Genomic DNA, 72089 nt, shown 5'->3' on the forward strand with positions numbered 1-72089 from the left:
CTTCTTTACCAGGTTTGAAGGAGTTTTCATTGACTTTAGTGGACAGGATTTGGCCACAGAGGGTGGGGTACAGTTGTTCGTGAATAGATTTGTAACCAAATTGGTACCCGGAATTTCTGCACGGTTACAGGCCGCTGAAAGCACCTGGACTATCTCTACCCCCTCCGTGATATTAAGCATGGCCCAATATTATGAGCATAGGGAGAATGAGAGCAAGGATAAAGTGGAGAAAAAGGCCATGGATCTTAAAACACGAGTGTTGCTTCAGCAAGTCGTCCGAGGACAAGAAGGGGGGAGAGGAGTTAGAGGGCCCGTATCCAGAGGGGCGGGATCAGGCAGAGGCGCAGGCGCGACCCAGACTATAGGGATAAACCAGTGTTCCTATTGTAAGCAGGAAGGACATTGGAAAGCGCAGTGTCCGTTGTTGCTCGCCCAGAACGGAGCAGTTCGGGGGCGAGGCCGGGGACGAGGTGGCCCAGATCGGAGTGATATGCACAGAGAAGAGGCACAAGGCAAGTCCGAACTGAATCATTTTGATAACCCCCAAGGCAGACAATATTATAACGAGGATTACGCATTCGAAGATCAGGATGGGTATGTTCACCCATAGGACAGCCAGGGACAGAGTAGGGGCCAAGTGTCGATCCCAGTCAATCAACAAGGACCTTATGGGAGAGGGGAATTGATGGGGACTTCTGAGAATTTTCTGATTGACATGGGGGCAATGAATAGTTCAGTTGCTTGATCATTGGTTCCAGGGGCGGCTCTGTCCAAAATCTCGGGCCAAATAATGTATCTATAGGATTTCCAGGAGTTCCAGTGGTCAGCCCCGTCTCTAAACCTCTCTCCTTCACGATCGGTCCCGCTACTGTTGAATCACCTTTTCTGTTAACTTCGCATTGTGGTGAGAATCTATTGGGCCTAGATATGTTAAAAAAGGTAAATGCAAAAATATACTGCTCTCCAGATGGGGTTTATTTAACGATACATCCCCACACCGACAACATGAAACAATGTTTTGCTAAAAATGAACCTCTTCCCCCCGAGTTTGATAGCATTCCTGCTGCATTGTGGGCAACAGGGGATGCGGACATGGGAAAATTAGACATCCCACCCGTCCATATCACGTCGAAACCTGGAGCGAAGTTACCGCGCATACCACAGTACAAAATTTCACCAACCGGTGAGCGGGCTTTGCTCTCAATTATTCAGGACCTCATTGATAAAGGAGTAGTTGAGGAGACAGCTGCCAATATTTGTAACAGCCCAATTCTTCCGATTTTGAAGAAAAGTCCTGATTCAGGTCCACAGGGAAATGTTGATGCTTATCGTTTTGTGATTGACCTGAGAGCAGTTAATAAGGTTGTAGTACCGCAGTACCCTGTGGTAACTTACATCACCACTATTCTTACGATGATCCCGCCTACTGGTCAATATTTTTGGGTCATCGATCTGAAGAATGCTTTCTTCAGTATCCCTATCCATCTTTATAGCAGACAGATCTTTGGCTTCTCGTTATCTGGCCGAAGCTTCAGATTCTGTCGTGCACCTCAAGGCTATACTGAGAGTCCGAGCATCTATAGTCAGGCCCTCAAGGCTCTGTTGGACGATCTAGTCTTGCCCGAGGGCAACGTGCTCTTGCAGTACGCGGATGACTTGTTGATCACGTCCGACACTGAGGAAGGCTGTAAGGATGCCACTGTTAAATTACTACATCATTTGGCGGCAAAAGGTAATAAGGTGTCCCTGTCTAAGTTTCAATACTGTCGACAAGAGGTGACCTACTTAGGTCATCTACTGTCGAAGGAGGGTAGGCGTTTGAATCCTGAGCGTATTACTACCATTTCTAACATGTCTGTCCTCGTACTCAGCGTGAAGTTCGTGCTTTTCTTGGCATCACCTCTTACTGTCGCCAATGGATACCTAATTTTTCTCTTCTCGCTAAACCTTTGTTGCATTTAACCACTAAAGATGTGCATGAACCCCTCCCTTGGATGGATGAATGTCAGCATTCCTTTGACTCTTTAAAATCTGCTCTTTGTTCTGCACCCGTCTTGGGTACTCCTGATTACCGTAAACCCTTTCTACTATACGTGCATGAGGTCGACGGTTGCTCGCTTTCAGTGTTAACGCAAGAATTTGGTGGTAATTTATTTATTTATTTATTTATTTTTGAGATTTATACAGCGCGTACAATTGCCCGTAGGCGTCTCGGAGCTAGAAACTTTGAATGTATTTCCGAGGTTAGGCCGGTAACTATTCTTGATCAAACACTGACCACTGTGGGTGGGCGTGCTTTCTCACATACTTTGCCAGCTATGTGGAATAAACTACCGCTGAAACTCCGCAATGAAAAGAAACTAATGCCCTTCCGCAAGCAATTAAAAACTGTGCTTTTCCAGCAAGCGTGGGGTGGCCGCTAAATGTAATCTGATGCATCTTTTTATTGTCTAGCTGATCCTAACAAAGCGCTTAGAGACCCCTGGGTTATAGTGCGCTATACAAGTCACAATAAATAAATAAATAAATAAATAAATAAATAAACAGCCAGGTCTTTATCTTTCTGCGGAAATGCATCAGGGATGGGCTGTCTTTGATGGAAGCTGGCAGGGAGTTCCATAACCTGGGAGCTGCCACAAGGAAGCGTCTATCGCCCCAGTTAACTGTTTTTGTTCATGGTATTTGAAGGATTTTAAGGTTGCTAGATCGAAGCGATCTTATGGAGGACTGGTATCTGAGATGGGATTTCAGGAAATGTGGACCACAGTTGTGCAGTGCTTTATAGAGTATGCACAGCGCTTTAAACTTGATCCTGTTTCGAATCTTGAGCCAATGCAGGTCTCTTATAGTCTCAGAGATTGGTGAGAACTTTGGGATTCCAGACAAGAGGCGGGCTGCAGCATTCTGGATGGTCTGCATTTTGTTCGTCACTCTTGCTTGGGCGTTGATGAATAAGCCGTTACAATAGTCAAGAGATGACAGCACGAGGGCGCTTACCAGCGTCTTACCTGCTGAGGTTGGTAGAAACGGCATGATTTTTTTTTTTTTTTTTTTTGAAAACCTTTATTCAAACAGAAAGGAGATACATGCGCAGGCCCACAACCACCATGGCCGGCCGCAAAGGCAGTAAATAGGAACAGGAGAAACGTAGGCCAATCAACAATCAGGATATTTCAAGTTATTCTAGACGTGGCTGTGAGGTTCGCAACATAGGATAGGAGGTTTTCATTTTTAAATTTTAGGAGAAGAGTAGGGGCTGCAACAACAAGGACATCACACCTTACATGAGAAATACACAATAGAGACAAGGGGGACGTACCCCATTTACAGTTGGAGATAGGCTATGGATACAGCAACTATGAAATCTAGGCAGCCGCGGCGGTAGAACTGGGCAGTAAGCAATACTACAGAAAGCAACATTACTAAGTATCATCCCAGAAAGCCCACCCCCCAAGAGCAGAGAAACAGAGGCTTGTTGAAATGCCAGAAAAAGAAAAAAGGTGCAAGACCAAGAGACAGCCAACCCTACTAAAGAGGAAGAGCTCTCCCAAAGCCGGAAAAGAGTGATAGGGACCATAGAACAAAACAAACTAAAATAACAAACTCCCACCACACCCGCCACCCTGCACCCCTGTAATGGCTACGGCCTAACCCACTAACAGCGTGCCTGTCGCCCCGGAACTGCCCCACAGAAGGGAAAAAGTAAAAGAAGTGGAGGAGGAGAGAAATAGACACACTCCCGGACACCCGGTACCCCTCGCCGGCAGCGACCTCCCCAAGGCACAATCATCGTCAATCAAAGCAAACATTCGGCAATATCCCGGGACTCAGAGGACGGAGGGGGACACAATCTCCAGCCCACATCGCCGGGCTTCAGGCACACATTCAGGCGATCTCAATAACAGGGGCGCCCCGTACTGGCTCGCTCAACAAAGTCACCGGCCGTGGGTGCAGCCCGTCAGCCCCCGGACTGGGAAACGAGGGTCAGGCACATAGCCCCCAGCCACGGGTCAGGAGGATCACAGCACGTCACGATGTCTCTTCTCCGGCACTCTCCATCAACGAGGTCAGAAGTCGAAAGTGCAAAGAATTATTCGAATCCGGAAGACCGGCCACAATCTTGGTCCCACAGCCGATGTTGATCAGTTCCCACTCGGACAGTTCAGGAATCGAGGTCCCGCCGGCAGCCCTGGAGTAGGCCGAAGATAGGACACGACATAACTCCGTCGCCGAATAAGGTAGGAAGTCCGGGACGGCACTGTTGGCATCAGGTAACCTTCATACATCCAGGCATAGGGCGTGAGTAGAGGATATACAACAGGATAGACGAGCCGCCGGCGGAGGTCGACGGAGCCGGGAGCTTATGCGGCCATCTTGGTTCGCAGCGTAGCTCCTCCCCCGGCATGATTTTCTTGATCAGCCTAAGTTTGTGATGGACTGTTGCTGCTATTTTATTTGAGTGGGCCATGAAATTTAATTTATCGTAAAAAATCACACCCAGATTTCTGACGTTGATGGCTGGTGTAGGTGGTGTTCCGTGCGTAGGGGGCCACCAGGTGTTTGACCATCCGGGGGAGAGATGTCCAAATATGACGACCTCCGTTTTTTCAGCATTTAACTTTAGGCAGTTAGAGGCCATCCACTCACCGATCGCCCGCATGCCCTCTTGGAAGTTTTCAGCTACTTTGTCTCCATTCCCGTTGATGGCCAACACAAGCTGGGTGTCATCCGCGTACGAGGTAAGGCTCATCCCAGAGACCTTGATGACAGAGGCCAGGTCCGACACGTAGATATTAAATAGTATCGGACTAAGGGATGAGCCTTGGGGAACCCCACACGGTAGTGAAAGCTTGTGCGATTGGAAGGGCCTCAGTGTGACCACCTGTGATCTACCGGCCAAGAAGGAGGAAAGCAGATTTCTAGCCATGTGGCGGATGCCCAGGTTTTCGGCACGGTCGACCAGGATCTTGTGGTCGACCGTGTCAAAGGCCGCCGACAGATCGAGCAGTACGAGTATTGCTGTACCTCCCTGGTCCCGGATCACTCTTATGTCCTCTGTAGCTTTTATTAAGGCAGTTTCAGTTCCGTGGAACTTGCGGAAACCAAATTCGGTGTTGTCCAGTAGTTGATGTTTTTCTATGAACTCTGAGAGTTGTGAGTTCATAGCCTTTTCCACTACCTTGGCTAAAAAGGGGAGACTGGCTATGGGGCGGTAGTTTTTTAGTTGGTCCTTGTCCAGATTAGCTTTCTTAAGTAGGGGTTTGACCAAGGTGTTTTTAAGGGAGTCTGGGTATATCCCAGTTCTGCACATTGTGTTACAGATTGATACAATGTCAGGGGAGAGATAGTCCATGATCGGACGAATGACTTTTAGAGGGCAAGGATCTAATGCTGAGCCTGATTTGATTGTTGCCGTTATTTCCTTGATTTGTGTTTCTCCAAGGTCTAAAAACTGAGAAAGTTCGATATTGTTAGTCCCGTTGTTAGATGTGGGGGGGCTGATTACTGTTTTTGTGGAGAATGCTTGATATATATCATTCACCTTTGTGAAAAAGAAATCAGACAGAGAATCACAAAAGACTTGGGATTGTGGAGGAGTCAGGTCCGGTGCGTTTCCCGCTAAAACCGTAGTTTTTTGGGTTTTTTTGGAAAACCTTTATTGGTAGCCCAAAGTACACCGCTATTCAGCCGTACATCCCGGAGGCTAGGCAGCATTATTAAGGCAGCAGAGAGGTGTGCACAAAACAGTAAAAGGAGCAATCAGGTTTAATTTTATATCATAGAAGTGAACCTAAGGAACAAGGTGAGAACCTAAAAGGAACAAGAATAAGAAAGGAAGAGGGGGAGGGGGGGGGAAAAAAGGGGGAAAAAAGGTGGCAAGGCAAAAAGAATAGAAGAGCGGTAAAGCATATATCCAGGGGGACGAGTGGGAACTTCTGCACCGTGAAAGAAACACATCAATAAGAGCATACAATTGTGGGGGAGAAAGAAACAGGATTATAGCACGTGAAACATGGGTGGAGGGAATAGCTAAGGTGAGAGGCGAACATCCAGCCGAACCACCTCCGGGGGCACACAAATATCGCCTCTATACGCATTCCAGGCTCCCCAGACCATCCCCACATCCTGGGCCTACCCCGGGCCAAGTAGACAGTTTTCTCTCGGAGCATGCACCAGTCCATGTTGGTTTTCCAAAGACTCACAGAGGGGGGGGTCGGAGCATCCCACTTCTGAGCAATATCTCTCTTGGCCACCATGTTCCCTAGCGTAACCCAGCGGGTTTGAGCATTGTTGTAGTCAGTCGGACCCCACACATTCAACAAGCAGCGTCTAGCTTCCGCAGGCAAATCAACACCAGTCACATCACGCATAACTGCATGCACCCGTTGCCAATAGGAGGCAATGACCTGGCATTCCCAAATGGTATGCATAAAAGTGGCCAGCGCACCACATCCTCTCCTACAAAGGCCATCTCGGGAAAGCCCCATGTGAATCAACCTGGGGCCAGTGACATACACCCTGTGAAGCACTTTCAGCTGAACCAAACGCAGTCTGGCCGAAATTGCAACTTCCTTGGGGGAGGACACCGCAGACTGCCAGTCCTCATCATCCATCTCAATACCATCAGTCATCCACTGATCACGTACTTTCATCAGCAGGTCCGTCCGAACATTGATTCGTTTTTTATAGGTCAGGGAAATGGCGCTGTCCGGCATATGGCCGTCCAGCACCCTGTCCTCCAGCAGGGACGATTCGGGAACTGTTTCACCAACAGGCAGGGTGGACATAAGGGCATGCCTCAACTGCGCATACCTAAAGTACTCCGTGGCCCCCAGTTGGAATTCGGCCTGAAGTGCCTCAAACGATTTACTTTCCCCTCTGGCCATCACATCCGCCACCTTGGAAATGCCGATGAGATCCCACCGATCAAACCCTTTCGAGTGCCACAACCCCCCCTCCAAGTCAGAGTCGTAAAGGGGAGTAGCCATGGTGAGCCTATCTTTCCACCCCAATGCCTTCGTAACGGCCCTCCATAGATGCGCCGTGGTCCTGGTGGGACCAGTCAAGTTTCGGTCCAGAGATCTAGAGTACAACGCTCGGTAGTACATCCCGCCGTTCATGAGCCAACGATCCATGGCGTACCCTGGACTTACCGCCGGACCGTAGAAGCCATGATTAAGAGCCACCAATTGGGAGGCCCAGTAGTACCGGCGGACATCGGGCAGGGCAATACCGCCATCGTACCACGGAATGGTCAACTTAACTACGGCAATACGCGGCCTACCGTCCCACAAAAGGGTACGCTGCAAACCTTCAATCTCCCTTAAGTATGTGGAAGGGACTGGGTCCTGCGTGTTTTGAAGCGCATACAAGAATCTCGGCAGGGACATCATTTTAAACAATGCCGCTCGGCCCAACAGGGACAGCGGCAATCTTTTCCAACCCTCCACGTCACGCCGAAGGCGCGCTAGAGGAGGGAGCAAGTTGTTAGCGTAACGTGCCCGGGCATCCGTTGAAATATAGATACCCAGGTACTTGAAGCCCTGCTGCGAGACCTGTATCGCACAGCCCCTAGGGAGACGTGGAGTGTCACAGCGAAGCACATATAGGTAGGACTTGGACCAGTTAATAATCAGGCCCGAGTATCTACCAAAGGTACCCAGGGCGTCGAACACAACAATCAATGACCGACAGGGGGAGGTAAGGTAAAGCAGAATATCGTCCGCGTACAGCGAAACGCGGTCTTCAAATCCCGGCGACCACCGGATCCCACAAATATCAGGGTGAGTACGGATCCAGGCAGCAAGCGGCTCAAGCCCTAGGGCAAAGAGGAGCGGTGATAATGGACAGCCCTGTCTAGTACCCCTGCGCAAGGCAAAGGGAGCAGACATGCGGCCATTGACCGTTATATTGGCCAACGGGGAGGAATAGAGAAGCCGGACCCAACTGACGAATTTAGGGCCAAACCCAAACTTAGACAGCACCGCCCAGAGGTAGTTCCACTCAAGAGAATCAAACACCATCGTCGCGTCCAATGAAGCCAGGACAGTTGGCTCGCGGAGCATATGCGCACGCGCCATGACAGCGTGAAGCCTTCTAAGATTAAGGGCAGTATTGCGGTGAGGTATGAAGCCCGACTGGTCCGGATGGACCAAGTCTGCAATCACCCCCACAAGCCGATTGGCCAGCAACTTAGCCAGAATCTTGGGCTCGGCATTCAGCAAGGAAATAGGGCGGTATGATCTACAAAGGTTTCTGGGCTTCCCCTCCTTATGAATGACCACAATGGTGGCCAGGCGTTGGTCCAATGGAAGTTCACCAACTTCCCGGGCTTCCAAAAACATATTCCTCAGGGGCACTGCAATGGTATCCGCTTTGATCTTATATAGCTCCACCGGGAGACCATTGGGACCGGGGGCTTTACCGGAGCGCAGGGACCGTATTGCTATCGCCACCTCATCCACCGTAATGCCCCGGTCCATGTCGTCACGCTCCGTATCCGACAGTCAAGGAAGCTCAACCCTCTCCAAAAAAGAGGCCGAGTCCGATTCAGTCAGGGCGGAGACTGAGGTGTAAACCGTCTCAAAGTAGTCGGCAAAGGCTGAGGCAATAGCATTGGGGTCAGTAACAACCAGTCCATCGTCGCCCAAAATCTCAGGTACCACACGAGAAGCCAACTCTTTCTTATCTAACCAGGCAAGGAGCTTGCCCGCCTTGTCCCCGGCATCGTAAATCCGCCCTTGCTGTTCCCTGCCCATCGCCTTGGCAGCATCAGTGGTAGTGGCTCTATACTCCGACTGCTTCAGGGAGAGAGCGTGTAACAGTTCGGTTGTCGGTCCCAGCGCCAACTGGGAGTTCAAATCTGAAATATCCGACTCCAACCGCACCATGTCTTCATCCCTTCGCCTGCGCACCTCGGCTATCAAGGAGAAGGCCTCTCCTCTCAGGACAGTCTTAAAGGCCTCCCAGAGGGAAAGGGCCGACGTTACCGTACCTGTGTTCTCAGTGAAGTACAGGTCGATAGCTTTAGCAAGGAGGTCTCAGGTTCTGGGGTTGCGGAAGTACCAAGGATTGACCGGCGCCACCCTAGTCGCCGCCGCAATACCAAAGTCAAAGGATACCCAAACTGGAGAGTGATCCGATATACCTCTGGCCATAAGGCGAGCCCCAGAGACGGTCGATGCCTGAACCGCCGGAGTCAAAATGTAATCAATTCTAGAAAGGCTGCCGTGTGCACCCGAGTGAAAAGTGTACTGCCGCTGAGCAGGGTGGAAAAGCCGCCAACAGTCGATAAGGCCCATAGTGCTCATGAAGTCCGGGAGCCATGACTGTGCACAGCGCAGATCTCTGGACGGAAAACGGTCAAGGGTACCCGAAACCACAGAGTTAAAATCCCCACCCAGTATTAGCAAACCCTCCGGGAGGCCCAAAATGGCGCCTCCGAGATCTCGAAAGGTAGTCGTCTGCAAGCCCGGGGGGACATAAACTGAAACCAAAACCAGGGTGCGTCCCTCCCATCTGCTCACCACAGCAACATAGCGACCCCTATCATCAACAACTCTGGACTCCACCTCCAGGGGAAGAGACATGCGCACCATTATCCCAACCCCCCGGGATCCCGAAGAGAACCCGGAATGGGCCACCATTTTGAACCCCTTTCTGTTCAAGGCCTGGCAAGTATTGCCGACGAGATGAGTCTCTTGCAGGAGGATAACATCGGGCACACAACGTTTAAACATTTGTAACACAACACCACGTTTAATACGATCCCCCAACCCATTCACGTTCCAACTAAGCACATTTAGAGTCTTACCCCCATCGTCACAGATGCCCCGTCCCAACCCCCCCCAGAAAGCAGCCACCGCGGCGTCGTAATCAAGACAATAATAGCCTCGCCATGAGAAAGGAAAGAGAGGAAAAGCAAAAGAAGAACACACAAACCAACCACCCCCCACCCTGCCCCCCTGCATTAGACTAAAAGCCCCCCCAACTAGCAGTGCGCCTGTCGCCCCGTATAACTAACCTACAAGAAGCCCCCAAAGGAGAGAGGAGACTTCCTATCACCCCCCGTTACCCTCCAAAGTTGAAAAAACAGGAGAAATAGAACAAGAAAACAAAAGTCAATGAATGATGGCTTCCGCAGAGCCCTCCGCAGAAAGAAGACCAACTCGATACAGTTTATTCCTGGGAACCTGGACCGCCCGACGCCTCTTCCGACAGATCCTCAGGAGTAGTCCGACGCTGAGGCAAAGTGTCCAACCAGTCCCCAGCAGCATCCGGCAAGTCGAAGAACAGCGTCCGAGCGCCATGCTCTATTCGAAGTTTCGCTGGGTAAAGCATGGAGTATCGCAGCCCCATCTCTCTCAGTCTCCGTTTGACTCCCAGGAAACTTTGTTGGCGCTACTGTACAGCCTGGGTGAAGTCGGGGAAGAAATTCACGTCCGCATTCTGAAATTTCAGCGGACCGCCACTTCTCGACGCTTGTAGGATCGCGTCTCAGTCTCTGTAGTTAAAAAGTCTGGCAATGATAGGGCGCGGGGACGCACCCGACTTCGGCTGGCCACCAGGTAGTCTATGAGCTCTCTCCACCGAGAAGAACTTACTCAGGCCTCCGGGCGCCAAGTGCTTAACCACCAGTTCCTCCACAAACAAATCGGCAGCGTCCTCCTCCGCACCCTCCGGCACACCTGTAATGCGGACGTTTTGGCGTCGTGCCCGTCCTTCAAAATCATCAAGCCGGCGGGCAAGCATCAAATTAGCGGCCTTCAAGTCCCGGACCTCAGTCTGCACATCGGACATATCAGTAGTCAGACTCGACGTCTTGATGTCGAGCGACTTGACCCTGTCATTCGTCTTCCCGAGGTCGGCTCTGATGAGGTTGAGCTCGATCGTGAGGGTATCAACCTTGTGGGACATCACTTCATGTTGTTTGTGCATTTCGGCCTTCACGCCCGCAATGGCTCCCATCACGTCCCAGAGGGTGGGTTCCGCATCGTCCGGGGACACATCCCGAAGCGAGTCTTTGGTACGGCCCGATGCACCTGGCGAACCTTTGGAGAGAGAGAATCGTTCAGGAATGGTGGGCTGCGAAAGGGGGGGTTTCCTGCTGACCCTCGGAGGCTTCCCCTTGTCCTGGTCCCCTCTGCCCGCCATGATGGGCGACGGGGAACGTGCGATCTAAGAAGGGATCAAGCCACCAAGACCACCACCAGACGGACGAAGGCAACGATCACTTCCACCGTGCCCAGGGGACGTCGAGCCTCCAATAAGAGCAGTTCGGTCACCGGACCTTAGCAAGGCAGTTCGTCCCCACTCAAAGTGCCACCGCACAGGGGCGCCGCCGCCATCCCAACAATGCCAGGCTGTTATGGCGTCGTCGTCACCAGGCTTCCCGACGGTGTAACTTGGTACAGGAAGCTCGGATTTTCAATCTGAGAACGGGCGCCGCATCAGCATCAGCACCGCAACTGATTCCCACCGTCGTGGGACAGGATAGTTAACAGGATCAATACGGAGGATCGGAGGGTCTTCGGAGCTCCGAGCTTACGCGGACATCTTGGTTGCCCGCGAAGCTCCTCCCCTGCTAAAACCTTAGTTATCCCAAAAAGTTTTTTACTTGAGTTTTTAGCAGAATTGATTTGTTCAGTGAAATAGGATTTTTTTGTCTCGACTATAAGGGCTTTGTATTGTCCGAGTGCTTCCTTATAGCTGGTCTTGCTTTCAGCGCTGTAGGATCTGCGCCAATGTCTCTCCCTGTTTCTACAGAATTGCCTCTTAATACGGAGCTCCTCTGTAAACCATGGGGCTGATGGCGTTGATCTATTTCTAGAGAATTTTTTAGTTGGGGCTAAGGAGTGGGTGGCGGTACCTATCCACTCCTGAAATTGTCGTGTGGCCAAGTTTGGATCAAATGTTGAGTCAGGACGAGTTTTTTCAAGTAGGCTCGTTAGCTCAGCGTGATCGATGTCCTTCCAAACTTTAATGGTTTGTGGTTTCGGTACAGAGTGGGGTCTGAGTCTATTTAATGTGACTGATATTTTTATTAAAATGGCGAAGTGATCGGTCCATTGCATTGGTAAGGTATCTATTATATTAACGCCTTGCATATTAGTAAAAATGCCATCTAGCGTGTGACCGGCTATATGGGTGGGGGTGGTTACCAGTTGCCGAAGACTCATGGTGTGCATGTCTGATATCAAGGAATGGGTATCTTTGTCAGCTGCATTCTCAAGATGGAAGTTCAAGTCGCCCAATAATGTAAATGAGTCTTCCAGCGCTGGAGCTTCTAGTATTGCACCCAGATTTGCTAGAAAGTTGGTGCGAGAGCCTGGTGGTCGATATAGGAGGATGCCTTTAAAATGAAACGATGGGGTGAGTTTAAGATCGAAAAGAAGGGCTTTGCAGGAGGTGGAGTGGATGTGAGATATTCTGACCGTTATGTGGTCGCGGGCGATGATGGCTAGTCCTCCTCCGCCCTGCCCCACTCTATCTAGGCGATAGGCGTTATAGGCTGGGGGGTCGCAACTGCCATGTCAGGATCGGATGCTCCATCCGTCCATGTCTCCATGAGAAAGAGACAATCAAGGTTGTTGTTGATAATAAGATCGTGTATTTCTTGTCGGTGCTTGACAAGGGATTGTGCATTGATTAGTGCAACGGTGATGTCGGAAGACATAGATGCAGTGACAGCATGCGTTTTGATTTTTTCATTCGTTATCTGTAGCTTCACGTTGCAGTGAGGACATGTAAATTTTGTGGTATCTGACCATAAGTGTGGATTATATTGAGCGCAGGTGGTGTTAGGCGTGCACAGTGCCATCAATGTGGATTTGGGGTAGATGTGGGCAGCCTGTAGCGGAGATTGATCAGAGGTTCTGGCCCTTGGCCCGATCTCGGCACGGACGAGCACAGACGAGCTTGCCTTATGCGCGCCTTCGGCGCGCATTCGTCGCGTCCGCTGCGCTTGTCCGCTGCGCTTTCGGAACATGCACATATTTGTAGGGAGGGAGCAATGCAAGAGGCGTGGCCTCGAAGTGGGCGTTTCCCAGTCAGGGAGAGGGGAATGAAGTTGGCGGGAAAATGGCGATTTTGCCCTTACCAGTGCTCGTTTTTCAGCAGGAAAGGGTGCCTGCACACTGCAGTGATGTGACAGGGAAGGTGAGTGATTTTAAAAGCAAAGTGAAATTTTACAGTTTTAAAACAAAGTTATGCTCAGTTTTCCTTGCTACTCCCGGCTGTGCCTCAGGAGGGTTCAAAAGTTATCTAAAGCGCTAGTAGTCAGTGCGTCTTTTATAACTTTGAAGGGGGGGCGTGGCCTCAAAATGGGCGTGTCCCAGTCAGGGAGAGGGGAATGAAGTTGGAGGGAAAATGGCGATTTTGCCCTTACCAGTGCTCGTTTTTCAGCAGGAAAGGGTGCCTGCACACTGCAGTGATGTGACAAGGAAGGTGAGTGATTTTAAAAGCAAAGTGACATTTTACAGTTTTGAAACAAAGTTATGCTCAGTTTTCCTTGCTACTCCCGGCTGTGCCTCAGGAGGGTTCAAAAGTTATCTAAAGCGCTAGTAGTCAGTGCGTCTTTTATAACTTTGAAGAGGGGGGACGTGGCCTCAAAGTGGGCGTGTCCCAGTCAGGGAGAGGGGAATGAAGTTGGAGGGAAAACTGCGATTTTGCCCTTAGCAGTGCCTCAGGAGGGTTCAAAAGTTATCTGAACAAAGACCTTGCGCTTATTTGTCGGCCACATTGGATAATGTCGCCAGAGCACTTCCTAGCTGTCTGAGGGCCACTGCAGCTGTCGCAGTGGCCATCCGGAAGACGGAAGGACTTGTTCTAAATTCTAGTCTAACAGTGATGGTGGCACATGCTGTGGACGCATTGCTAAATAAAACTAAGACACAGCACCTTTCGAGCGCACGCCTCACTGGGTATGAATTGACACTATTTTCTCCACACATTACGATTACGCGATGTGCCACGCTAAACCCGGCTACATTGCCACCACTCCCTACGAGTGGAACTACCAATGATATACATGATTGCATATTTTGAACTGAAGAAGAAACGAAGGGCAGGATTGACCTCACTGACATTCCTCTATCCGACCCTCAGGGGGAGCTATATGTGGATGGGTCCTGTTTCAAATTAGCAGATAGAACAACAACAGCTGCATATGCAATTACGACCTTGAAAACAGTAGTTGAAGCATCTCGAGTGCCCCATCGGTCAGCCCAGGCTGCTGAACTGGTGGCGTTGTTACGAGCCTGTGAATTAAGTGAGGGGCTTGAGGTTAACATCTACACAGACAGCCAATACGCCTTCGGCGTAGCCCATAGCTCAGCCCAAAGGCTGTTGTGGAGGGAACGGGGTTTCCTCACCTCCCATGGTCAGAAAATACAGAACGGTCCCCTGGTGTTACGATTATTGGACGCCCTAACGTTACCCAAGAAGCTAGCCATAATAAAATGCAGTGCCCATAAGGCAGTGGTGGATGAAGTGGGCGAGGGGAATGCTTTTGCAGATCAGGTTGCCAAACAAACGGCCCAATCTACAATATCAACCATGTTTGTAATGTCCTCTGCAAGGTGGCTGGAGGAATCTGATTTGTTTAATAATACCATAGAAAGCGTGAGAGAATCGCCGAAGGAAGCGACCCCAGCTGAATTAGAGCGATGGGAGAAGGAAATGGGGAGATTGGATGAGAATAATTGTTGGGTTGACTTGACAGAAAAACAGAGATGGTTGTTACCCAATGCATTGGTGCAAGCCATTGTAACTATGGCCCACGGTCCGGCTCATGTTGGAGCTAAAGGTATTTGTTCCCTGTTAGACCCGGTATGGAATAACCCTAACATACAAAAGACGGCTGCCAGTTTGGTCCAATACTGTATGGTCTGTTTGCAACACAATCCGGGGAAGGCAGAAAATGTTTTGAGTGGAAGTTTTGCACCCCCAACATTACCCTTTGAAGTACTCCAGATGGATTATATCCACATGAAGCACGTCAACAATTTGAAATATGCGCTAGTGGTGGTTTGTGCCTTCAGTAAATGGGTTGAGGCCTACCCAACGAAAGACAATACTGCCTTGGCTACAGCGAAGGCCCTTATCAAGGAGTTCATACCGCGCTTTGGCTTGCCCCGTTTGATTTGGTCGGACAATGAGGGGCATTTCCATGGGGCCCTTGTTAGACATATTTGTAATGGATTGCAAATAAGACAGAAATTCCACGCAGCCTGACACCCCCAGTCAGCAGGGCTCGTGGAAAAATACAACGGAATTTTGAAGCTGAAGATGGCTAAAATTCAGGAAAGCACTGGTTTAAAATGGCCTGACACCCTGCCCTTGGCCCTCATGTCATTATGAGTCACCCCTCATTCTCGCTCTGATCTCTCTCCTTACGAGATAACCTTTGGGCGACCAGCCAATATATGGGGGGGTACCTATGCCACGGTCCTTTCTGATGTTGAATATCCTATGTTGATCGATTACCTGTATGCATTGACTAAAGACCTCCGTTCTATTTATCAGCAGGTAGCATCTGTACGGTAAACAGTCAAAATATCGAGTTTTTAATTTCGACCTACACTTATATCGAGTTGCTAATATCGATGGGACAGAATATCGATGTCCAGAATATCGATGGCCAGAATATCGACCCTAAGGTAAGTAATATCGAAATCACTAATTTCGATAGCATATATATCGATGTAAGTAATTTCGATTTACTAATATGTGTTAGAAATATTAGTTAAGTATTTAAATTAATTGTTATAATATGTGTTTAATATGTTTTTATAATTTAAAAATATATAAAAGTAAATAATATGTTTTACTACCACAGCGGGTTGTGGGTTTATAGGGGAATAGGGTGGGAAGTAATTTATTTGTAATTAAATAATTATTTTTCAATGATTAATTTATTTTGCAATTAAATATTAATTGGCAATGATTTATTTTAATTGATTAATTGATTAATTAATTGATAATTTATGTATATTTTTAACTAAATTATATGTTTTACTACCACAGCGGGTTGTGGGTTTATAGGGGAATAGGGTGGGAAGTAATTTATTTGTAATTAAATAATTATTTTTCAATGATTAATTTATTTTGCAATTAAATATTAATTGGCAATGATTTATTTTAATTGATTAATTGGTTAATTAATTGATAATTTATGTATATTTTTAACCAAATTATATGTTTTACTACTGGAGCGGGTTGTGGGTTTATAGGGGAATAGGGTGGGAAGTAATTTATTTGTAATATTAATTAATTTTGGGTAAAGGGGTATTTTTAGGGTTCAGGGTCAGTTTTCAGTTTTTGGGTAAAGGGGTATTTTTAGGGTTCAGGGTCAGTTTTCAGTTTTTGGGTAAAGGGGTATTTTTAGGGTTCAGGGTCAGTTTTCAGTTCTTTGGTAAAGGGGTATTTTTAGGGTTCAGGGTCAGTTTTCAGTTTTTGGGTAAAGGGGTATTTTTAGGGTTCAGGGTCAGTTTTCAGTTTTTGGGTAAAGGGGTATTTTTAGGGTTCAGGGTCAGTTTTCAGTTTTTGGGTAAAGGGGTATTTTTAGTGTTCAGGGTCAGTTTTCAGTTTTTGGGTAAAGGGGTATTTTTAGGGTTCAGGGTCAGTTTTCAGTTTTTGGGTAAAGGGGTATTTTTAGGGTTCAGGGTCAGTTTTCAGTTCTTTGGTAAAGGGGTATTTTTAGGGTTCAGGGTCAGTTTTCAGTTTTTGGGTAAAGGGGTATTTTTAGGGTTCAGGGTCAGTTTTCAGTTTTTGGGTAAAGGGCTATTTTTAGGGTTCAAGGTCAGTTTTCTGTTTTTGGGTAAAGGGGTATTTTTAGGGTTCAGGGTCAGTTTTCAGTTTTTGGGTAAAGGGGTATTTTTTGGGTTCAGGGTCAGTTTTCAGTTCTTTGGTAAAGGGGTATTTTTAGGGTTCAGGGTCAGTTTTCAGTTCTTTGGTAAAGGGGTATTTTTAGGGTTCAGGGTCAGTTTTCAGTTTATGGGTAAAGGGTATTTTTAGGGTTCAGGGTCAGTTTTAGGTTTTTGGGTAAAGGGGTATTTTTAGTGTTCAGGGTCAGTTTTCCCTACTGTTGCACCGACTGGAGTGGGAATAGTAATTATTGTTAAGTAATTATATATTATATATGATTTATCATTTTATTTTTTTATTAAATATGTATTATTATTTTTTTTAACAATTATTACATATATTTAAATATGTTTAAGTAATTAATAAGTATTATTTACAGTTTTTTTATGTTATTTTAAATTAAAAAAAAATCGATATATTTAACAACGATATTTTTAACATCGATATTAATTTTTCGATATTTTGGTACTTACCATGTTGTACATAGGGCGTCGATATTTTTGCTATTGATATAATTACGCCGATATTTGTGTAGGTCGAAATTCTGTCTGTCGAAATTCTGTCATAGATCCCATCTGTACTGCAGCCTCCGCCAGAGGGCCCCGGACATCGCTTGGAACCTGGCCAGTGAGTAGTGGTCAAGAAGTTTGAACGAGACACCAGCTTAGCTCCAAGGTGGTCTGAGCCGCACCAAATACTGCTCGCGACCCAGACAGCTGTAAAGGTGTATGGGAGGAAGCACTGGATACATGTCTCCCATCTGAAACGGCTGCCACTCCCGCTTCCTTATGATCAGCGACAATCTGGTGGAATATTGACTTAGGAAACCGAGAAAGCCACTGCATTTGTGCCTTTTACCGACGCCTGTGAAATAGAGCAAAGGCAAGAAGAAGGAGTGTCAGGATCGGGCGTACCTGTCTCAGCTGAATCCGCAATTGCACTTAATCCTGTCATTGATATCCCAGAAAGCAGAAGCTCTGATGAAGGAAAGATACCTTCTTTGCTATTTGCTGATCAGGAATCTCTGGGTCATGTGCAATACAACCTGCGGCCAAGAAAACATCACGTGCCTCAGACACCACTGCCAGGAGATAAGGAAAGACTTGGTTGAGTAGACAGGTGTGGACGGGTGTAGGGGTGCTGGGTTAACCGGAGTACTGGTTGTTGGTTCTGGGACAGGTCTAATAGGTATACCCGGTAGCGAGTCAGAAACTAGATGGACGGCAGGTCTTGGAAGTAAAGAGGGTTTTATTGGTATCGCACGTTTTGTATTAGGTTTCAAAGTTCTCCTGGTTCTAAACGTAAGTCTTTCCCTGGAAAACTGACTGGGATCCGTTTTGGTAACACTGTTGTTTCCTTCTGGGTCTTTGGTCCACCGGTCTTGGCCTCAAGGTCTGGTCAAGGGGGTGTCTCGTCGCTCCGGAGCCCATGCAAAGGAAGACCAACAGAGAGGGAACCGTTAGTTCTACAGTCTTCTGGGAAGTGCACCTTGGGACCGTGTGAAGTGAGGGTGGGAGGAGTTCACCAGTGTTTAACGTGCAACTATTCAGTCGGTGACGTGGGGAGGGCTACAGAAGGTGAGGGTTAAACGCGGGGTAATGGACACAGGAGGTAGGGAAAGACGAGGCAAACACAAACACGGGTCTCTGTACACTATATACACACACGCTTTCTTCCCGCCCACACCGCCATTCGCTCCCGTACCTGGGACAGCCACGCTCCTCCCCCGGGAGAGTGGCACGGCGGCTCACAGGGTCGTTGGCCTCCTGGCTCTCTGTGGGACTCGTCTCCTCCTCCGGGTCGGTCTTCGGAATTCCTACGTTGTCCTTCGCTACCGGCTTCTCCACTCCGTCCAAACCGCTCTCCGACGCCGTTCCTCGCCTTCTCCTCCTCCGGGGTGATGTCACACACCTCGTACCGTACTTCCCGATCTTTATCCAATCCGACCTCGCTGACGTATACAGGAGGAGTGGCCACCTCCTCGTCCGAGAACGCCCAATTAAAGGCGCCGTGTTCCTCATCCACATCGTCCAGTCCTGTATCCCAGGGGTCCGTCTGTAAGGAAGGAGGCATAACAGGGTCAGTTACGGGAGTCCACCATTCCTCGGTTAAACTCCGCCTCGCTCCGTTACATTCCTCCCCCCCTGGTTTCTCCCGATCAGGGAGAACCGGCATGCGAGAGAGGAAATCAGCGTTCCCATTGTCCCTTCCCTTCCTATGCACCACCGTAAAGGCAAAGGGCTGAAGAAAGAGGAACCATCGGAGTATCCGAGCATTCTGAGTCCTGTTCCTCTGCATCCACTGCAGTGGCGCATGATCGGAGTACAGCGTGAACGCCCTTCCCTCTAGGTAATAATGAAGTTTATCAATAGCCCACCGTATGGCTAAACACTCCTTTTCAACCGTGGGATACTTCCTTTCCCTAGGGTGGAGTTTGCGGCTGATGTACAGTATAGGATGTTCAGCCTTGTCCTCCCCTATCTGTGACAGCACTGCCCCAATACCCGTCTCCGAAGCATCAGTGGCTAGGGACAAGGGGCGTCCGAAATCAGGTGGAATTAGCACAGGACTGGTGGTAATGGCTCTCTTCAAGTGAAGGAAAGCGTTCCTGGCTTCTAGGGAGGGGGGTTGAGGAAGTGCATTTCTGACGTTCTTCTGCAGCAAATTGGTCAGGGGGGTGGTGATATCTGCGAAGTTCTGAATGAACCTTCGGTAGTAGCCCATAAGGCCCAGGAATGCTCTTAGTTCCCGTTTAGTGGAGGGAAAAGGGGTCTCTGTTATGGCTTTTATCTTCTCTTCTTGGGGAGCTATCACCCCATCCCCTAGCATGAAGCTGAGGTATTTCACCTTTGGGAAGGCTGCTCGGGACTTCTTGGCGTTGATATGAAGACGGGCCTTACCCAGAGAGGTCATTACATTAGCCAGGTGTTCCAAGTGGTCTTTCCAAGATTGACTGAAGATGACAATGTCATCAAGATATACAGAACTATAAGCGGTATGCAGGGCCAATACTTTGTTCATTAGTCTCTGGAACGTGGCAGGAGCCCCGTGGAGTCCGAAAAGGAGGACGTTGAATTCGTACAAACCGTCCTCGGTGGCAAAGGCTGTTTTGTGACGGTCCTCCTCCCTTAGGGGCACCTGCCAATATCCTTTTGTCAGGTCCAGAGTTGTTATGTATTTGGCGTCTCCTATTCGCTCTATGAGTTCGTCCACCCGGGGTATGGGGAACGCATCAAAGGTGGACACTGTATTTAATGCCCTGAAGTCCATGCAAAATCGAGTGGACCCATCAGGCTTGGGCACCATGACTATGGGGGATGACCAGCTGCTTTTTGACGGTCTAATGACCCCCAGTTCTAACATACTAGCGACTTCCCTTCTTACGTCTGCCCTTTTTGCTGCGGGGATGCGATAAGGCCTTTGTTTTACTATACTCCCTTTGGCCGTATATATCTCATGTTCTGCCAAGTGGGTGCACCCAGGGGTGTCTGAGAACAAATGAGAAAAAGGGCGGAGTCCTTCAAGTAAGGCCTGTTTCTCCTCATCTGTGAGTTCTGGATTGATAGGCAAGCAGTCTAAGGTTGTCTCAGGACTGTCTTCGGGTAGCACCAGATTAGATGATTGAGGGACTGGTCCTAACCACTTCTTTAGGAGATTTATGTGGTAGGTTTGATTGCGTTTGGGTGACAGTTGTATCTTATAGGTTGTACTGCCGTATTTCTCTAGGACTCGGAATGGTCCCTTCCATTCACTCCTGAATTTTTGCGTGGATGAAGGGAGCAATACTAGAGCCCAGTCTCCTTTGTTCAGTGTCCTCCACCTTTTTCCTTTATCATAGTATTGCTTTTGGTGACTTTGGGCCGACTTTAGGTTCGAGTAGGCGAGGTCTCTCAACTTGCCTAATCTGGACGGCAACTGCTGGGTGTAGTCAAGTAGGGAACGTTGTTCCTGAGCCTCTTCTCTTTCCCAGGCTTCTCTGGTTATTTCGAGTAGTGACCTTGGTTGCCGGCCATATAATAGTTCAAATGGGGAGTATCCCGGGCTGCTCTGGACCTGGGCCCTTACTACATACAGTGCTAACGGGAGCATTTTATCCCAGTCTTTATTTTCAGAACTCAACAATTTTTTCAGTGTGGATTTTAAAGTCCTATTGTATCTTTCCACTAAACCATCCGTTTGGGGATGGTAAGTGGAAGTGCGGATGTGTTGAAGGTCCAAGGTCTTGCAAACCTCCTTCATCATCTGTGACACAAAAGGCGTCCCCTGATCAGTTAGAATTTCACGGGGGAATCCAACTCTCGAAAACAGTTCCACCAGCTTCTCTGCTACATTCTTGGTGGTCGGGGTGTTCAGTGGAAAAGCCTCGGGGAATCGGGTGGAGTAGTCCACCACTACTAGAGCATCAGTGTGACCCCGAGAGGTGCGAGGTAAGGGTCCTATGAGGTCCATCTCCACGCGTTCCCAGGGATTACCTATCACGGGCAGGGGTTGTAGTGGCACTGCTGGGGGTTTAGTCAGGTTTTTCCTCTGACACACCTCGCAGTGTTGGCAGTAGGCCTCGGTCTCTTTGTATATTCCTGGCCAATAAAACAGATGCAGTATGTTTTGGGTGGTCTTTTCGGCCCCGCTATGTCCCGCGGTTATATGAGTGTGGGCATAGAACAGTATCTGTTCGCGGAACTCTTTTGGCACCACCAGTTGCCCATGGTCTCCCTCTTTCCCTTCTCGATAGAGTAGATCGTTTTCGATCCTAAACCTGGGGTATCTTTAGACAGTGGCTGTGGTTTGCGCCACGTGGGCTGCCTCCCACGCATTCAAGAGGGTAGGATCGTTGGCTTGTGCAAATTTGAACCCCTTGTCTATGACCCAGGCTTCGACTCACAAGAAGGCCTCCACCGGACGACTGGCTAATTCTCGTTTAAATAAGGCCAGGAAATGGGGATTATCCACCCCTAGGATCAACTCCTCGGGTAGTGACGCTACCACTCCAACTCTCACTGAGCAAGGTTCCCTTCCTATTGGGTTTATAGTGATGCGTGCAAGGGGATATGTCTTAACGTCCCCATGGACACACCGGATGTGTACTTCGCCCTCCCGCCCTATTTGGGATGGAACCAGCAATTTCTCCCGTATGACTGATTGTCTGCACCCTGATTCGAGAAGAGCCTTTACAGGGGCATGGTTCACCAGTACCCTTACATAATAGGAAGGTCCCATTTCGGCGGAGTACATCACAGCTTTGGGAATATACCCAACTTCAATGGGTTCCTCAACAGGTTTTTTCCTGGGGCACAACCTTGCGATATGGCCCCACTCCCCGCATTCAAAGCACTGGGGGCCCCTCATTGGAGTAACATCCGGGCGGAATGGCCGTGGCTTTAGGGGTTCGTAGATGGGTTTCTTTTTCTCTGTCTTAGGGGGTGGTACCGGTGTCTTTGTGGATTTTTCAGTCTCCCATGGAAAAGATCTAGGTGCAGCTCTAGAGTAATTGGCCGCCATCTCAATAGCCTGAGCTGCGATCAGTCCTGGATGCTGTCTTAGCAATCTCTGGGTCCCATAGGGTAGGGCTTCCATAAACTGTTCAAGTACTATGCTTGTCATGACGTCTTCTTTGCTCCTGCTTTCGGGTCGCAACCATTTTTCCGCTGCCATTTTCAGACGTAAATACAGTGTCTTGGGGTTTTCCCCTGTGACCCCTTTCTCCTTCCGAAACCTGAGTCTATATGCTTCGGGGTCCATCCCGAGGTGATCTAGTATCACCTCCTTGATTGCTGTATACGAGGAGGTACCCGCATGATTTGCAACCTGGTATGCTGTCTGTGCTTCACCCGTCAGCAAGGGTGCAAGAAAAAAGGGCCATTTTTCCTCTGGCCACCCACACGCACGTGCTGCCCTCTCGAAATTGACCAGGAAGGCATCCGGGTCTTCTCCAGTGACATACTTCTGTAATGAGACTCCGGCTGGATGTGGTCCGGCCGGTCTTCGATCCACCGAGACAGCGGTCCCAGGAGTCTGAACCACTTTCTGCAAATTATTCATTTGCTGCGTCATTGTGCTGCGGAACAAGGCTCGATCCGCGTCTGCTGTACTGATTTGTTGGCTGACCGCCCATTCCAGCTTTTGTTGCCCCTCGACTAATGTTTGTATGATTTGTTCCATATTCGTCTCTTGTTCAGAGGGAGTAGATCCCACTTCAGACACCACTGTGGACGGGTGTAGGGGTGCTGGGTTAACCGGAGTACTGGTTGTTGGTTCTGGGACAGGTCTAATAGGTATACCCGGTAGCGAGTCAGAAACTAGATGGACAGCAGGTCTTGGAAGTAAAGAGGGTTTTATTGGTATCGCACGTTTTGTATTAGGTTTCAAAGTTCTCCTGGTTCTAAACGTAAGTCTTTCCCTGGCAAACTGACTGGGATCCGTTTTGGTAACACTGTTGTTTCCTTCTGGGTCTTTGGTCCACCGGTCTTGGCCTCAAGGTCTGGTCAAGGGGGTGTCTCGTCGCTCCGGAGCCCATGCAAAGGAAGACCAACAGAGAGGGAACCGTTAGTTCCACAGTGTTCTGGGAAGTGCACCTTGGGACCGTGTGAAGTGAGGGTGGGAGGAGTTCACCAGTGTTTAACGTGCAACTATTCAGTCGGTGACGTGGGGAGGGCTACAGAAGGTGAGGGTTAAACGCGGGGTAATGGACACAGGAGGTAGGGAAAGACGAGGAAAACACGAACACGGGTCTCTGTACACTATTTACACACACGCTTTCTTCCCGCCCACACCGCCATACGCTCCCGTACCTGGGACAGCCACGCTCCTCCCCCGGGAGAGTGGCACGGCGGCTCACAGGGTCGTTGGCCTCCTGGCTCTCCGTGGGACTTGTCTCCTCCTCCGGGTCGGTCTTCGGAATTCCTACGTTGTCCTTCGCTACCGGCTTCTCCACTCCGTCCAAACCGCTCTCCGACACCGCTCCTCGCCTTCTCCTCCTCCGGAGTGATGTCACACGCCTCGTACCGTACTTCCCGATCTTTATCCAATCCGACCTCGCTGACTTATACAGGAGGAGTGGCCACCTCCTCCACCGAGAACGCCCAATTAAAGGCGCCGTGTTCCTCATCCACATCGTCCAGTCCTGTATCCCAGGGGTCCGTCTGTAAGGAAGGAGGCATAACAGGGTCAGTTACGGGAGTCCACCATTCCTCGGTTAAACTCCGCCTCGCTCCGTTACAACAGGGTTTGATAGATTTCGAGTCTGAGGTACTAAGCGAGACACTGGACTGAACGCGTTGAGAGCTGGAACTTTTGTTATTGTGCTCTGTTCAGAAAGAAAGACTAACACTTGTGAACCGCCAGGTTGTTCATCGGATCCCTTTGACAACAACGTTTTGTTTTCTTGAGATGAACGCTAGGAGTCTGCCTGTGAGACTCTGACGGACACAGGGAGAAGAACCCTCTGGCAGGACGGACTGCTAGGCCCGAGTTTAGTTTTGGACTTTTAGTTAGGAATGTACCCTTTTGGTCGTATTGTACCTGAAGAAGAATTTCCCATTGCACCACGATATTTGCCATTTTATGAGCCAATGTTTTCTACATGGACCACAAGTGTAAAAGTAGCCTTTGTGTTAGTAATAGCAGTTATATTAGCTATTTCTGAGTATATTCATATATTTAGAGTATAAGTACCCTATGCAAACTCTTCTGCCCTCTACCATTGCCCCGCCTGAACATTTCATGTTCACTTTAGCACCCCACAAAGAACGGCATCGCCAGACTTATGCAAAGAATGTATTTGTAGAAATGCTCCATCAGACCCATAGCGCTACCAATATTACTGATTGTTGGGTGTGTGGACTCTTGCCACCAGTTATGCATAAACATGACCTGTTCCTCTCATTGCCCTTGTCCTACTTAGGAAGCTATAATAATAATAATAATAAAACAGCTTATAAAGCGCCTGGTAACACCTTCACGGCGTGTCCCCGCGCTATTGAGGAAAAAAAAACTAGCCAACAATAACAGAGACTGCCCACCCTTCCGTGAACCCTACATCCTATACAGATGAGTTTTTAACAATGCTCTAAATTTGACTTCAGCACCTGCTAGTCTCATCTCCAAAGGGAGATTGTTCCAGCTCCGTGCCGCAATCACACTAAAAGAGCACCCCCCCATTCTTGCTTTCTTCACTCGAGGAACCACCAGCAAGCCCGTTCCTCCCGAGCGAAGAGCTCTCGAGGGTTCATATTTATGCACCAAGTTTTGCAGGTAAGAAGGAGCCCTATTCCATACAATGTGATGGCAGATCAGGAGGCATTTATAAAGCACTCTCTTCCTGACCGGCAGCCAGTGCAGAGTATCCAGGGCCTGACTGGAGGCTGCTCTCCTAGGCCGCCGCAGAACTAACCGTGCGGCAGAATTTTGCAGAACTTGCAGCCGCCTCAAGCTTTTCTCTGTGGCCCCCAGGAATAGAATATTCCCATAGTCCATCCGGGAGGTCACCAGGGCCTGAGTCATGGTCCGTCTGGCTGGCAAGGGCAGGAGGTCAAGCGTTTTATTTAAGATCTTCAAGATTCCAAAACACTTCCCAACTAACCGGCGGATAGGCCCTTCATAAGAAAGGGTAGGATTGACCCATACCCCCAAGTTTTTAGCCTCCTCACAGGGTACCGGGGTGGGACCCAAACATGACGGCCACCACTCGGCTGACCAGCTGCTGGTCTCCCCGCCCACCACCATCACCTCCGTTTTAGAGCCATTCAATTCTAGGCAATGGGAATCCATCCAATTCGCCAGAACCTGCATACAGGCCTTAAAATTGTGCGCTGTCATTGCGGGGCCTTGAGATAGGGATAACAGCAGTTGGGTGTCGTCGGCGTAGGATACCAACTCCACTCCATACGCCTGGACGACCCGGGCCAGGGGGCCATATATAAATTAAATAGAGTGGGGCTCAGGGCAGAGCCCTGAGGCACCCCCTGGTCAAGTGCCAGCTCAGTAGAGTGGGCAAGTCCCTGCTGGACCTGGAAGTAGCGGCCCGTGAGGAAGGACTTTAGCCAACCCCAAGCAGACCCGGTGACACCACCATCGCTAAGACACTGTAGCAAGATAGAGTATGCTACAGTGTCAAAAGCGGCACTAAGATCTAGCATCACCAGTACCATGGTGTGCCCCACATCTGCTCCCTGTCAACGTTTCAGTGGCTCTCAGAAGGGCCGTCTCAGTCGAAAACCCCGACCGGAGGCCCGACTGAGAGGGATGTAAAATCTCAGCCTTCTCCAGGTGCTCCACCAGCTGACGGTTTACAACCTTCTCAGCCACTTTGGCCAAATAAGGGAGAAGAGATCTAGGTCTTAGATTTTCAAGAACCTCCATACCCACATTCGGCTTTTTCCTAATGGGCAGGACTATAGCCTTCTTCCAGTCTGCTGGGAGCTGCTGGGAGGTAAAGGAGACCTGAAGTACATATCTGAACAGGGGTTCAAGTACATCCAAGCCCTCAGCAAGCACCCTAGGGGGCGTGGGGTCCCGCGGGGAGCCTGATTTTACACTACGACAGATGCTGCGCAGTTCTTCAGATGGAGGAATGCAAAAGTGCTCCAACCTCGCCGCCTATCCTCTCCATCCCAGTGATTCCATGAACTGAAGACTACTAACCGGCTGTTTGGAGAAAGAGGCATAAATACTCTTTACTTTGCCAGCAAAGAATTCAGCCACTCGATTACATTCTCCCACAGAATCGGTAGACTGGGAATTCACGCCAGGTACCAGGGATATTTCTTTAAAAATTTTAAACAGCTCCTTCGAGGAGTTCTCTGCCTCCTCTATCCGGATGTGATAGTAGGCAGCTTTGGCCCCTCGCACTTGCTTTTGATATTTCCTCATAGCTAATTTGTAGCAGACCTTACTCCCAGAACAGGATGTCAACCTCCAACTGCGCTCCAGACATTTACATTCCGATTTTACCAGCTGTAAATCTGGTGTGAACCATAGAGCAGTCCTAGCTCTTTTACCACAAGTCTTGGAACTGCTCAGTGGAGCCGTGGAGTTCACGGCGTCTAGGATGCGCTCATCAAGCTTAGAGTTCACACACTCAACATCAGTACCATCCAGCGGACCCCCTATTTGTATCAGCCTGTTAAAGCTATTTTGGGAGAACTGCTTCCATTTACGGTACGGAAAGTTTTGATGTCCGCTGCGCGCTTCTCACAGCCAGAGCTACTTATCTGAACGAGAACTAAGTAATGGTCTGACCATGGGATAGGAATAGGGGTGTCCACAGTCACCCCCTCCCAGCTCGCAAACACAGGATCCAGTAAGTGACCCATAACATGTGCAGGAGTGGTATTTCTCAGCTCAAGCTGTAGTTCCTGAAATTCCTGACGAAGGTCAGTAACATCTTTCAGATGAGTGTTTTCAAAATGCATATTAATGTCCACTAAAACTAAGATTTTACTCCGTCTAATGGTTAGGTGGGCAGTGCTCTCCACAATACTAGACCTAAAGTTTCTAAGGCTTACTGGAGGTCTATATACTAGGATCCCAGATATAGAGTCCTGCGGACTAAGCTTCAAGTTGCACGTTCCAGCTTCGCATCTGTCTATAGGGATCAGGAGTAGGGTACATTCTAATGGGGACTTTACAATAATTGCAATCCCCCCGCCTCTTCCTCGTTCCCTATCAACTCTGGCTATGGAATACCCTGGTGGAACACTACTAACGATATCGGGATCAGAGTGCTCGTTCAGCCAGGTCTCCGTTAGGAAGAGAAAATCTAGCTTCTCATCCAGCAGGAGATCCCATATTTGAGTCGAGTGCTTACTTAAAGATCTACAATTGAGTATGAAGCATGGTTTAAAATGTTTTCCGCTATGTACAACCACTATGTAGAAAATCCCAAACAATACACAGCGAAGGACTACGGCATGATCCTAGCATACATTGAAACGCACCAGGGATTTGACCCAGAGGGAAATGGGGGACAGGGATCGTTGGATCCAGAAGCCTGTATGAATTTGTATACTGACAATGAAAATAGTACTTGGTTAAAAGATGAACTTTATGATTTTGCTAACTTTAATGATTCGCAGTATTTCCAACACTTTGTTGCTAGAAATGTTACCAGTGAGCGTGTTGTGCCCAATCCCATTTTGAAGACTTCCTCCGATTTTTATGTACAAGGACTGTGCAGGTTGGTGACAGTGTCTGTAATTATACTTATCGAATGAAAATATTCAGTAGCCCCCCACTGTTGACACCACCAAAAATGTGTATTTCGTGTGCGGGGAAAATGCTTATACCTGGTTACCGCTGGGCTGGGCAGGTCTGTGTTATCTGTCCTTCTTGTACCTCCCTGTCTACATAGCACCGTCGGACTATCATAGAACACACCAACTTCATCGCGCTAGAGCAGTCCCCAATAGACAGCGGAGACAGCTCGAGATGACGGAGGTTGATCAGACTGACTCCTCCTTGCAGCAGATTGGTCCCTTTCTAGGGGCCCATATTCAACAGCAGGGAAATAAGACGGTTGTCTAGGATAGTAGAGAACGTCATCAATATCACTACTGATATCATGACCAATATTACAGTAGAGCTTCAAGCCACGAGACTCGTTTTGCTCCAGAACCAGATGGTTCTTGGCGTCATCCTGGCTGATCGAGGGGGGGGGGGCATGCCGAGTGATCGGCAGCTCCTGTTGTGTGTATATTCCAGACTCCGCCCGACAGTCCATTTGGCTATCCAAAAGTTACACCGCATTGCGGCTGAAATGCACACGGAAAATGGGTCCTGGTCACTCTCTGGTTGGTTCTGGGGGCTCTTGTCGACTTGGGGTTGGAAGCTATTGTTGATAGCAGCTGGAGCAGCAGGTATCATTTTCACCTGTTGCCTCTGTGTGCAATGTGGTCCGGCCTGTTGCTCTTATTGTGCCACCAAAGTGACAGCCATCTGCGTCCCTTCCCCTGTCCCTGCAAAAATTCAGATGCTCCAGCAGGAGATTCATGAGCTGATGGCCATTGATGAGGAAGTCTTCCAAGATTAGTACTTCCAGTTTAGTTAGCTACATCACGCTAAAAGGAGGGTTTGAGGAACCAGAATTCGATTTAGGCCTAGGTAGATCACGTGGCTACTTCTACTGATTAGCGTGATGTACCTAGCAGGCTAATATAGAGACGCAATCCCTGATACACTATCCATTATGCTATATAAAGTAACATAGGGATTAGCATACACTGTATTACACGTTCTGCACCTAATTATATTTGTACAGTTTCACCCGACCTGCGCCATTTTGTGGCCTGGTTCACTCAAGGGATTAGCAAAAACCTGACATTGCATCTAGTTCAAGCCGTTCTCCTGAGAAACAGTACCATTGTAGCAACCTGCTGCTTCTGCTCGGTATGCCTGTCAAGGTTGTTGGAGGGGGGCAGGCTGGATAAGCACATTCCGAGGGGTGCTGTGCGGACTCTCTCAGAGTTAGCCGAAGGGAGTTACCCTCGTGACCTTGCTATAATGGGATGAGCTAAACCAAGAGCACTTTGTCTCCCATATATGGTCTTTCTCCTGCACCAACCTGTACCAACTTGTATTTTTCCATCTTAGGTAACGGTTTCGAAATGTAACAGTAGATATGTGATGAATTGAAAATGTGCCAGCAGTCTTCTTGGCGGACCTCGTGGGGTTAGGTCGCAAGGAGCTCCTCTGGCAGAGTTTGTTTGTTATAATAAACGATTAGACCTTCTGCACTGCCAACTGACTGATTATTGGTAATTGGTATTGGGCTATTTGTAAGTATGGCTCTAGGTGGGTTGTAATTTATTTTTCGGTACTTCATGCAAAGTAAGGAAAGCATTCCAGAGGAGGTGGATACACCAAACGGACAAAGCAAGGATTAAGAGAGAAATGCTGCTCTTGGCCGAGTCAAGCCCATGCTATGTATGTTTTTACAAAATTGGTACCAACAGGTGCTTTGTCAAGCAAGACCTACATTTTTTTATTTCATTTCTGAACTCTAGGTATCTGTACTAGATTCGGAACGGCATAAAGAGTCATTTAGCCCTTGACTTTCATTAAATATCAATTCTGATTTTTTTTCTTTGATACCTTGTTCTGGTGGTTAAACCACAACACATCTATAGCACTTTGTAGTCAAAATAGTGTTTCCTCTATGAGTGAACTCTGCGCAAATGACTTCCGTTCTAACTTCATGGTCCATTGAATGCGATTCTGAAAGCTACATTTGAGCTGTTGCTCTTGTGTGGTAGAACATTTCTATGTCATTGCTACCAATTGTTTAAAATGAATATTTCCTATTACGACTTGGAGAAACAAGATCCTATTTGTTCCCGTAGTTTCACGTCTTACCTGTGGAAACCAACAGGTGTTATGCCCGTCCGAATCTGACGTCTTGTACAATGCGCAATTGAATTGACTTTCAAGAGTGAGTGGAATTCTTCATTTTGTGTGTTATGCAAGTTCGGGAGATAAGCAGCTTTGCGCCCCTAGCCCGCACACATTCACCTTGATTGCAGAATTGTCTGTGTTTTCCTCCCTGATATCACACACACCGCCACAAACATCCTCAGTGGTATTATGAGCACCATAGCCAGGCCTTGCCAGTGTCCCACTCAGTATTGTGTATAGGTAGCCATGTATATATGATGTTTTCGGAAAACATGGTGACATAAAGTATGGTTTGCACCATAGTTATGCTTACATAAAACAGACGTTAAACAACCTTTACAACGCAGTCATTACATCGCAACATCCTTTACATTGCATGTCATTACAACGCAGCCATTACATCGCACGTCATTACAACACATGTCCCTACAACACAGGTATTACATCACATGTAATTACAACACATACCATTACAACACATAGTACCCCTACAATAGCCAACACTTACCCTACTGTGGCACTCACTGGAGTTAGTATAGTCATTTTTACCCCTACACTATCCAACACTTACCCTACTTTTGCACTTACTGGAGTTAGAACAGTAATTTTTAACCCTACACTATCCACTACTTACCCTACTGTTGCACCCACTGGAGTTAGAATAGTAATTTTTACCCCTACATTATCCAACAATTACCTTAAATGCAATGTAATGGTATGTATGCGTTGTAATGGTATAATGGGATGTAATGGAATGTAAATGTAAATGTAAAATGTAAATGTACAGGAATTTATATAGCGCAAATCAACAAGCGGTTTCTAAGCGCTTGCTTAGGGAACCCGTCCTGGTATTCCCCTGTGAGATAACCCCGGCAGGGTATCCGCAAGGTGAAAGCTAGGCATCCCGCCGCGAGGGGCCGTTGTGGAGATTAAGCAAGCTATTGCCCAGAGTCGCAGAGTGTGAACCCGTGAATCGAGTAGGCACCGGAGCAAGAATTGTCGAGTCCATGGACATTTTAGGACTCAAGACCCCGCCGAGCCGGGAATTTAACCCTGGTCCCGGGCTGACCTCTGCTTCCAGGTCTGCCTCCTCTAACCAGCGAGCCACACTTCTCCACATGCGTTGTAAATGTAGTTTCTAAAAATCCATTGTAATGGCATGGGATGTAAAATAATGCGTTGTAAAGGATGTTGCAATGTAAAAACTGGGTTGTAAAGGCATGCGTTGTAACGTCATACATTCAAAACACACATATGTTACTTACTTATCCTGATACCCTGTTGTACTGTAAGAATGAAACAGGTTCTTTTACAGCATGGGTACTCACAAACATTTTCTCGGGGTGCAATATTTGGTCTTTGGTGTGACCGAGGGCTGCACTAATACCAGCGGGGGAGGGTGGGTGTATAGTGGGTGCAGGGAAAGCGAAGTATGTATATCTATTGGCTAAACTCAATTGCACAATGTGGAACCAGATCACCTGGGATGAATCCCGACTTCTCCACTTGACTAAATGGTGTGTGACCCTGGGCAATTTTTTTGTTTCAACTTCTGACCTTTTTTTATCATCATCACATGTATAAGGACTTCAAAATACATGACTTCAGGATGTGTGCAGTACACAGCCATCTCCTGTGCTTGGATGTAATCATTAATGGCATTATCATCAGGGAGGGGGGATAAAAGCATTAAGGTCAATGAAATACGCTTTTTATATTTTGAAAAGATTATTGTATTTTTGCATGTTTGCCATCTTTAATAATGAAGGTGTTCCTAAAGTTAAGGCCCTAGTTACTTCCTTTTGTTTTACTGCAATTAACCTTAAAATAAGTGCTTGCTGTATATTTAATTTTTTTAGGTCTCGGGCCTACCGTCCCACTGCGTCAGCAGTGGGCATGGCCCAGAGTCCTATTCTCAGGGCTTCGAAAAACGTACCTACAAATTCCAGGCTGCTCGTGCTTTTTTGTGCTTTTTTTGGTATGTGCAATGCTATTGGTCTTCACGTGCATGTGCTTTAGAAACAGAACACGCAATAGGCCATAGGCGGTCGAGTAGCTCCGCCTATGCCCCATTGGTGTCTGTTACGCGCACCAGAAGGCCATATATCTTCAATTATCTCGGCGGAGATAATTGAAGACATATGCTGGGCGCTCGTGCACCACTCTCGAGTTTCTTTCTTTTTGAGGTCTCGGGCCTACAGTCCCACTGCGTTTTAAAAAAAATCTATTTTATGGAGCTCTCCCTGTCAGCGCGTCTTCTCTGTGAACACGCTTTCGCCATCGCCATGAAAGCGTATAATAAGTTTTAAATCAATACAATGCCACATTTTCGGTATTAAAAACGCTTCTTTTCTTAATCTTTGTTGTTTGTGCGGAACCACAGCTCTCTCCCACCCGCCTGTGCCTTCTTTTTTTAAAACATTTAGCTAGGGACGAAATGGGAGTCCACAGTGAAAGGGTCAAAATGATAGAGGAGTGGAAGTGAGAAAAAAAACAGATGGCTCATGCTGTTTTCAAGAGGTGCATACAAGGGTCCCTTCTATATGTGTATTGTGTATCGTTTATTTCCATTTTAGTTTGCAGTTTAAAACTGTATTAAGTAGAGATTTGGAGTATAAGCCCATTTCATATCCACAGACGGGCGCTGGGCTGGGGCAGTGTCAGTGTGCTCCCAGGGCATGGTTCTTGCGACACAGAGGGGCGCTGGGCTGGGGCAGTGTCAGTATACTCCCAGTGTATTGTTCTGGCATCACAGAGGGACGCTGGGCTGGGGCAGAGTCAGTGTGCCCTAAGGGGGTGCTTCTAGGGCATGGTACAGAGGGGCGCTGGGCTGGGGCAGTGTCAGTCTGCTTTTACCACTCTCGAGTTTCTTTCTTTTTATTTAAATCCATTTCATGGAGCTCTCTCCCTGTCAGCGCATCTTCTTTGTGAACATGCTTTCGCAATCGCCTGTAGCAATCTCTGTTCTTTTCATGCCTAGCCTGGTAGTGCTAGGGATGATGGAGAGGAACGGGGGCTTTGCGGCTGAGCTGGGGAGCTTAACCTTTGGGGCGGTGGCAAGGAGCAGAGGGGGCGCTGCTGGAGGGGATATTTTCGCAAGCAGTACTTAATTGTTTCTCAGCGTTGGCACTTCCTTGTAGCGAGGAGGCTGGCCGAGTCGCGCATGAATGCACAACAAGTGTGCTATATGAAGTAATACGGACATGAATTCTGTCCGTGCGCATGAGAGTGACAGTGAGTTCAGATTGAGTGCGAGAGTGCAGAGTGACAGTGAGTGCAGAGTGAGTGCAAGAGTGAGTGCAAGAGTGCAGAGTGACAGTGAGTGCAGAGTGAGTGCAGAGAGACAGTGAGTGCAGAGTGAGTGCGAGAGTGACTGTGATTGCAGAGTGAGTGCAAGAGTGACTGTGAGTGAAGTGAGTGCAGAGTGAGTGTAGAGTGAGTGCGAGAGTAACTGAGTGCATGGTTCTTGCGACACAGAGGGGGCTGGGCTGGGGCGGTGTCAGTCTGCTCGCAGAGCATGGTTCTTGTGACAGAGGGGCGCTGAGCTGGGGGCAGGGTCAGTCTGCTTCTAGGACCTGTTAAAGTAGGAAGAGTCACGTCCGACTTAGAAAGCTCTCTGCAGCATGAAAGCGTATAATAAGTAATAAATAAATACAATGCCACATTTTCGGTATTAAAAACTCTTCTTTTCTTAATCTTTGTTGTTAGTGCGGAACCATAGCTCTCTCCCACCCCACCTCTGCCTTCTTTTTTTAAAACATTTAGCTAGGGACGAAATGGGAGGCCACAGTGAAAGGGTCAAAAGGTTGGGGGACTGGAAGTGAGAAAAAAAAACCAGATGGCTCATGCTGTTTTCAAGAGGAGCATACAAGGTCCCTTCTATATGTGAATTGTGTATCTTTTATTTCCATTTTAGTGAGAGTGAGTGCAGAGTGAGAGTGAGTGCAGAGTGAGAGTGAATGCAGAGTGAGTGCAGAGTGATAGTGAGTGCAGAGTGAGAGTGAGTACAGAGTGAGACTGCAGAGTGAGTGCAGAGGGAATGCAGAATGAGTGCAGAGTGAGAGTGAGTGCAGTGTGAGTGAGTGCAGAATGAGTGCAGAGAGTGAGTGAGTGCAGAATGATAGTGAGTGCAGAATAACTGCAGAGTGAGTGCAGACTGAGTGCAGAATGACTGCAGAGTAAGAGTGAGTGCGCAGGAAAAGACCACACACATAAGACCACGCACATAAGACCACACAACAAAAACTAAACACATAAGACCACACACATAAGACCACACACATAAGGCCACACACATAAGACCACACACATAAGACCACACACATAAAACCATATACATAAAACCACATACATAAAACCACACACATAAGGCCACACACATAAGACCACACACATAAGACCACACACATAAGACCACACACATACGACCACACACACACACCACTCTCACCACCACACACACCACCACACACACCATCACACACTCACCCCCACACACTCACCCCCACACACAACAAAAACTAAACACATAAGACCACACACATAAGACCACACACATAAGACCACACACATAAGACCACACACATAAAACCATATACATAAAACCACATACATAAAACCACACACATAAGGCCACACACATAAGACCACACACATAAGACCACACACATAAGACCACACACATACGACCACACACACACACCACTCTCACCACCACACAAAACCACACACACACACCACCAGCCGTCACTGCACACTTTCACCGGGCACAAACGCCACCAGCCATCAGTGCACGCTTTCACCGGGCACAAACACCATCAGCTGTCAGTGCAGGCTTCTACCAGGCACACAACACCAGACATCAGTGCACGCTTTTCACCAGGCACACACACCTCCAGCCGTCTCTGCACGCTTTTACTAGGCACACACACCACCAGCCATCAGTGCATGCTTCCACCAAGCACACACACCTCCAGCCGGCAGTGCACGCTTCCAACAAACACACACACCACCAGCCATCAGTGCACAATTTCTACAGGCACACACACCCCCAGCCATCAGTGCACACATCAATTGTTAACGCATCCACAATTAACTATTGTAGCAATCGCAGTATGGTGCACTTTACTTTTAAACATATTCATTTAAAGCATAGCATGCCACCATTGCTACAATTCCAATCCAACCCACATAATTCCACTACACACCACATGCATTCACTCCATAACACATGGCTAAAAGACATTGCCATTTACAATGCCATTAGCTCTAACTCAAATAAATCCGAGACCTATTGCATTTCTAATGCTTGTTTAAATGTTAGTGCCAAGTCGTGTTCACAGCAGCCCAGTGCTGCTGCTCCTCAGGGAGCCGCATGCAAAGGTCAGAAGGGTCACATGCTTCCCCCAGCATGTGCTTTGAGTATCAGGGTTGTAGAGTGACGCACAGCAGACGGATGTATGACGTTAGCACGCATACTATTACCACGCATACCTTTACAACGCGGTATTTACAACGAATACCGTTACAATGCATAGCGCTTTGAGGTGCTGGATAGTGGTAAGTATAATTTTATATTCCAACTCCAGTCCGCGTGGACACTAGGGAAGGTGTTGGATATAAAATTAAACTTATTCCCTATCCTAGAGCGCCCCCCAGCGCAATGCGTTGTAATGGTATGTGTGGTAATGCCTGCGTTGTAATGGTAGTGAGTTGTAAAAAATGCGTCCTAAACGTTGTATACCACTGCAGACAAAACAAGAGTGGTGGAAGACACTGATGCTGTCACAAGGGTCCTCCTTCAGACTATTTAAAATGAGTCTAGTGTGTGATTTACTCACTTTCAGGTGAGTTTCTAAAATGTTACTGCCCAATGTTAAAGTCTAAATTTAGCGGAAGGCGTGTACTGGTACATAGGAAGTGAGAAGATTGGCTAAAACGAGAGGGGCTTGGGCATAGAATATTCTGTGAGAGATACACAGAGAATTGAAATTAATTCTCCTTTCTACCGGATGCCAGTGCAACTTGCTCATGAATTTGGAAGTAGGGCAAGATTTTGGGAGGGCAAAGAGGGTAGGTGCTGTGGCGTTCTGCACCATCTGAAGATGATTGATGCTTGCTTTATTAGCACCCAGGTACAGAGAATTTCAATATTCTAGTCTAGAAAGGATTGTAGACTGGATAATGTGTTTGATCATCAAAGTGGCTTCAGACTGCGTAGGAATCCAAAACAACTGCCAGCCACTGATTTTGTCTGTGCCTGAAAATTAAGTGCACAGTCTAACCAAACGCCCAGGTTTCTTACGGTTTCCTTGGGGGTAGGGGAATCTCCAAACGTGACAGGCCACAATTGACCTCTCCAAAGATGTGTGTCCCTTCCTATAAGAAGAATCTCGGATTTGTTTGTATTCAGCTGAAGACACTTGGCTGTCAACCATTCCGCGATGGTCATCATGTCGTTTCAGAACTTGGCAATGTGTTGGTCAGAGATGTTGAATAAAGAGATAACAAGCTGAGTATCATCAGCGTATGAGACCATGGAGAGACCCCTGCTCTTTGCACCTCCCGCCAGGGGTTGAACATAGATATTACATAATGTTGGGCTCAGGGCCGAGCCCTGTGGAACCCCGTGATATACAAGCTGCTTCTGGGAGCCATAAGGAGGTGGTATCACTTGAAAGAATCTGCATTATAGGAGGATAAAAACCAGTTGAGAGCAGTGTCACCTAAGCCAATCTCTGTAAATGTTGCACCAGGATTTTATGAGATACAGTGTTGAAAGCGGTGCTAAGGTCAAGAGGAATCAAGGCAGAGGTATGGCCCTCATCTAACGAACTCCGCAGATGTTCAGTCACTGCCAGCAGAGGTGATTCAGTGCTGTGACCAGGTCTAAAACCATTCGGGGCAGGGTCCAGAATATTGCTGGATTCTATAAATTTGGTCAGAATGGAGTTGATGTGAGACTCAGTGAGTATACCCACAAAAGGAAGTAGTGAGATCGGGCAGAAGCTTTCTGGTTTGGAGGCATCCATGGTAGGCTTTTTCAGCAAAGGAATAACCTTGGCATGCTTCCATGATCCGCGATGACTGCAGATGCTAGGGATAAGTTTATCAGTTTGCAGAGCATGGGTAGGAGTTAGGGTAGGAATTGTAGAAGCTGATCGGGTTTGAATGGATCAGCTGGGGATCCTGATTTAATTTTATAGCAGAGTCCTTAAAGTATCACAGGATTGTGTGGCGAAGGAGGATAGAAGAGTACCCCGAGCAGCTAGTGTGATCAATGCGCCCTTTAACGTTGATGGCGGACAGTAAAGATTTCTAAATATCCTCAACTTTTTAAATAAAAGAAGTGGCTAAGGCCTTGCATTGAGAGTTAGATACAGTGTTGGGTGCCCTTGCTAAAGGGGGATTTCTAATATCATTTAGCAAGGAGATTATACTTTTGGTCAGGGTGTTTCCTCATTTGCAAGGGGGGCATGGCCCTATGCAAACAAAGGAATCCCTTTGCCTCTGGGCCAGTGCCGTATTATACCTGTGGGGGCACAGGCAAAGAATCTGTCAAGGCGCGCACACACAGTGCGTACTATCGGTGCGCCCCCTGATGGCAGCGTTCTGAAGAGAGCAGAAGAGGCCTTATGTACCCCCTCCCCCCCCGCCCCAGATAACCCCTATTAAGCAGGTGCAGTCCCTTACTTCACCCGCCTGTAATGGTATCTCTCTCCCCTCTTAAATGTGCAGGCTGGTTGCCCCCTGCACACGGAAACACTGGGGGCAGCGCATTCATTGTAAGAGAGCGCACTCTCCCTGTTTGCACCTGGCGCACCTGTGTTAAGGTGCACAGTGACGCAAACAGGGAAATTGTTGCCTATGTGTAATAGGGACCTTGGTAGCTATGGCACAGAGCAGACAGGCTTAATGTAGGCTACAGTGTAAAGTGCAGTACCAAATGAGTAACAAAGTCAAAACATGAAGCTGTTAAAACGTAAAAACCAAATTAGACAAATAGAGTGAAATTTATTTAACAAATTACACAATAATGACAAAATTCCAAAAAGTGGAATTTAATTTTTAAATAGTTAATTAAAATGTAAATAAAAATAGCACCCAAAAGCAAAGAGCGCCAATGATAATCAATTGTCGCAGGAGATTGGGACCTAGGCACAATTTGAATTCATATTCTAAAGTCCAGAAGGGTTACAGTTCCAATAGTATTGTAGCAGAAAGCTATCAAATTGTAATAAAAACAATTCCTTTGTTTTGGCTTTGGGTTTGTTTTGATTCGGCTGACCTATAATGTGTTGAACTTATCATATTTAAACAAGGAGAAATGTGAAATGTCCAGAGGGCAGAATATTATTTGAATTGTCAGATTCATGTAAAAGTTGCTACCAGATTCTAGCTCAAAATATCCCTACCCTTAAGTTAATATGACCATTGCAAGCAGACATTACAATTATTGTAGAATGGATATGTGTATAAAAATGTATTGCTATTTGGCCTTTAAGAATTAGGAATCCTATTTTTAATGTATTAAATTTATACTTTAAATATGTTCAGTAGGGTATAAATGAACGTATTTCCTGGCATTATGTTTTTAAGGTGGACCAGTTTAATTTACTGAAGCTGAATTGACATTTTTTGCAACTGAAGCAGACACCTGTAAGTATAATCATTATATAAAAGAAAATAGTAAATATATTTGTTTGAATGCTTCATCTTGTTCTATTTTGCTTAATAATAAAGATTTCTTTGAGTTTTCCAACAAAGGTGATAGACAATACACAGTACAAGACACGGTGTATCCACAGCAGAGGCAACCAACCCTAAAGAACATCTAATGACAAAATATCAATGTGAGCTCTTCCAGTTTGACACATTAGTCATCATGGAGCACCACTCCGCCTGGTCGGCGGCAATGAGGACGCATACCGTTAAACAATGTGACATTTGGCCACTACTGTACCAATGCTAACCAGGATGTTCTCCTGCCGGAGTCTCCCCCACATCTTCCAGGATGCCCAGCAGAGCGCAGAGAGGGGAACAGTCAATAGTGTACTCTGGAATATCGGATAACGTTGTGAAGAGGACCAGTGCTTAAGGCCACACCATATGCCAGTACTTATGCCTCTAGGGCATGCAAAGGTGGGACGCATGCCCATCCTCCACAGTTGCTACAGAGAGAAATAGGAGGCAAGTAGATATTTCAGTTTGATCAAGCACAGGCAAGAAAGGATGACCAGCTCCTGTGAAGTCATCCGAGCATGTCTCCAGTCACTATCGTCAAGCACTTCAGTCCAACCCTCCCATTTGATTCAAAGGGCTCCAAATGGTTCCGGAGAGTTTGAAAACAGAGGCCCCTAGATCTGTGAGATGCCGCCCCAATCCAGCGATGCTAAGATGATCTGGGCAAGTAAGAGTTTTATACTCCGACACATCCTGCAGCTGCGAGTGATCCACAGCCAATATGTGATGAAGCTGTAGATAGCTATAAAATTCGGTCTTGCGACAAAGTAATTCTTCCTGGAGAGTCTGGAGGGTCTTCACGTGCAAGTACTCCCAGACATCCCCTAGGTGGGAGCTGGCTATAAGGTCCCATTTATCAAACCCTTTCAGAGTGGAGGCTTGAGAGATCCATCCACACTGCCACAAGGGAGTCATCAACTTCAGCCATTGATCACAGTCTATCCACCGGAGTGCCCATCCACAGCTCAGGAGAGTGGCCCTCATAGTTTTGAGTAGCAAGTGGCGCAATGGGCTGCCATTTAGAAAATCCAAGATATTTTGTCGGCCAATGAGAAAGATCTACAGATGAAAAGTGGGATGCTCAGGTTCACCAAACCTTCAATCATTAATGGTCTGAAGCATCAAAGCCCAGTAGTATAAACGGATGTCTGGCGTCACCATCCCACCATGGTAGGGGAATTGAATAACATTTTAGAAGGCTATCCTCTGAGTCTTATTCAACCAAAAGAAGTAGCATATTGCCTCAGCAAGGACAGTAAACCAGGATTCAGAAATAAAAAGAGAACAATTCTGCAGAGTATACAGTAGCCGCAGGAGAGCCTTCATTTAGAAGAGTACAACATGGCTTATTTGAGTGGGAGGGCAGTCCATCTAGTAAAGTCTTTGAGTTTGGCGCGGTAGTGGTGTGAGGTTAAGGTTCCAAGGTATAACCACTCCTAGGTAAGGAAATCTCAATCCCAGTCTCTGGAGGTGGCCTTGCCAGTCGACAACCTCCCGACCGCCCCAATCGAGCACAAGGAGTGCTTTGGTCCAGTTGACCACTAGTCCCAATGTAGCACCATACAACTGAAGCATCCGGATTACCAGAGGCTCAGTAACATTTGTTTGGCAAAGGAAGATCAGCATGTCATTTGCGTACAATGCAATACAGTCTTCCTGATAGTTTGGCCACTGGAAGCCCCAGATTTGAGCATCGCAGCGGGCCCAGACTGCCAAGAGGTCAATCGCCAGGGCGAAGAGCAGTGGGGAACGAGGATAACCCTGTCTGGTACCACTATGCATTGAGAAGGGGGAGAACAAGAAGCCGCTGACTCCATCTTGGCCTGGGTATGGGCATAAAGAACTTTGAGGAAGGACCGGAATTATGGCCCACATCGCATGCAGAAGAAGACCTGAAAGAGAAATCCCCAGTCCAGGAAGTCAAACGCCTTCCCAAAGTCCTAGAGCTTAAGTGCAACATTGTCCAGAAGCATTTACGGTGTTTCAGAGTGATATGGACTCAGCAAATGCAATGCCAGGTGCTGCAGCTGGGCATAATACCCCATTGGTCTGGGTGTACAATAGAGTGCTGCAAAAGTCCTAGCGAATATCCTCTTGCAGCTGTTGTACTGCCTGCTAAGAAGTGCTAAAGTTCATGTACTCAGTCCTTAAAATATGTTAACATGACTTATCCCCAATTGGAAATTTTAATTTACTTATAAGTCCATAGTAAAATAGTACTTCATGTACCCATGGCATGTAAATGAAATGCTACTCGTACGGTTGCAGCACTGATTGTGCCACTCATTTAAGTAGCCTTTACATATGTCACAGGCCTGCCACTAAAGCCTGTGTCTGCTGTTTAAAACTGCTATTTCTATCTGGTAAAATGAACCTTTTGCCAGACCCAAACCTTCCTATTTAATACATATGTCACCCCTAGGGTAGGGCCTGCAAACCCCAGAGGAAAGGGTGAAATGTATTTAAAAAATAGGACATGTACTTTTAGGTTTTACATGTCCTGGTAGTCAAAACTCTTAAATTCATTTTTCACTACTGCCAGGCCTACCTCTCCCATGAGATAACATTGGAGTTACTGTGTTACATTTAATAAGCAGTAATTTTCAAATGGGAGCAGGCAACTCTTTCATGTTTGGTGTCTTTGGAAGTGTAATAAAAAGTTTAACTTGTGGTGAAGTCGAATTTTAAAGCAACATTTTGAAAATGCAACTTTTAAAAAGTTGGCATTTTTCTGCCTTAGCCATTTGGTGCCTATGGCCCGTCTCTTGGTTACATGACTGGGTGTAGTTGACAGTTGAGCTTCTTGTATGCCTCCTAGATAGCCACACACAATATGGAGCTTAGGTGTGCCTGGATGGGACATCACTGGCAGGATGGAAGGGAGGAGCTGGACAGAGACCCACTTACCCTTGCAAAAGATGTATCCTGCCTCCACATTAAGAGATGCAAACTCCCTGTAGTTAGTCTGGATCCAGGCAAGGAAGGCAGGGCACATGTGCACTTCAATGGCCTGTCTCTAGTGTAGGCCCTGGACAACCCAGAGGGCAGGGTGCAGTGTATTTAAAAAGATAGACATGTACTTTTAAGTTTTACATGTGCTGTTAGTGAAACACACTTACATTTGTTTTTCCCTATTTCATGGTCTACCTCTCCCACAGGATAACATTGGGTTACCTTATTACATTTAATAGTGATAACTTTTAATTGGGATGGGTAGGACAGACACATTTGGTCTCTAAAGAATTGTAATTTTAAACCCTCTTGAATAGCGAATTTGGATTTTAAGTCACAGCCTGAAAATGCCACTTTTTACCATTTGCTGCCTGCAGCCTGTATCCTGGGTCACATGACTAGGTATAGCTGTCAGTGGTCTTTATGTATTACTCCCAGACAGTGAAACAGAGTGGGAATAGGTTTTGGTCAGATGGGCCATCTCTTACTTGATAGAGGATGGAGCTGTCGCCTACCACACTTACACAGCACAAATATTCTGCCTCAGTACACATACAAAGGGTTTCACACTAGTCTTTTGTGCCCCCAGACAAGCTGGGGCCAGGGCAGGAAGGTAGGAAATTCCAGACACCCCTGTAGGGGGAGGTATCTATAAGGTTCTCCCACTTCAAAGCAAGCATTATATATAAATATTGGACCCAGGCTCTGCTGCAAGAAGGGCTGCTACTTCGCTAACTTGAGAAGGCCTGGACCTGTACCTTGAACACAGGCCCACCAGAGTGAATTCAAGGGTTTGTTGGTTGGCCTCCTGATCAGAGGGTCATGGACAGAAAAAGCTCCAACCACATTGAACACTGCACCTGAACTATGCCTGCACAAGTGTTGTCATCCCAGTCCTGAATGCTTGGAAGTGGGCCTTAAGGTACTCTGCCAACCCAACTTTGGTACTAGCAGAACTGACATTGACACCTTCACATCAGAATCGCCACTGCGTGACACATCGCTGACAAAGGATCTCGTACCTCTTTGGAACTGGCAGCATCCTCATCACAGGACCTCACATCGCAGCCCCGCAGGTCCTCAATACCACCACTGCATGACGCATCCTCAACACGTGATCCCTCTACACTGTGCAACCACGATTTTATGCCTAACTTGGGCCCTGTATCTAGCCCATGCTCCATCGCGGTTGGCCTGAATTTGTTATTTTGTCCTAGTCCAGCACAACCAGATAACAATAGTTGGCACTTTGTGCTCTTAAGCACTATTTCTACATAAATATTTAAAATTGCACACCTCTAGTTCTACTAATTTAATTTTTGTCGTTGTGGTGCCAAATAAATTGTTTAATTTTACTCTGCTTTTCCAAATTCATGTGGGATTTTTGTTGTGCTGGATCTTCACTTTATTACTGTTTGAAGTGCTGCATAAATACTTTAACCTGTGCTTAACCGTCTGGTTGCTTGGAACAACAGCAGTCAGGCTTAACTTAAAGGCAATGTGTAAAGTATTTATGCAGCACACAAAAAGGAACAAAGTAGTATGAGGTGCGCTGGCCACCTGGAGTTGTTCCAAAAGGCAGTGTGTCTCCCAAAGATCAGAACTTCCGTTTTGTCAGTGTTGAGTTTCAGGCAGTTGTCTTTCATCCATCTCAAAACTTTATTCATACAGTTGTGAAAGTTGTTCTTCATCAAGGGGTGGTCCACTGAGAGTGAGAGGATGTGTTGTGTGTCATCAGTGTAGGAGATGATCTTCAGACAATATGTACGAGTGGTGTCATGTAGATGTTGAAGAGGGTTGGGCTGAGGGATGATCCTTGGGGTACTCCGCAGATTTGGTGCTTGGGTTGCGAGGTGAAGGAAGGAAGGTGAAATCTCTGGGTGCATCCCTTGAGGAAGGATGCCAGGATGCCATCCATCTGAGTGCATTGTCTGTGATTCCAGTTTGACGTAGTCGATTGAAGAAGAGTGTGTGGTGGGAGACAGTGTCAAAAGCTGTGGAGAGATCCAGAAGGATGAGGGCGATTGATACTCCTCTGTCGAGTAGCTCTTGGATGTCATCTGTTGGGGCGATCAGGGCTGTCTCGGTGCTGTGGTTAGCTCTGAAAACTGATTGGGACATGTCCAGCAGTTTGTTTCTTTCCAGATGATCGGCGAGTTGTAGATTGATGTCCTTCTCTAGGTCTATGTGGGGGAACTGGAAAATGAACAACAGTTCTGGAGCTCCCTGGGGTCTGCCGGAGCTTTCTTGAGGAGGGGTCTAACCTCCACATGTTTCCATTCATTGGGAAAGGTGGCTGTAGTTATGGGGGCATTGAGGATGGTGGTGAGCTGCTGGCTAATCTTGTTGCTTCCGAGGTTGAAGAGTCGATGGAGTTGGTTGGTGGATGCTCCTAAGTGGATGGGGTTCTTCAGGGTGGTTGTTGTTGATGTGCTGAGTTGTTCCCATATGGTGAGCAGGTGGTTGTAGATGATGGGTTGCTGAAGGGGTCGGAGGGTTGGCGATCGAAGTTTCTATAGATGGTTGCTATCTTGTTGTGGTAGTGGTCAGTGAGGGTGTCGCAGGGTTCCTGTGAGGTAGGGATTGGGTTTTCTGTGGCTGGCAGGCAGATGTACTCTCTGATGATGGTGAAGAGTTCTTTGGTTTGGTTGGTTCTGGTCTCGATCTGCTGTGTCAGGGCCTACTTTTTGATGGCTTTGATCTGGCAGTGGTAGTTGTTGAGGGCTAATTTGAAGGTGGATCACTCAATGTGGTTCCTGTTGATTTTGCGATCTACTTTCTAGTTGTTTACACCTGTGTTTTGATGTGCTAAGTTCTGGAGTGTACCAGCTGGCTCGTTTGGTGGGTCTGTGCATTTTGACAGGTTGGCAGCACCGGTGATCCAGGCGTTCAAATTCTCTACTGTCTGGTCTAGGTTGTTGGTGAGGTTGGGCTTCGTAATGCTGAAGGCGTCCGTCTTTTGCTGCTGTTACCTTGTTCCTGCTGCAGTAGGGAGCACTGTGTCGGTTGGGGGCAGTGGGCGATGGACTGGTGAGGGGAAGGGTACAATGGAGTGGTCTGTCTAGGTGAGTTTCAAGATGTGGCTGTATCTGATTCTGTTGCTGGATGTGAAGCTGTGGTTGTGCGTGTGTCGTGCTTTGTGTGTGGGCTTGGTGACTATCTGCTTGAGGCCGATGTTGTCTAGTCTTTCCAGGAGATCAAAGGAGCTGGTGTTGGTGGGGTAGTCAGGTGGAAGCTGAGGTTTCCCAGGAATATATAGTCTTTGCATTTAACCACTAGCAGGGTGATGAATTTGGCGATGGCGTAGCAGAGGCCAGTTCGCAGTCCTAGCAGTCTGTATACCAGGGTGTCTTTGATGGTGTTTGTGGCATCTACGCGAAGCTGGAAATTTGTATGTTCTATGATCGGCATAGTGTCGTTGTTGGTAATGATGCAGGTGATGGATTCCTTGTTTTCAATGGCGAGGCCCCCTCCACGTCTGATGGTGCAGTCACTGTGTTTCATCTTTTAGTCACTTGGAGTTTCCGTAGCGATGTCTGGGGCTGTTGTGGGGAGGAGCCAGGTCTCCATGATGAAGGTCATGTTGGGGGCCATGGTGTAGATAGTGTTCCAGATTTCAGTACTGTGTTTGCAGAGTGATCTGGCATTGATCAGGAGGCAGTTGAGTTGATCCTGGGGGTGTTGGTATCTTGGGTTGGGGTGGCATGGAGTTATTCAATGTGGTGGTGATCGGTGTTGGGGTGGCAGTGAATCAGCAGTGGATGCAGGTGAAAGGTTCCACTGTGAGGGTGGTGATAAGAGGCAGCAGTTGTTGTTGCATCCGGGGGTCCGGGGCACGGATTTCTGCTATGGAGTATCTATGGGAGTGCGGAGGGCCAGAATTCCTGGTGCTTGGCATGGCCCCAGGTTTGTATTTTGGCTATCTGGGCACCTTTAGCATTACCTGCAAGGGCCCAGAACTGGAGGGCCAGGACTCACTCAGGCCTGGTCCATATATGGGCTCAAGATGGAGGAACCCCTTTGTTTCCATGTGGCTCTGTATAGGAGGCCAGCAAACTACCTCTTGTGAGTCACTCTGTAGGTCCTGGGGCAGATGAATATCCAGTCCTTGTCCCCATGCAGAAGGCAACAGAGCAGCAGGACAAACAGGGCAGCAATCAGCAGGACAGCAGTCCTTCAAAGCAGAAGTCCAGCAGAGTCTCAGTCCTTCAAGCAGCACTGCAGTCCTTCTTCCTGATAGAGTATTTAACGGTCCAGAATTGTACTGAAGAGTGGGTGTCTGAGAACCCTTTTCTATACCCTAGTGCCCTCTTCCTGGAAGGTGAAGGAAGCCTCTAGACAGTGATTTTGAAGTGTATGGAATTTCCTACCTCTCCTGCCCTGGCTATTTAGTTGCAAGTGGGTCTGCTCTCAGCTCCTCACCTCCACCTTCTCCCCATCCTGCCAGTAGATTGCCCATTCAGGCTCACATAATCCCTCTATTGTGTGACTGTTTGGTAGGAATTCACAAAGTCTAACTATCAGTTATGAAATGAATGAATGAAATAAAAGGGACATTTGTAAAGCGCATGGCTACTCGGAGGTTCCCAGCGCTGCGCATGATCAGGAAACAGAGACAGGGTTTTAAGGAAACAGAAGTGTTTTCAGTTGTTTTCGGAAAACAAGGTGGTTGGGGTCCCTGCTGAGATGATGAGATAGTGCATTCCAGAGTGTAGCTGCATTGAGGGAAAAGAGATGGCCACCACTTCTGGACCTCTTGATTCTGGGGACTTTGACTAAGTGGAGTTCGTCCGAGCGGAGTTTACTAGTCATTATACAGACACAAAAGATCTAAGTGCAGAAAAATGCAAACTTTCTAAAAGGGACATTGTTAAAATCGAGATCATGAATCTGATGTTATCGTTAAATAGGGATTTTCATCACAATTCCAAAGAAATCCAAACATGATTTAGCTACCTATTCCCATTTAGAAATTACAGCTTAGTAAATGTAATAAGCAATCCCCAATTTTATCCTGTGAGAGGGGTAGGCCCCACAGTAATGAAAAATACATTTTGGAATTTTTCCGTACCAGGAAATGTAAAACTTACAAGTACATGTTCAACCATTTAGATGCACAGCACCCAGCCCTATGAGCTACCTAGGGCCTACATTAGGGGTGACTTATATGTAATAAAAGGGGACTTTAAGGCTTGACAATCAGGTTTCAGTGCTAAGTAGACAAAGCAGTTTAAAACTGCATTCAGGCTGCAGTGGCTTGTTTCTGCAGAGCCATCCCCAAACATTTTGCCTTCACCTTCCTCTTTTCTGAAACTGCTTTAGTTGGCTTTAGGACTCTGCACACTTTACCATTGATAACCAATGCTAAAGTGCTTCTGTTCTCTCCTTAAAACATGGTGAAATAGGCGTCCATTCAATTGGCACATTTAATTTACTTATAAGTCCCCAGTAATGTGGCAGGATATGCACCCAGGGTCTGTAAATTGAATGCTATTGTGGGCTAGAGCACATATTGTGCTATCCACTTAAGTAGCCCTTTATACCTGTTTCAGGCCTGTCATTGAAGCCTGTGTGTGTAGTTTTAAACTGCAATTTCTGACTAGCATAATGAACATTTTGTCAGGTCCAAACCTTATTTTTTAATACATTCAAGTCAGCTTTCGGGTAAGCCTTACACAGCCCAGAGGACAGGGTGCCATTTATTTAAACTGTTAGACATGTACTTTTAAGTCTTACATGTCCTGGTAGTGAAACATCCTTACATTTGTTTTTCAATACTATGAGGCCTTCCTCTACCATAGGATAACATTAGGTTAGCTTATTACATGTAATAAGTGATAACTTTCAATTGGGAGCAAGCATATAGATTGAGTTTGGTGTCTAAGCAATTATAATTAAATGCCATCTTTAATAGTAAAGTCAGATTTTTTGTCACAATTCTGAAAAAGCCACTTTTAGAAAGTTGCCATTTTATTCTAACCATTTGCCTGCAGCCTGTTCCTTAGCCTCTTGGCTAGGTGTAGCTGGCAGTTCGTCTTTGTGTGTTGCTCCCAGACTGTGAGACAAAGGGAAGCTAGGTGTTGGCAGGAAGGGCCACGCTGAGGTGATGAGTGGGACAGAGTTCTCACCTACCACACTTGCACAGCACAAAGGCTCTGCTTGAGCACTCTCACAAAGGGGTTGGACACTTGTCTTTTGTGGCTCCAGACAAGCTGGAGCTACAACAAGGAGGAAGGGGATGCCTGCCAACTCACGCAGGTGAAAACATCTAGAAGCTTCCTCTACTTCAAAGTGAGCAGCAGGTATAAATATTGTACCTTTAGAGCCAACTCATCAGTAGACTTCTGGACCTGCGGACTCTGCCAGGAAGAAGGACTGTTGTGCTGCTGACTGGACTGTCACGCTGCTGGGCTGCTGCTCGGAATGATTGCTGCCCTACTGTGCTGCCCTGTTGCCCTCTGCCCGGGTCAGAAGGATTGGACTTGCATCTCTAAATCCAAGAGCCCGGAGTGATTCTAAGGGCTAGGTGGCTGACCTCCTGATCAGAAGCCTCAGGGACAGAACAGGTTACCAACAACCTTGAGCCCAGCACCTGGACTCTGCCATTATTGAGTCCTGAGCTGCGCCACCCGGGTCATGGACCCATAGTAGTAGGCCTGAAGGTGCTCTTTCAGCCCATATGTGGATTTAGCAGAACCGGTGCAGTGAATCTCCCGCAGAACCAGTGCATCGCCTGTGCTGCCCGACGCATCGCCCTCGAACTGATGCCATTACCTCTGCTGTGTGGACTTCCACAATGCAAGGATTCCACCTTGCTTACAGCCGCCCATCAGAACTACAGCTATGTGGCAAATCTCCTCGCAAGGAGGAAGGCTCACTCAATGCAGCCCATTGGAACCGCCGTTGTGCAGCGCACCTCCACGCAAGGACATCACCCCGCCTAACGGGGCCCATCAAACATCCACTGCACGATGCATCTCTTCACAAGGACATTGCGTCACATTTGGCGGCTCCCCGGAACCATTGCTGCGCAATTAATCTTTCGCCCGGACCTCGCATTGCCTCTGCTACGTGACGCATCCTCAACACAGGACTCCGCATTTTATCGCAATCAGGATTTAAGGGACCCTTGCTGAGTGGCCCTAACTGAATCCCTATAGCCTCTCGTGCTCCAATGCGGTCAGCCTAAACTTGGGACTTTGTCCCAGTCCGGCACAACCAGATAACTACAGGTGGCGCTTTGTGTTTTCTGGTGCTTTTTTCACTTAAATCTTTAAAATTGCATAACTCTCATTCTACTTATTGGATTATTTGTTAATTTGGTCCTGTTTGATTTATTAAAACCTACTCTGGTTTTCTAAACTGGCGTGAGATTTTTCTTTTGTTGTGTTTCACTTTATTGCTGTTTGAAGTGCTGCATAAATACTTTACACATTGCCTGCAAGTTAAGTGTGACTGCTTTTGTGTCAAGCTACCAGAGAGTTGAGCACAGGTTAATTTGGGGTGTGCTTATAACTTCACTCTGACAACGATTGTGGTTGCTGTTTTTGCAGGTTTTCTCCCCCCTCAACCAGTAACGTAATTTCTTACAGAGGCACAATAAAAAAGTATGAAATAGGAAAGGAAAATGTAAGCAAAGGTGTGATGAAAAGAATAAAAAGATAGTACAAAAGAACCATGGATAGACATTGTAATCCATTGTTGTAGCGCACAACTTTTTTAGTCTTCATGGTGTGTGAGGTCCAGGTTTTTTAGAGAGTAACAGCCTGATTCATGAAGTGAAATTGCGCCCGCAATCGCTGCGAAAACGCAAATGCGGGCGCAATTTCCGTAATCGGCATTCAACAACAAAATAGCGAATTCGCTAACACATATTAGCGAATTCGCTAATATAATCGCAGAATCCCTGCCGCTGAGCATTAGCGATTCGGTAATAGCGACACACCACGGAATCTGCGAAAATAATAGCGAATTCGCAATAGAAAATCGCAATCGGCATTCAAGAAAAATCGCAATTTGCGAAAAACCCAAAAATCGCTATTTGCACGGCGCAAAATAAGGACAACTCAAAGCAGGTGGTAACCATGAAAGGCATAGAAAATATTTTTTCAAAAAACCGTTGTCCTATCACCAACAGGACCAGGCCTGACCAATCACACATAAGGACATTCAGCAGCAGCATTAGGCTTTCCACAATGCCTGGGATGTACATGGTGGTGAGGCGGCGAAGGCTACAGCGAGCAGCACGGAGGAGACGCATGAGGCAGGCAAGGATTTACCGGCTGCGGGTCACCTTGCTGGGCCAAACCAGAGAACAGATTTATGCTAAATACAGGCTGAATGGGGAAATGATCACCTGGCTGATACAAGAACTCGACCCCATCATGCAGCACCCAACAAGGCGAAACAATTCTGTGCCCACATATGTGCAGGTATTGTGTAGCCTGCACCTCCTGGCCTCCGGAAGCTTCCAGGGGGTAGTAGCGGCCGCTGGGGGAATATCCCAGCCCACCATGTCACGCTGCCTCAACAGTTTTGTAGACGCCATGCTCACCCAGCTACACCGTCACATCAAATTCCCCGCCAGCCAACAGGAATTGGACATGACAAAGCTACAATTCTACAATGTAGCCCATTTTCCACATGTGCTCGGATGCATAGACTGTACCCACGTCGCCGTCTGCCCACCAGCTGGCATGGAGTATATGTTCCGCAACAGAAAGTGCTACCACTCCCTCAACATCCAGATGGTCTGCAATGCCAAAACATACATCACTGACATTGTCTCACGGTACCCAGGGAGTACCCATGACTCCTTCATCTTCCGGCACAGCGCACTCCACACACGGCTGGTCAGGGGAGAGTTTGGGGAAGGACACCTACTTGGTAAGTACACTTTGATTGAAATGTCACATTGCAAAGATGTAACAGCGCAGCACAGGCAATCACCATCTGCTCCTCCCATTCAGGTGACAGTGGCTACGCCCTCCGTGAATACCTCCTGACCCCATACCTCAACCCTGCTACACCCCAGCAACGGCGCTACAATATTGCTCACATACGGACAAGAAATTGCATAGAAAGGACATTTGGCCTGCTCAAGAGCAGGTTCCGCATACTGCACAAGACAGGTGGGGCCATGTATTACAGTCCTGCAAAGTGCTGCCGCATAGTGGCTGTCTGCGCAATACTACATAACATTGCAACCAAGCGCCGGATACCTGTTGACATCTCTGGCAGTGAATCTGAGGGGGACAACCGGCCACCTGCACATGCGCGCCATGCACAAGGGGAGACCCCAGCAGAAGGGCACAGACGTCGCAACCACATCACAGTGAACAGTTTCTAGTACAACCACTGCCATCACCCCACTAATCAACAATGCATGCAAAATGTAAAGAAGACACAACGCTAATGTGTGTAAAAGAAATGTATTTGTTCAATTCACAAAAGTAAATGTAATGGTCCGTGCCAAAGGTCAAAATAAAAGTACCTGTTCAATTCACAAAAGTAAATGTAATGGTCCGTGCCAAAGGTCAAAATAAAAGTACCTGTTCAATTCACAAAAGTAAATGTAATGGTCCGTGCCAAAGGTCAAAATAAAAGTACCTGTTCAATTCACAAAAGTAAATGTAATGGTCCGTGCCAAAGGTCAAAATAAAAGTACCTGTTCAATTCACAAAAGTAAATGTAATGGTCCGTGCCAAAGGTCAAAATAAAAGTACCTGTTCAATTCACAAAAGTAAATGTAATGGTCCGTGCCAAATTAGTCCCACAAACAGTATTACGCCATACTGCTGTGCTTGCCAGGCTTGACCTCAGCCTGTGCCAGTGGTGATTACAGTCCTCTAGGTGTGCCTAGAGCGTGTCCCTCCACAACGCCTCTGAGGGCCTTCCTCCTCCGGGGCGTCAGGCAATGGGGGGGTCCTGGTGCTGCGGGTGGGTAGTGGGGCCTGTGAGGCTGATTGTGAGCTCAGGCTGGACGCCCCCTCACTCGCATCATCACCCCCCACAACAGATGGAATGGGTGGAGGGTGAAGAGCCACGACAGCCGTGGTGAGGGTCTCCAGCACCCTCGACATGTCCACACTGCACTAGATGACAGTGTGCTGCTGTGTCAGACAGCGCCTCGCCAATAGGGATGTGGCATTTGCCGACACATAGCTTGCCCTGCTGTAGGTGCCAAGCTGGGTCAACAGTTGGCGGTGGTGCCGGCGTTGGCCACCGTACATTCTATTCATGGCGCGGGTGTTAGCCTCCACGGCTGCAGCAATGCGGGCCATTCCATTGCCCACACCGGCCAGGTCGGCCCTCATGCCTTCAATCTGGGTAGCAACACATGCCACGTTGCGGCCAATGTTGCATAGTTGGAGGTGAATTGCCCCCTGCTGCCGTGCCTGGCGCTGGTGTATGTGCAGCATCCGTCGCTCGATGCTGAGCCGCGCCTGTCCATCACCATTGGCCCGCCTGGTAGCAGCTGCGGATCGCTGGCGTGACCTGCCACGCCTGCCCTGCTGGCCGGATTGTGAGGCTGGGGGCTGACTGGACAGTGGCGCAGCCCCGGATGTTGAGGTGCCAGCTGATGGGGGTGAGGCCACCGGTGTTGCAGGTGTGCTCGTCGCTGGGGGTGTGCCTGCTGGTGTGGCTGTGGCAGTCGCTGCGGGGGCCACAGGAGTGACTGACCTGGCTGCAGCTCTGGGAGGAGCAGCGGTGGCAGGGAGCACAATGGGGGCTGCGATGGCAGCAGATGAGGGCGCTGCAGCAGTTGCAGGTGGGACGCTGCTGGTGATAGTTGATGGTGGTACAGTTGCAGCGGTAGGGGCTGGTGCCTGGGTATGTGTTGGCTCCTCCAGGACGCTGTCGTCGATCACCAGCCTGTCACTGTCACTGGTATCTCCACCTGTGGGGGTAAGTGGAGGACCATTAGTTGTATGCATCTGGCAGACGTGCAGTTGCTACATGCATGCTGGGTGACATTCCCTGAATGGCAGTGGCTTTGTGTGCATTGGGACCTGACTACATCTCCCACAATGGCTGCATTGTGGTACTACTACATTGTGGCCAGACTACATCTCCCACAATGCTTCAGGACAATCCTTGATGTGCAACAATTACATGCCTATGGGACATTGGGGGGGCCTATTTGGTCATGGACATCCATAGGGGGCAGGGTCGCAGTCGCATGCCACTTACCTTGGGTGTCTTGTGTGGGGGCGGATGAGTCCAGTGCAGTGAAACCCACAACGGCCTCCATCTCGAGGGTGTTTTCCACCTGGTCCTCCAGGGCGGTGTTCGGTGGTACCGTCGGACCTCCTCCTCCTGTGCCCGAGGACTCCCCAAGGCGCGCCGCCACCTTCTCCTTGGCACGGCCTCGGAGGTCGTACCACCTCTTTTTCAGTTCTTCAAGGGACCTGGCCGCCACTCCCACCGAGTTAACTGCAGAGGCTATCCCCTGCCAAATGCGCCTCTTCTCCATTTCCGGGACCCTCCTGGAATTGGCACCGAACAGTTGGTCGTGGTTAGCCACGACTCCCTCGATGAGGTGCTCCAGCTCCTGCTCGCTGAATTTGAGCTTTCGCTTCCTCCCAGCCGAGCTGCTGGTCCCTGGTGCAGCTTCCTCTGCCATGTTATGGGTTGTGGCTCTGTGGTTCACTCTACAAGCCAAGATGTGCAGCTGCTCTTCTATCTGCTCCCTGTCTCTCTGCCTCAATGTGCAAAATGGTGCTGGGAACCGGCAGCTTCCTGGTTGTGATGTCATCACTGGGCTCGAAATGCGACTTCCCATTTTCCCGATCTCGCGAGTTTGCGATCTCGCAAATAGCGATATCGCTAATAGCGATATCGCTATTTGCGAGATCGCAGTCCAGCCGCGGGTAGGCCGAAATAGCGATTAATCTGCGATTAATCGCAATTTCGATCGGATCGCTATCGGATTTTGCGATCGCGTGCGAATCGCTTTTTTTTATCGCAATTCTTCATGAATTCGGATTTGCGATTTCTGAATAGCGACTCGCTATTTTTCGCTATTTCAGAATCGCAAATGCCGATTTTCATGAATATGGCGGTAAATCCATTCAAATCAATAGGTAGGGAAACATTTGGGGGCAGATTTATGTCGGACTTGCAGCACTTTTGCGCAGCCGTTGCGTCACTTCTGTGATGCAGCGGCGGCGTAAACCCTACACCACGTTGCAACATACATAAATCGTGACGCATCTATGGTGATGCATCACGGTGTAAGGTCCTGCGCCACATGAAACCTGCGTCAGGGGGGGCGTTCCGTCGCAGGAACGTCCCTGAAAAGTGACTCAGTGAAATCTACAAGATTTCACTGAGTCACTTTCCCAACGCTGATGCGTCAAAACCCTGCGCCTGCTTGAAGCAGGCGTAAGGCTTGACGCACCACGTTAGAGATAGGGCAAGTTGGAATAGTGCTGGAGTTGCGTGCCGCACGCAACACAACTTCAGCACTGCGCCAACTTCACGCCCTAGATGCAACACGCATCTGTTTATTCCTGCGCCATGGTGCGTCGCATTGTAAATGCGGCGCATCATGGGTGACGCAAGGATAAACTTCCGTGCCGTATCTTTCCTGGCGCATCTCTGCCGATGTCAGGCAACATAAATCTGCCCCATGATGTTGAAAGCTTTCAGTGGGAGTTAATGCCAGGGGGGGGGGCGAAGAAATATCCAGAGGCAGCAGCTGCCAATCACTACTCGATTGCTACCACATGCATGCCTGTGCTGCTTTCCATTCGCCAGAAATAAGGCGAGTGAGATTTCGAAAACTCAAACCTTGATTTTGGAATATTGCACGGGCATAATTGGACAGGTCGGGAAATGCCCCGCACCTTTGACCAGCAGTTTCTGAAACCTCAGCCTGGCTTATTTGTCATGGTAGGTTCATCCGGCAATACTTTATGAATCTTGTTTCTGCAGTCTACATTCCTATCATTGATGGATTTCGGCAAGCTCGGCATGATCTAAATAGACCTGAAACATGTCAACATGTCCAGACACAACCACCCACCCACAGACGGCAAGGCAGATGACTACAGAGGCAGGGCTATTAATGCTGCCGCAGGTTTGGCTGTATTTCACTTCCCAACTGGGAGGCAGGGGGCACATTATTTTACTTAGGACCCAGGGCGCCTCTGCCCCGCCGCTAGACATGTGTGACGTCATTGTCCTCAGAGGGTACATAGACAGAGCTAAAAAAAATATTATATTAGATATAGTTCACTGCATTACAATAATAACATTAAAAATCCAATAGCCTAGTGTGTTCCCTCAGGCAGCAGGATCTTCTTAAATGTACAGCTTTGAGAATGTTGGAACTGCCTTTTTAAACACCACCATGTCACACACTTTGTAAACAGTTTTTAAAACACTAAACAAGTGTGTACAGCAGCTCTTTTGCATATCGGTGCAAACGCCATGTAAGGCACTTCGATAACTTCTGCATGCGTTCAGATGTAAACACACAGCATAGGCATGACACATTAATTTTAATACATTTTATATGCCGCTAGGTAATGTTTATGCAAACTTGCACGGATTACCATAAGCATTGACGAGTCTTATTAAAATGCAATGACCACAGCAAATGTGTCAACAGAAGGGGTATTACTGAGCAACAGGGAATGGTTTCCAAAAACAAAATATACATGTTTTAGTGCTGATAGCAATCCCATGGTCTGTTCTAACCATTATATGATTGAAAAAATGCAGAAAAAAACATTTGTGCTTCATAGGTGTGAGGACGGCGTTTCTCAGCCACATTCATCCTCCTCCCTCCTTCTGCCCCTTCCTCCTACCCCTTCTCTCCTCCCTCTCTATTTAGCCTCTTGTTACCCCTCCCCCTCTCCCCCCTCCGGATTTCTCTTGATATTTTCCTATACATCGATCTCGTTGCTTTGTGAACGACTTTAAAACATCAATGTGGCAGGGGCCTTTATAAAACTGTTAAATAGAAATAAATAAATTACGCCATTTTCCCTTTGTTCACCTGCATAGTTTTTCTTTTGGGCCCAGGTTGATGGACTCTTAATTTAAGTAAAACTCCAAACTGCAAACCATATACTGGGACAGCCCCCTGTGGCGTGGCATGTATCCGCCAATGCTGTAATGCATGCTGGGAACTGGCCGTGGCCAGGAGTGGTCGAATATGGCCCATGCTAGGCTGCCGCCATTTTAATCTTCTGATATGCACTGCTTGTGCTTGGCAATGGCTGATGCCTAAACTTCCAAGACATAAAATGGAGGCTTCCTTCTGCTCTAAGATGCCTCTTATCTCAGTTAAAGCCACATTGACCCCATTCAGGAGCCTTCTTGAATGTGGAGCTGAGGCTGTCAATTTCCTATAGGTTTGGACCACTGTTATGAGAGCACTGATAAAGCCTATCAGGTGTCCATGTACATGATAAAGACATAACTATGTGTGCATTTGGAAACGTTGATTGGGTGATTGCCTGTTCTGTCTATGAGAGTTCTGATTCTGATTTGATGGTAATGTATGTGAGACTTTAGTTAATATTGAGGCCCAGATTTATTCTGATTTTGCGTTGGGTTGTATCACTTTTTTGATGCAGCGCTGACCTAAAGTCTATTTTGGTATTGGCTAAGCCACACAATTCCTGAATTGCATGGCTTTGCGTGGCTTTATAAAAAAATAAAACAAAGGCAACACAGTGCATAGCGCTGCCTTGCGTTACTTTGTGTCAGGGAGGTGTTACACTGGTGGAGCATGTGCGCTCCCCTGCATCCACCTATGTATTTTGACGCAAACTCATTGTAGGAAGCCGGCTCTGTATATCCATCGCAGTCGTCGTTAGCGGGTCACTGTAGACCGAAGGACGGTCCTACCAACCCAGCAGTCACGGATGGAGATGCTCAGAGGATGGAGGAGTTCCGCCCAGGCTGGGCTGTCTCGGAGATATCGCGGATGAGCAGGTGGGGCAGGTGGGGGTCAACAAGGCCATTGGAAGGAGGGTACAGGCTCTCAGGAACGGGGCTATGGCCAGGTTGGTTTATTGAACCGAAAGGATCCCTCCGGGTCGGGGAGGCCGCCCACCTGCAGTACTTTCTTCTGGCAGGGCAGAGTTGCATCTCCACAAGTGTTGGTCCTCTTCCGCTGTGGTCTTGGGGTTCTTCTGCAGAAGTGAGTCACGTCAACGCAGGTGTTGGTCCTCAACTTCTCCGGTTTGTGTGCTGGCGGGGTCAGGGGACTAGAGCCTCTAACCCAAAGGGAGGTTCTCGGAGGTTGGTTGATGGCTGGAAGGTTTCCGGCGTTTCGTGGAGGCCTTACAGTGTTTCTGGAAGGTCAGCTGGTCCAGTTGTTGAGCTGGCTACAGGTAGTGGAGTTTTTCTGCCGAGTTCTGTCTGCAGCAGTTCAGTTCCTGGTCCAGCAGCAGTTTTCTTCTTCGGTCCGTGAAATCTGAAGAACAGGCTTTCAGTTGAGACCTTAAATACTACATTTAGGGCATTACTATTGTAGGGGGGCAGTAGCCAAGGGCTACTGTCCCTTTGGGTGACAACACCCTTTGAGTACCCCCTCCCTTTGGGCAGAGGGGCACATCCTTATTCCTATTCGGCCTTATTCTCCAATTAAAAATGGAGAATTTCTAAGACATAGATTCACCCCAGGTCCTGGCAACCCTAGGGGTGTGCCAGGCTAAGGTGGACATGCCTACTCGGCTTACTAATTTTCCCCACCTGTCTGACAGCGAAAGTGGGGCCTGGACAGGGGGGTGGGTGCTCACACTAGATGGAGCAGCCAAAATCAGCACCTCACAAGGTGAGGGCCTTTGAGGCTCACTGCCAAGAGTTGCTGTACCTGCCAGGAGGAGGTGTGAAGCACCCCCACCCAGAGCAGGCTTTGTTTCTGACCTCCAAGAGCCCAAAGTGTCTCACCCAATGTGGTCGGAAACCTGTCTGGGGATGGCTGGCTGGCGGGGACCAGTCAGCCAATACACTAGAGGTCGGTTGTTTCTCAAGGGGCATCTCTAAGATGCCCTCGGAGTGCATTTTATAATAAATCCAACACTGGCATCAGTGTGGGTTTATTGTGCTGAAAAGTTTAGTATCAAACTTCTTGGTCTTCAGTAAAGCCTTCCTGGAGTTGTGGAGTTCGTGTTGACAAACTCCCAGCCCAGGTGCTCAAAATGGCTTCACTGCACTTATAATGTCTGGGAATGGCCCAAACATTGTAGGGGCACACTGCTCATGCAGCTAGGCCCTTACCTGTGGTATGATGCACCCTGCCTTAGGGCTGTGAGGTCTGCTTGAGGGGTGACTTACCCATGCCACAGGCAGTGGTGGTGAGCATGGCACACAGAGATGTGTGCCATGTCAACTCTTCAGTTTGTTCTGCATCAAAACACACAGCCTGCCATGGCAGTGTGTGGGTGTTAAGGTGAGGGGTCTTTGTGGGTGGCACAATACATGCTTCAACCATCAGAGGCCAGCTCTCGTCACAAGGACTTTGGAACTAGGGGTACCTTTTACAAGGGACTGACATGTGGCCCAGAGGTGTGCCAATTGTGGAGACAAAGGTACAGTTTTGGGAAAGAACACACGCCCTGGGAACCTGATTGGCAGGGAACCAGGGACACTCATTCAAGTTAGCATCAGGTATCTGGCAAAACGTTAGGGGGTAACCATGCAAAAAGGGGCACTTTCCTACACCCATATTTATTAAAGTCAGTTAACATAGGTTTGCATCAAAATAGTGCACCTGCCTGAGGCTTGGGTATCAGGCATAACATACAAAGAGGAATACACCTCGAAGAATAATTTTTGTATAGGAAGGTGCCCCTTCTTGCACAAAAACTAGCCTGACCTTAACACAGGCACCCTTTGTCATGGTGCAAGGGTGCCTGCTTTAAAGGCCACAGTGCGCAAGCACAAGGAGAGAGCTGAATTGAGTCCTGTCTTTAACCACAATGCATATGCCCCAGAGTATTTAGGCGTATGATGAATATAATTGTTTACTGTTCACAGAGGGACAGTGAAATGCAGCAGCATGTTATATGGGCGTATGCTAGGTCAACAGTACATTGATGATATTCATTGGAGCTGTAATGGTCATTTTTAGGAGCAATGCTTTCTGGCCACAGAAAGCTTCAGTCTCGGATATTTTCCAAACAATTTGATCAATTATTGCTCAAAATTCTTGGGTTTAGTGGAGCCTTACTGAAGTCTGAATGAGACAGGCACACTGAAGAATAAGGTAATGAGCTATACTGTAAGGCGCCTTTACATAGTGACATGTCAGTGGCTTTTGATGACTAGCCAGTCACTTAAATACAACAGTGCTAATAGTTTTAGTGCAACCAAGATCGATCCGAGTGTCAACATGTTATGTTGTGTTATGTTGTGTTGTTTTATGTTCTGTTATATGTTCTAAGCAATTTCTATAACTTGCTCAGTGCCATTTCTTGTTAAAATTCAAGACATTGTTTTATATATTCATTCCGGTGCCTGATTTAGAGTAAAAGGTTATGGAAAAACAATTGATTTCTGCAGGAGGTACTAGATCCAAGGGAGAGTCTTTTGGGTCAATTTTCTGATAAGAAAGGAACTGAAATAAAAGACAAAAGCTGGGTGGTTAGTGTGTTCGAGTTTAACTCTATCACAAGTAGGCCTTTGATTAAACAAAATTAGCTCGTGTCTAACAATATTAGTATAGACTTTTATTGGGAGTGATAGAGCGCTCTGACCAAAGCTCAGTTAGTTTATTTCCACTATCCTAAGTACTTGAGTCTGTGCTGCCTAATTGCTGTAGTCACGCTGACTGCTAACATGGTATGATGGGAGATTTAAGAAATTCCACCTTCTGTGCCTCTGTGAAACCTGCAGTCCGGACTTTGTGCCCAGCAATAGGCAGCACAGCTCCAAGGGTGCTAACCTGTCAAACGATGAGCCTGGCCGCTCGTCTACTAACACTAAAAGGTAAGAGGGATGTAATGTGATCATGATTACTCCTGGGAACTTGCCTACGGAATAAAAGACCAGTTGTGGACTCTGGGGAACCTGACAGGCTGCTACATTTTGTGGCTATAGAAAAGGCAAGGAGATTCAAGCTCTCAAAATGGTTGGCACAAAACATCCCAGGTGAATTATTTGTGCATTATGTGATTATTTCTCACATGGAACAAGAACCCTGTCAAGGGCTATGTATAGGAACAATACTAACAGCCTGATTCATCATAGACCCGTTTTGCGAGTCTATAATAGCGATTCATAAGGAATCGCTATTACAGACTCGCAAAACGGGATTCATGTAGGAATCGCAAAAAGAATTGCGATATCTACACAGTCCTTATTTGCGATTAGCAAATTGCTAATCGCAAATAAGGAATAACTCCCCATTCATTCCTATGGGCCAAAAGGCCCATAGGAATGAATGGAGAGTATTCCTTATTTGCGATGAGCAATTAGCTAATCGCAAATAAGATAGCGATTTAAAGGGTGCCAGGGGTGTCCAAAGGACACCCTGTAGCACCCCTTAAATGTAAATTGAAACAGGTGTTGCGCACACACATGTCCAAAGGACATGTGTGTGTGCAACATGCAACTTAGAAAAATGCTTTTAAAAGCATTTTTCTAAGTTTTCGCTATTTACCACGAGGTTTGACCTCGCGGTAAATAGCGGGCTGAAATTGCGAATTCGCAATTTTTAAATGGATGATGAATTGCATTTAAGGAATCTCAAATAGAGATTCCTTAAATGTAGTTCCTCACAAAATAGCGAAATCGCTATTACCGATTTTTGCATTTGGGATGATGAATCCCAAATGCAAAAATAGCGCTCGCATAGGGCCAGATTCTCAGAATCTGGCCCTTTGCGAGCCGATTTCGGCTTCATGAATCAGGCTGTAAAACTTCTTGAAGAAAGAGTGAACTCTTCCAAAAGTCACACAGAAAGATGCAGGCAGGACAGTAGTGTCCAATGAAAGCAGAAGATACCAGGTAACATAAAGACACAAAACACCTTCTGAAGGTAAGTCCTGTTTGCAGGAGGTTGAGACAAAGGTCCTCGTGTTCCATAGCAATCTGTAGAGCTTTGTACTTTCACCTCAACAGGCACAAAAATCATTTGTGTGCGCGGAAGTCTTCCTGTGATATGGAATTAAACCAGAGTGGGACTCTGTGGTTAGGAGGCCACACCACGTACACATGCCTTTTAAAAAGAGTGACTACGGTCATCTCAAGGGCTTCTGTAGCATTGACAGTGGTAGGAGCAAAGTTGTAATCGGTGCAGTGCAACCCTGTTAGGCTGTTGCCCGCTAGGGAGGGTGGGCCACCGGACTCTTCTATGTTTTGAAATGATCTGCCAGTCCCTTACAAATGGGTCCTTTTCTCCTCCATGTTCTACATTGATGTTGTATGCGTGAATGTATCTGTGTGGCTGGAAGACGCGCATCAGTGTGCGTGGAGCACTTTCCAATCTGTGTGGACAATATCCAAGTGGTACCTAAGATTGTGGATCAGAGGGAGAGCTCGGAAAGCCAATGTGAATTACAGGACGCTTATATAAAAGGAATAACAAATGTATTTCAATGCTCTTATGTCAGAGCATGGAATGTCCCGGTTTCAACTCCCATGTTAATATACCATAATCTCTCCCATTGGTGACCATACTCAGCTTTACATTGAAGATTAAATCCATGCACATATGCCACAGATGTAAAAAGGCCTAAGATATGAGCTTACAAAGGAGGGTTCTTGGAGTCTTCATATCAGATAACCTCTGTGCATCAGTGGCTTAGGACATTGTTACAGGGGTAGCAGGAGGTGCTAAGTACTCAGGGGCTTATTTACAAGCCCCTTGCACCGCCGGTGTGTTACTTTTGTTGATGTTTTGGCAGCGCAGAGGGCAGACCCATATCTACGAGGTCACGCAAAGCCATTTTTTGTGGCTTTGCATGGCCTCGTAGATGTGGCGTAAGGCAATGAAGCGCAAGTTGCTGCGTTGCCTTATACTGTGTCAGGGGGGCATTCAATGGGCATTGTGTTTTTTTCTCTCCATGCAACACCCATGGGTCTTGACACATTTCCAGAATTACAAGTATCTGTAAATCTGGGAATGTGTCAAAACTGTACGCCATAACGAGGAGAAATGTGTTTATTTCTTATCTTTTTTCCACTTTCAAAGCCTCCATTTGTTGTTTTAGTGATGGAAGGTGTTCCTTCCTGCACAAAAACAATCCAGCCAACAACGAAGATGGTGCAAGGGCGCCGGCGTTGGCGCTAGGCACCAAATGGTGCACAGGCAAAAAAGACATATCTTGTAAATACTGTGCCATCCTGCCCTTTTGAATTGGCATAGGGTAGCGAGGCAAAAAGACTTGAGGCGCTGCCCTATGCCAATTCATTGTTAATGAGGCACTACGTGTAGACAGAAAGAAAATGGAGACTTTGTTTCTACTTTAAGCATCACCTGTGAGGGAAGGCCTCATATAAAGAATGGAGGCCTGTCCTAGCGCCTCGTGAACATTAAGGGCCATATGTATCAACACATTTCCCCATACACACAGAATGGGCAAAACCCTTTGATACATCTGGCCCTAAGTGAAATACATACTGCTGGCAGTTCAGAGGCAGGATATCAAAGGCTCGAATAGAGGCTAGAGAGTATATTCATGCTTAATGGAGAGAGGGGCATCTGATGTCAGCATTAATATTGTAGACAAATTGCAAGAGGCAAGTACTGCTGAACAAAAGAACCTTCCAAACAGGAGGTCAAAACATGAGGCTGCAGGGAGAGGGCTCGAGCAGAGAAGCCAATGTACAGAATAACACCCCAGTGGAAGTGATGCCAACAGTAAGTGAACAGAGAGAGTCATGAAGAGGTGAACAAGCGCAACGAGGATAAGAAGAACTGTTGAGAAATCGGAAATAAGAACTACAATAACAAGGAACCTTACCTGCTGCTGTTTGGAGAACGATATATGTCGGTCAGATGAACATTCATCCTATTCTTTACTTAGGATATGCTGCCACCTCGTGGCTATTTTTTATACAATATAATAAAAGATGACCAATGCCATGATGGTTGACTGTTGTAAATATAGGAGCAAAACTTTTATGCCTTAGGAAGTCTCCTTTTACAACCAGTTACAGCACAGGCTCGTCTTCTACTTTAGTTCACGCAATTTCACCACGCAATACGATGACAATTGTGACTGCCTTTTGATATCACAAGTAATGCGTTTTAGCAAAAATGCATTTACTCATATGTTCTGCAAAATGTATTTATCAAAAAAAAAGTTTGCACGTTAATTTGGAAAAGGGAGCAAACAGCCATTTAGACAAAGAAATAAAATGTCTGTTGTTAAAAGGGAATTCGAACAGCGCCACGTAAAAGTGCGAAAGACGACTTCAAAATAGATACAGTTCAAGATGTACGAAAAGTTCAAGATGTACGAACTAGACCCCGCAGTGCAGAGCTGGGGCACCCTTGAGGGTTGCAGAGAGAGAACGACAGAAAGAAACCCCAGATGTTTACTAAGGCTCAGTCTCATCTGCCAGCTAATGATTTTCAAATGAACATCCTGTTATCTCTGTCTGAAGATCTCTCATCTCCTTCCTGTCAGCTGCAAACACGATAGTAAATGGCTTTGCAAAGGTGGTCCCCTAGAAAACCCAGCAAGGAAGTCAAGGGTTAAAGTCATCAATCAACATGTTGTGTCTGAATACCACAGCAATGAATTCAGACACCTGTTGGTACAACAGAGCAGCAGAGGAAATCGAGGCAAGAAACATTTATTGATCAGGCAGTAGAACACATGACTGAAATAAGTCAAACACGTATTACTAAAGTAAACGCATGCATACAAAACAAGCATTGGCAAAGCCACTGCGTCTCGTCTTTGCGAGAGTTCTCTTTTTTGTTTGACAGTAGAGTGTGTGTATAGAAAGTGTAGATTGTATGTGCTTTTGTGAATAAAACAGTTTATTGTTTAGTTGAATATTAGATGCATGTTGGATTGCGTTTTAGATGTCCTAACTGCTTCTGACGACATAACATTGAAAAGGTGCATTTTTTTAAGGCACTAATACACTGATGCTCTGAGCAGTGTAAAGAAAACAAATGGAAAGCAGGCAGAAAGTTTAAGTCTCAGCTACTGCTTGCAAAGAAGATTTAAGATTAGAGGAGACAATAAAGCATCTCAGCTATGAGTAGCAAACATACTGTAGGTGGACTGTAAACACACAAGTTCCATAACCAGGGCACAAGTCTGGGGTACACGGAGGTACACAGCGTCCACCCACTAGTTTCACAGGATGGACACAGTCCCCCCTGCCAAGGATTTGGGCCCCACAGAAATATGCCAAACTTGTCCCAGGGTAACTTTCAGACACCGTGACACGTTCAGCAGCATCTGTAGTTGTCTGCTTTCCATTCCCAGCAGCAATGTGCAGTCAGCGTTTTTTTCACCTCCAGCTAAGCCGATGTTAAAGGACCATCAGGCCTTCTTTTGTGTGAATGTCTTGACTGGAGGTGGCCTGGAACCTCACACATAAATATAAATGCCACGGAGGCACACACCTTGTTATCTCTTCACAAGTACTTAAGAGAGGCAGCTTTTGCCTTTGTTCAATCCCTGTTCATAAGAGATGCATGCACTGTGAGAATTTCAGATGTGTTAGTCTGTCCCAGTATTTACACAAATAACAATTTCAATAGCAATTTTTTATTTCTTTTATAGTGCTACGCAATCCAGTGCAGGGTGTTAGAGCTCTTTACGTAACATACACAATATACAGTGACAATAAAGCATGTGCATGTGTACATCAATGTACAAGATGACTTACATGAGACAGGGTTACAAGGTGTAGCTGTCACATGTCCTTCATAGCCCGCTGTGCTATATTACAAGGATTACAATTTAACGAGCTGCAGGTAACAAAAGGATCTCTGTGTAAAACGCAGTAACCCACTTACATAAAATAAAAAATCTGTCACCTGCATGTTATGTGATGTGCTTAGCAGGAGACACATTAACCTTATACTACTTTAATTCAAATCTGGGACTTCACAAAACGCAGATCCAGAGTTAGCTCACCATTATTACTATTCCCTGAGATTTACTGGGCACCTTGACAGAAGATGCTTGTTAGACCTGGCATCATTGGCGTGAGTCTTCCTTCCATTTTGACGGATTCCCTCCTCTGTTTTGATATGTTTTTGCTGGTTTTATACTTTGGGCACTGGGCCACTGCTAATCAGTGCCACAGTGCAAGTGCTCCTTATGTTAAAATTGATGTACTAATTGGTTATTCCCTGATTGGGTTATTTGATGTATCTGTCAGCCCCTAGTACAGCACGCCATGTGTGCCCAGGGCTTGTAAATGAAATGCTTCTGGTGGGCTTGCAGCACTGGTTGTGCCACCCACAGAAGCAGCTTGTAAAGTGTGTCTCAGGCCTTCCATTGCAAGGCCTGTGTGCAGTCTAGTACTGCCATGTCGACTTGGCAAGTGCACCCACTTGCTAGTCGCTAAACCTTCCGTTTGCTTCATATTAGACACCCCTATGGTAGGCCAAAGGGCAGGGTGCATTGTAAATATAAGGTAGGACATGCTCTGATGTGTGTAGCATGTCCTAATAGTGAATTACAGCCATTTTTGTTTTCACTATTGAAGGCTACCTGTTCTCCATATGCCAGGGGACATGGTAGAAATTCGAATTTAGTATTTCTGAACTCAGAATAATAAAATACATCTTTTAGTAATGTTGGTTTTAATATTCTGTGCTTGAAAATACCACTTTTAGAAAGTAGGTATTATCTTGCCTAACTGTCCAGGCCTGCTTCTGCTAGGTTGTGTATTCCTTGTCTTGGTTTGTGAGTGACAAGGTGATGTGTTTTATCTAGGAACCCAATTCAATATTGTGACTTTATGCCCCTATACGGCTATAATCAATAATATCCCTATAATGGCATAATAATCAGATCCATATTTCAGTAAATCGCCCTTGCAGTCCAAGGCACGGCACAAGCTACTTCCTTGGATTCCTAGAGAACACACCGAGTTCTTTCGACACACCAAACCTCCAGCAACCTGGGAAAGCCCCGCTTGCTTTGTTTTGATTTGTAATAGAACCCCTGCGAGTACTGTAAGAACGGCCAGTTCTTAGTTATATCTTTATTGACGTCTTATGTCCAAACCCTACGTCAAACTCGGCACCTTTCAGGTATAAATATACCAACGTTGCCTTAAGCAAACACACGGTGGTGGTTTTGGAGCAGAGCAGCTAATCTACTTTCCGAGAGCCCAGCAGAAGCGAGAAGCCCACGGACACTGCCCCTCCCCTTTGACGCGCTGAGAAAGACGCTGTCTTTTCTCCTGCTGAGAAAATCCAGCTCCGGCGTTTTCAGCCTACCCTTGCGGGTGACTGGAATATCGAGTCCTGAGAGAGATACCAGACCTTCTACATTCTATTCCCAAGGTACAGTGCTGACTAAACCCTTAGAGAGAATTCTTGAACAGATCCTTGGCAACAAACCTACTTAACTTAAACTGCTACTTACTTACTCCTTCCCACGTATTAGGCTTAGGTCAGGTACACCGGGGTAGGCTTAGTTTAGAAGCACCAGTTGAGCACGTTAGCCCATGTATATATGTATATATATTTTATCCATTTTAAAGTGTCTTATGGCTAAGAAACCATATCAATGTTTTTACAGTATTATTTCATAATACTCCTTTTACTGTACGTACTTTACTTTACATTAAGTATTGCAATTGCGGCAATTAATTTCTCTTGCATGAGAAGGAAGACTGCTCAATAAATAATACCTTTTATTGAAAACGCCCGTCTCTCTATTCTCTGCACCCTGGTGAAATTAAATATGCACAACTGACTGAGTGAAATAGCTGTCTATTGTTTCACACGACTCTAGAGATTGACTCTTATTCTGAGGGAGCAAAGTTGTCATGTTTATGCGGTTGTCGGAAGCTGAAGCCCTTCTTGTCTGAGCCAGGGAAGCTGATCACTTCCTATTCAGTCAAGAAAGTTTCCAATGACCTCTGAGCTAGCTGGCGCAAACCTAAATTAAGTCTAACATAGTCAGTAGAGACCTAGAAGACCTCAGTCCTACGTCTACACTGCTGTTTATGTAATTCCAATGCGCAGGGCCTATAGGGAAAATAGGAACTACACTACATGGCGCCCAACGTTTGGTAAGGTGATAAACCTAACACAAGACGTTAGAGTAACTCAGTCATGCTTTTTCATACAAACCCTTTCTCCCGTAAATACTCCAATATACGTCTGGAGTGGGTGAAAGGTTAAAATCCGCCGGAACTTGGTAGGAAGAGATTCCTATGTAGAGTTTTTGGTTTAGTCAACATTGAAGGATACAGTGTTCTAAAATATTGTGCACCTAATCTTTTGTCTCCTTGAAACTTGATCTGCAACACCAAAAACCTTTCTGACAGTAAAATGCCAGCTAATGATTTTCAAATGAACATCCTGTTATCTCTGTCTGAAGATCTCGCATCTCCTTCCTGTCAGCTGCAAACACAATAGTAAATGGCTATGCAAAGGTGGTCCCCTAGAAAACCCAGCAAGGAAGTCAAGGGTTAAAGTCATCAATCAACATGTTGAGTCTGAATACCACAGCAATGAATTCAGACACCTTTTGGTACAACAGAGCAGCAGAGGAAATTGAGGCAAGAAACATTTATTGATCAGGCAGTAGAACACATGACTGAAATAAGTCAGGCACGTATTACTAAAGTAAATGCATGCATACAAAACAAGCATTGGCAAAGCCAATGCGTCTCGTCTTTGCGAGAGTTCTCTTTTTTGTTTGACAGTAGAGTGTGTGTATAGAAAGTGTAGATTGTATGTGCTTTTGTGAATAAAACAGTTTATTGTTTAGTTGAATATTAGATGCATGTTGGATTGCGTTTTAGATGTCCTAACTGCTTCTGACGACATAACATTGAAAAGGTGCATCTTTTTAAGCTACTAATACACTGATGCTCTGAGCAGTGTAAAGAAAACAAATGGAAAGCAGGCAGAAAGTTTAAGTCTCAGCTACTGCGTGCAAAGAAGTTTTAAGATTAGAGGAGACAGTAAAGCATCTCAGCTATGAGTAGCAAACATACTGTAGGTGGACTGTAAACACACAAGTACCATAACCAGGGCACAAGTCTGGGGTACACGGAGGTACACAGCGTCCACCCACTAGTTTCACAGGATGGACACAGTCCCCCCTGCCAAGGATTTGGGCCCCACAGAAATATGCCAAACTTGTCCCAGGGTAACTCTCAGACACCGTGACACGTTCAGCAGCATCTGTAGTTGTCTGCTTTCCATTCCCAGCAGCAATGTGCAGTCAGCGTTTTTTTCACCTCCAGCTAAGCCGATGTTAAAGGACCATCAGGCCTTCTTTTGTGTGAATGTCTTGACTGGAGGTGGCCTGGAACCTCACACATAAATATAAATGCCACGGAGGCACACACCTTGTGATCTCTTAACAAGTACTTAAGAGAGGCAGCTTTTGCCTTTGTTCAATCCCTGTTTATAAGAGATGCATGCACTGTGAGAATTTCAGATGTGTTGGTCTGTCCCAGTATTTACACAAATAACAATTTCAATAGCAATTGTTTATTTCTTTTATAGTGCTACGCAATCCAGTGCAGGGTGTTAGAGCTCTATACGTAACATACACAATATACAGTGACAATAAAGCATGTGCATGTGTACATCAATGTACAAGATGACTTACATGAGACAGGGTTACAAGGTGTAGCTGTCACATGTCCTTCATAGCCCGCTGTGCTATATTACAAGGATCTGAGCTAGCTGGCGCAAACCTAAATTAAGTCTAACATAGTCAGTAGAGACCTAGAAGACCTCAGTCCTACGTCTACACTGCTGTTTATGTTATTCCAATGCGCAGGGCCTATAGGGAAAATAGGAACTACACTACATGGCGCCCAACGTTTGGTAAGGTGATAAAACTAACACAAGACGTTAGAGTAACTCAGTCATGCTTTTTCATACAAACCCTTTCTCCCGTAAATACTCCAATATACGTCTGGAGTGGGTGAAAGGTTAAAATCCGCCGGAACTTAGTAGGAAGAGATTCCTATGTAGAGTTTTTGGTTTAGTCAACATTGAAGGATACAGTGTTCCAAAATATTGTGCACCTAATCTTTTGTCTCCTTGAAACTTGATCTGCAACACAAAAAACCTTTCTGACAGTAAAATGCCAGATAGTGAAGACCTTTCACTATCTGGCAGTAAAATGCCAGATAGTGAAGCAGCTAGATTAGCAGCCAAACTAATGGAGTATGACACGAGTCTCCTACAGAACGACCGGAATGCTATCCTCATTCCGGTCAACATAAGAAAAACTATAACTTTAAAACTTATTGAAAACGGACAGACATCACAAGGTGGTACAGTCATTTTCGTGATAGAGGCATACGAATATCGGCAGACAGAGGTATTCTATTCATGGATAAACTTTCCAGTGGCAAACGCTACAACACACGAATTCCACTATTCCAGAATAGAGGAACCACCGGAAGAATATACTCCTTTCGAGGATATTGAAATACCACTAAATTACCAAAAGCACCTGCTCTGGTTTAAAGGCGCCCTAAAACATAATGATCACATCACCAGGCTCGGTCCACTAGGTAGACCAGGAGCAACGTGGCCGGTTCTAGCCAGCTACACACCACATCCTGACATTGATAAAATGTCAGACAAGGAACTTTTATCCCAGCTAAAATTACTAATTAAAATTCACAGGCAGTTAGTCCAATATGAAATGCGGACTGCAACAGTCCAACCAGCTGTTAATATTCCACAGCTGACCCCCTCATCAGGGGAACACAAATAAAATTACACCACAGAACATACAATCAGGTCTGGGAAGAACACCCGCAAAACGGGAACAAATTCCATTCTGGCTAGCACAGAAAATAACTCAAATAGAGACAGTATTCCCGAATACTACCCCAATTGAGAAACACAGAATTCTGACTATCTGCCTTCCAATGGGGGTCGCACCACATATGGAGGACTGTGACACTTGGGGCACAGTCTTTGCTTCCATTTACTCAAAAACACATGGTGTTCCGTCTCTGGCGGTGATACCAGATGTACTAAAACAGATTCAAAATGAATACGATACGGGGCACACTGGACCCCATCCTAGACCGCTCACATCCCCCCCGCTCATTCCCCGGCCCCCCGGCAGGCAGAGCTCTTTAGGACATGGGTCACACATTGGGCGCTCACTGACGCATGGCGACACCTACACCCACTGGCTCGCATATACTCCTTCCACTCGATCCCACACAACCTCCGGGTCCGCCTGGACCGCTTCCTCTGTTCTGCACTAATTCTCCCTAAGATCACGTCTACAGACTACCTGGGCCGGATCCTTTCGGATCATGACGCTCACATTATACGTCTAACCTGGCGCCCCCCCCCACCCACCGGTTCCCACCTGGCGCCTCCCTAGGGATTGCCTGACCGACCCAGTATTTACAGACACACACAAAACCAGCATACAGGACTACTTCACACATAAAGCGAACACGGCGTCGTCAGTACTAATGGAGTGGGACGCGTTTAAGGTGGTGGCTAGGGGAGAATGCATCAAACAGGTGGTGGGGGTTCGCCGCACCTTGGAGCGAACACTCCTAACCTCGGAGCAGGCTCTGGCCGCACTCACTAAACGGCCTGATGACTCGGAGGAACACGCTGTACTCACGGCCGAGGCTAAGACGGAATACCAAGCCGCCTGCGCTGACCTCCGGAAGTACAATTTTAGGGCTTATGCCTCCAGAGTGCATAAAGACAGGGACAAAGCTGGGGCGCTGCTGGCTTGGATGGCAAGGCAGGACACCGAAATCAAGCCCATCACGGATATTATCAACCCGAACGGTGTGCTGGTGCGCTCACAGGCCGATATCCTTCTGGCGTTCCAGCGTCATTATACACAAGTGTACGGGATCCCGACCCAGTACTCCCCGTCCTCTGTAGACGATTTTCTAGACCCTCTGACTTTACCCACAATATCGGACGTCGACAAGCGTTCCCTCGACGCCAAGATTGTCCCGTCTGACATCACCCAGGCGATACGGGCCATGTCTCGCAATAAAGCACCGGGGTTGGACGGCTTCCCACTAGAATACTACTCGACCTTCTCCCCCCTGTTGGTCCCCCGTCTCTCACGGGTGTTCGGGGCGTCTCTTCATCTAGGTAGGCTACCCCAGTCACTGCGAGAGTCCGTGATCGTCACCTTTCCCAAACCCCACAGAGATCCGCTTCACATGGGGTCGTATCGCCCCATCACGCTCCTGTCGGCCGACTGTAAGATCCTGGGGAAAATCCTGGCGGATAGGTATGCGCAGATCGTTCTCCCCTTGGTCCACCCGACCAATGCGGCTTCGTGCGGGAAGAAGCACCTCCCAGAATCTCCGCCGCGTCTTCCATGTTCAGGATCAGGTGCGTGACCGATTTCCTCGTGCCGCCTGCCTCATCATGGACCTGGAGAAGGCGTTCGACACCCTCACCTGGCCCTATCTCTTTTCTGTCCTGCGGCGACTCAATATCGGCCTGACACTCATGGCGTACACGCGCCTCTTGTATACTGATCTCACTACTCGGGTTCGTATCGGGAAACGCATATCACCGGCATTCGGGGTTCGGCGAGGCACAAGACAGGGGTGCCCCCTGTCGCCTCTTTTATTCGCGCTGGCGGTCGAACCGCTGGCGGTTCGGCTGCGCCTGGAGGGCGTGGAATGGGGCATCCCTCTCGCGGATGACACACATTGCGTGTCCATGTACGCGGACGATCTCCTCATATACGTCCGAGACATTGAAACGGACCTAGCCCCCATAGGGGCGACACTAGCGGACTTTGCAGACGCCTCGGGCCTACAGGTGAACTGGGACAAGTCCACAGTCTACCCCTTACACCCGAGCCTACCCCCCCGAGAAGTCGAGCTCGGTCCACATAAGCTCTCGTGGTCCGCGGAGGCTCCCCGGTACCTCGGTGTCTGCTTGTACCATTCTCCAGCAGCCATGTTTGAGGGCAACCACCGCGCAGTGCTTGCTAGTCTGCGCCCAACTGTCGCCTTCTGGAGTAAACTCCAGCTGGCCC

This window comes from Lissotriton vulgaris, chromosome 6, assembly GCF_964263255.1.
Source record: "Lissotriton vulgaris chromosome 6, aLisVul1.2, whole genome shotgun sequence".
In the NCBI taxonomy this organism is placed as follows: domain Eukaryota; kingdom Metazoa; phylum Chordata; class Amphibia; order Caudata; family Salamandridae; genus Lissotriton; species Lissotriton vulgaris.